Here is a 72089-nt window from a genome sequence, read left to right as displayed (position 1 = left end):
TAAATTGTGAATGAAATGTGTAAAGTGATTGTCAAAAGACTCACGAAAGAGATGTTGCCCCAACCCACAGAAATGTGGCGAGATATTGCTAAGGATTTTTACGAACTTTGGAATTTTCCTAATTGCCTAGGAGCAATAGATGGCAAGCATGTAGTCATCCAAGCTTCTCCTAACAGTGGATCCCAATTTTTTAACTATAAGAAAACTTTCTCTGTAGTGTTGTTAGCACTTGTAGATGCTAACTACAGATTTACAGATGTAGATGTTGGATCCTATGGAAAAAATAGCAATGGAGGGATTTTGGCTCAATCTAATCTGGGAAAATCACTTGAAACAGGTGTTTTATCTATTCCACAAAATGCTCTGCTGCCAGGTATGTACAACAAATGAAGTTCCTTACGTAATTGTAAGGGACGAGACTTTTCCTTTGAGGAAGTATTTGATGAGGCCATATCCAAGAGGACAACTGGATATTCCCAAACGTATTTTTAATTATCGTTTGTGCAGAGTAAGGAGAATTGTGGAAAATGTTTTGGGATTCTGAGTCAAAAATTCAGAATCTACAATAGACGAATTCAGGCACTACCAGAAAATGTAGACTAGGCCTATATAATATTATCGACTTGTGTATTACATAATTTTATTATTAAATAGTCGTATACAAACCAGAGAACCTACAGCTGATGTGAATGATAAAAATGAGGGAGTTGTATTCAACAATTTACCTCATCAAGGAGGGAATCCAACAAATGAGGCCTTCAGTGTAAGGGAACTGTACAAAGATTATTTCAATTCGGAAGTTGGGGCTGTTCCGTGGCAGAAAGAAAAGATTTAAAATGAATTTATTTTTTAAAATTATTAATAATTAAAATAAAGTAGTAAAGTAAAAGGCGCTTGTGCAGTTTAGGGGGTATGGCTATTTGAGAGGTTTTCTTCCATAAAATTAATCATTTCTAGACTAATTTGACTCGATCATGTCCAAAACACGTATAATTTGTTGGAAATTAGCGATATAAAATTTACTACAAACAAAATATTGTCGGAATACTTACCGAGTGTACCCGTTCGAAGACGCCATTGCCTAAGCTTGTTTTCGTCGCGGAGCGGCACATCGGAAGGCGGACGCATACGAAGAGTGTCACGTGACACGTGTCGGTGCTATTCGATCACGTGACTACTCATCTCTGACGTTTCCTAATCAGGGCCGGATTATCGAATAGGCAAAGTAGGCAAATGTCTAGGGCCCGTAATCCGGAGGGGCCCGGCTTCAGTGCAGAAGATTTTTCTGTTTCGATTTAGAAACTTGAATCGAAATTCGATAGGACAGAAAATGCTGTATTTAACAATTCCTACTAAGCTCCGTCCGACTAGCCATTACCCCCCAAAAAAAAAAAAAAATGTCAACAGCCACCCGTGCGTCAGAAGTAATGTATGCCACGAGATCTCTCGCGTCACCTACAAATATTCCTAGGGCCGTGTCTCGTGGTAGTACTGATGTATGGATGGTTATGATTTATTTTCTAAATCTACACTTATACGTCGCGACATCGCATATTCAATATAGCGTTCAAGTTGCTCGAGTGCGAAGATATTACAATTCAATAGTGTTTTATAAAAAAGTTAAAAAGTTATGGGTGACACCACGATATCCGCACCGGGTGTCACCCATGCTAGCTACGCTAATGTCACATTATATAAGATTTGTTTAGATGCAACTTATTTAAATGGGGCCCCAATTTAAATTTTGTTTAGGGCCCGCTAGAGGCTTAATCCGGCGCTGTTCCTAATAACTTCTTTGCGGAAGAATTTGCTGAACTTTGGAGACATCGTTGACAGAAATATTAAAGCATCATTTCGTTTTAAATATGGATTAAAATCAACATATAACAACGTATGATAATTCGATAAATAACTAATAATTCTGTTCTGCTTTTAAATGGCTTAATCTCTTTCATATCTTAAGCAAAATTGAGTTATATTTATTTACAAGACATTAAACATTTTATGTTGCATCTGACTAATATTTATCATCATAATATACATCATGATAGAATTGTCGTCGTTAGCGAACGGTTTTACCTTTGTTGTTTCATATAGTCAATAATAATAATAATACTAAATCGTTTCTAATTACAATAAAAATATTATAGTATACTAGCTGACCCGGCCACGCGTTGTTGTGGCTCAAAATGTATCTATTATAAATGTATAACACTTCCCCCGTGAGGGGAATTTCAAAAAATCCCTTCTTAGTGTACATTATCTTGACATACCCTATAAAAACGCAATCAAAAACGCATCTAAAATAGTATAATAAAAGCCGAGTTCTTCACAGTAAGCCTTAATCCCGTCACTTTTCCCGCTAGGGAATATCGAAAAATCCCTTTTTAGTGTATATTCTGTTGACGTAACCTATTAAAACGCAATTAAAAACGCAAAAAACCGCATGTAAAATAGTATAATAAAAGCCGAGTTCTTCACAGTAAGCCTTAATCCCGTCACTTTTCCCGCTAGGGAATATCGAAAAAATCCCTTTTTAGTGTATATTCTGTTGACGTAACCTATTAAAACGCAATTAAAAACGCAAAAAACCGCATGTAAAATAGTATAATAGAAGCCGAGTTCTTCACGGTAAGCCTTAATCCCGTCCATCTCCCCCCACTGGGGGGAATTTCGACATGTATATTATATAAAAACATGTGCGTATTCGAATGCAACGTTGTGTCAAAATTTCAAAGGAATCGGTAGGAACAAACGAACGTTATATTTTATTTATATAGATAGATAGAAAATGATCTGTTTCAGTCTATTCTCACAGAAAAGCATAATGCCTCACAGAAAAGCAAACTTAGGTCGTCGGAAGTTATCGCCATCTGTTGGACATAAAAGCCTTAATCCATATATAAATATATTTTTGAAAGGGGGGAAATGGTGTAGGAGTATGAAAAATAGATAGTAGCCGATTCTCAGACCTACTGAATATGCATATAAAATTTGGTAAAAATCGGTAAAGCCGTTTCGGAGGAGTAAGGTAACTAACATTGTGACAAGAGAATTTTATATATAAGATTATGATCTATCACGTAATGTCTCCAAAGTTCAGCGAATTCTTCGCAAAAAGAGTAAGTTATCAGGAAGCGTCAGAGATGAGTAGTCACGTGACCGAATAGCACCGACACGTCACGTGACTCTTCTTACGCATCCGCGTTCCGATGTGCCGTTCCGCGACGAAAACAAGCTGAAGCAATGGCGTCTTCGAACGGGTACACTCAGTAAGTATTCCGACAATATTTTGTTTGTAGCATATTTAATATCGCAAATTTCCAACAAATTACACATGTTTTGGATATGATTGAGTCAAATTAGTCTAGAAATGATTGATTTTATGGAAGAAAACGTCTCAAACAGTACAAGTACCAAGTAAAATACGGTAAAAATATTTTATAAAATTATTTTACTTACCATCAGTCTTCAATTCCTTTCCTATTTTACTCCAAATATTCATTTTGTACCCAGTGTCCATGTATTTCGAATGAGACAAATCAAATAGAACAGGGTGTCGGTGCACCATTTCAATTAAATGTTCGTCATCCATTGGAAAACAAAATTTACCGTCAATGAAAATATCGTTCGGGTCAAATTTACTTTCACGCCACGGTCACGCCACTGTCACTGCAAAGCACTGTGACGGACGAGTATGGACAGGGTGGTTTAAAACTAGGTCAACGATTTCCCACAGGCAAAAATTCACTGCACTGTACCGGCACGTCACTGTTGGGTGTAAATGGACCCTTAGGGTCGATTTACACACAACAGTGACGTGCCGGCACAGTGCAGTAAGCATCGATAAATATCACACATAGCCAATCAGAGTTTTATGTACAGTACGACACTTGTATGATTGACAGAATACAGATCACGTGTCGTAGAAGAAACTGATTGGCTATGTGTGATATTTATCGATGTTTAAAATGGTCACTGTGCCGGCACGTCACTGTTGTGTGTAAATCGACCTTTAGACAAAACATTCCTCAGGCTTCTGAAAATTCATTAATTGTAAAAGACACTACTAGAAGATATGTTTAATAATAAATATGTATAGTTGATTAATTTTTTATGAAGCGTTTTCAAAAACTATTTATTTATTTGATCTGTTTCATGAAACCGTGTCTCGTTCTATAATTTGGACTTAGTAAACACTAGTATTGTGTGTTTTTTCCCATAAAGATATTTGATAGAAAACTTGCCAAGTGTCTTTGGGAAAAAACACACAACACTAGTGTTTACTAAGTCTATTTATTTATTTCTAATTATTCGTACGTGTTAAGACATGGTTATGTAAGTAGAACAGTACAGTCTGTTGTGAAATTATAAACAAACCCACTGTTTTTGTAAATTTTTAGATTAAAATTAAAAAGTTTGATATTTTATAAATACAGTCTATTATATAATATAATAATCTTATGGTCTTAATATAATATTTATAAATTTTTATAAAAATCAAACAATTAACAATAATATTAACAAATTTCGTCTTTTGTCCTGATGCAAACATATAAACCGAAATCGTCAGATTTTATGAAGAGACACGCGAATTTAGAATCTGCGGATTTCTAGCAAGTGGGATGTGAAAATGTAATACACAGAGTTGTTGTAACAGCAAAAGTAGGTTTTTACATCATTTGCAGACTACACTTTTTTGCGAGATGCAGAAACAAGATATACGACAAGAAAGTTGGTCCGCTTACATTAAATTCGTAACCATAATAAAATTTTGGATAATTTTATGTAAATATTGCTAATAAACTGGATATTGAAGCATATACTATATTTCAGGGGTGGGCAAGCAAGAGTTCAGTGGGAGCCTAAATGTAGATTTTGCAAAATGCATGGGAGCCTCATTTCTGTACTGTCATGGTGAATAGTATGGTAAGGCGCGCGATTTTATTATATTATCTATATATATAATCGAGACGAGTTGATAATAAAAAATCAGCGCAGAGCCCAAATGGTTAGGCGTTGAAAGTTGAAATTTGGTACACAGTTAGGGTACGTCACGAGGACGCACACTAAGAAGGGATTTTTCGAAATTCCTCCCTACGGGTGAGAGGGCCAGGATTAAGTCTTCTATCGACAATGGAAGTGTTAAGAGAAAGCGACGTGCAAGATGCAGATGCAGTTTTTTTCGTTTTTGCGGAAAATCGAACATATTTTTAGACCCATCTAAAAATTCTCTAATTAGTCTGGAAACAGTGGAACCCAATTCTTGCATTCTGTTAAAACGGGTAAGGTTGACCATAACGTAATAATCTTAATCTTCGCTATCGTTACTTTTGCCCGAGCAACGCCGGGCCTATCTGCTAGTATAAATATAATATAAAACAAATATTGAATTTTTTTTTAATAAACATATTTTCACAAAATTGTAAAAAATAATAAAAAAACAGAAATTAACACTTTCAGCAAGAGCCACTTGTAACTCAAAAAGAGCCGCTTGCGGCTCTCGGAGCCGCATTTGCCCATGTCTGCTATATTTATTTAACTTTCATTGTTCTGGCATTGAAAAAGTTTTATTTGAAATAATCGTTTCTAAATTTTGATTTCTTATCCATTTCTAACTCAGTTAAAGATTGATTTTTCCCTTTTGTTTTTTATTCCATCAATATAGATAACAACAATGGAAATTATGAATTATGGAATTTTGGTGTTATAGAGTAAGCCAGTGGGGTGATAAGCTTTTTCTAATATTTTTAACGCAGTGCCTAAATAATATGTACAGTACGAAAGTACTGGTAATAGTGTAGGATGTTTTTATTATTGTATATATTCAACTTCAAATATATTAAAATGTCTTTAAAAGAAAGTTGAAATTAAAAGATTTAAATTTTTCTTAAAATACTGTATAAGTTTACAATATAACTTGTCCTGTTGCAAACATATAAACCGAAATCGTCAGATTTTATGTTGTGACTTATTATAATAGATTTATTCTGTTTAAAAACATACTTTACATTTTAAAATTAAATAATTGAACAAAAAGCTTTCAGTCATTTAAATTAACATTTTATAATTGAGAATTACAAATTACATATTTTAAATAAATGTCGATTAACGCCTGATTAATTTTTAAAATTCACTTTGAAAAAACCCATTTTTATTATTATTAATAATTAATATTAATTTAAGTAAAAATGAAGTATTTGATATTACTTTTATCAGGATGTACTACAAAGTGGCGCTTAAATGGCACCTCCGAAACACGTTTTACTGGAAAACTACCACAGAAATACATAATTTGTAATGCAATATTTTATAACTAAACATTTTTTTAACACTTTGGTACAAAACTTCTTTTCGTTTATTATGTATTATATAGCGATATAACTGTTCTTCCGTATAAAACAAACCACAACAATACGCATGCAGTAGTGTTTACAACCGTTTGACCTTGAGAGAGGGTTATTCGTTGATATTCTGGGGTCGATTCCCATGAACGTCTAAGGAGAAGTCGGGATTCTAGCCACTTGTGTTCTAGTTATGGCAAATACTCAAATATATCACGTTATTTTCGATCATTTGAACAACTTTTATAGGTTCAAAGACCAAAGACAGGTCCAAAACGAAAACTTCTATTAGGTATAAAATAACGAAATTTGTTTGTCATAAACAATGTCCAGTAGAACGTAAATAAGCAATGCTCGAGCCAAACTCTGCATTGGGTGGAAACCGAGTGAAAAAAAATTAAAAATGACAAAACAAAAATGAAAATAAATTTAATGTTATAAAAATAGAATATAATGCTATAAAAATTGCAAATATAATTACATAATATAAAAAATATCAAGTATAATGTAAGAGTATGCATGGCATAATTATGAATATAATAAATAAAATTGAAGTTAAAACTCTGCTTCAGTATGGTATATTCCGAAACACGGAACTGCACATAACGCAACGTCACAATCTTTGCAGTAAATACGTGTTTCTTTCCTCAATTTTTTCCCTGTTTTCTTATTTCTTTTGCAGCATACAGCACAGTGTCTAGTGGGAGCAGCTTTTTTCTCGGTTGGCGGGACAAAGGCCGGAAAATGTCTTTCTGTGAGTCTAAGCGTACCTAATGATCTCGGCCGATTTTGTTTATTTCCACTCGTTTCGGTGTGATACTCCTCCATTAACCGTTCAACAAGTCTCATTCTAAAAGCTAAATTTCCCTTTTCGCCACCATTTTTCCTATACAACACGAATGCATTATACAAACAAATATCTGCCAAATGAAAAAATATTTTTTTATACCACTTCTTCCCCGCTTTTCTCGTCACCGGATAATCATGGAGATGTTGATCTAAAAGGTCAACACCTCCCATTGTATGGTTGTAGTCGATACACAACCTGTGGCATCGATTGTACACTGCCGTCACGTTTTTCTTTGTTTACTTTTACAGGATTGTGGAATGTAGAGAGTAAAGTAACAGGCCTCTTATCCTGCCATTTTAAAATCATTACTTTACCTCTCTTCATCGCCACTATCTCTCCCTGTTTTAATTTTTTGTTATGAATTATACCTGGAACATCTTTTCTGTTGGTACGTACTGTTCCGCACAAATCTGTCTGGCACGTAATGAGATAATCCGCTAAATGTGGGGAAGTATAGTAATTATCCGTTGTTAGACAGTAGCCTTTGCCTAACAACGGGTCTGCTAATGATAACACGATTTGAGTTGCTAGTGGCATTTCTTGGTATTTTTCATTTAAACGAGTACCTCTTCCGGTATAAATTATAAAATTGTACAAGTAGCCGGATGCAGATTCACATAGCATAAAGAATTTCACACCGAAACGAGACCGTTTCAGAGGAATGTACTGTTTCCACGAAAGTCGACCCTTGTAAAGCATAAGACTTTCGTCTACTGATATATCTCTTTCTGGTACATAAAGATCTGAAAACTTTTTATTTAAATTTGTTACTATTGGCCAAATTTTATTAATTTTCGGATTGGGATGGGTTGTCGGATCATAATTGTCATTACTGCTGAAATGTAAATTTTTATTTATTTGTATAAATCTGTTTTTAGACATCAATTTGCTAAAAATGGGGGTGAGAAATATTTCGTTCGTGGCCCAGTACATCCTCTGTTCCGGTTTATGGACAATTCCCTGAATTATACAAATTGTGAAAAATACATAAATATCATCTGTTGTAACTGGATCCCACTGCTTTCTGGACGTTTTTGGCTGTTGCATCACGTAACGGTTAGTAGCTCTAACAATAATATTAACTAAATTAATATCAAAAAATAATCTGAAATATTCTAACGGATCGCACATATCATTTAGAGTAAAAGAACACCCAGGATTTGCGACAAAAGGAAATCGCGGAGAAGGAGGCGGCGGATTTTCTGTGTTTATCTGGCACCATTCTTTTGAAGAATCGATGTTTCCATCAAAATTTTCACTATATTCTAAATCGCTGCCGCTTGTGAAGCTCTCATCAGATTCACTGTCTGATAAATTAGAGCATTCATATTCGGAATCGGACATTCTGCCAATAAAAAGAAATTATTTAAAAATCGGTTTTTTCTTTGTTTACACGAAAGAAATCAACGAGATAATATTCTCTGTAAAAATATATTATAATTATTATTTACTTACTTGAATAGAGAAGTAAGTTATTTAGAAAATATCGACCATAACTGTCTGTATTTAAGTGGAGAAATATCGACCGTAAACTGTTCTTACCCTCGTCTAAACTGCCAAGTACTGTACACTTTGAAATAGCCTCGTTGCAATATCCTCGAAAGAAGAACAAAAACGGGACATTCCAATTTTCAACGCGAGTGTTGAGGGTTGCAGTCAACAATTTGACGTCATCAATGACGTTCCAACTTCGTACGAGCGGTGGTTACGAGATAAGAAAGGCTATCGCATTCTGAACTTTTCGCTTCGAAAAGAGGGTCGTTTAGTGTTGCTAAATTTCGTCGCTAGGTGGCGTCTTAACACCCCTATTCAGAGCAAGGTCTGTATAAGGCAGGGGTGGCCAACAAGTCGATCGCGATGCCAATTTTGGTCGATCGCTGGCGATGTCTTGACTGGTAACATTCTAGGAGGGGCGAAAGGGGGGGTTAACCCCCCAAACGATAGACCCCCCTGTGCGATCAAAAAAATGTCTAATGAACCACAACCCCTACGGGCGACCCCTTCACGAGATATAGCCCCCCAAAATCGGGCCGCGCGAGATCGCGGCGCGCGTCGCCCTGCTAACTCGGGCGTCGCTCAGCGCGCGGGTCTCCCTGCTAACTCGCGTCGCTCAGCGCGCGCGTCGCTCAGCGAACGTGATAGCGATATGAAGCACACGCGACAAAACGTACGTCATTTCCGGTCACGTGACTCCGCAAAATGGAAAATATAAAATCGTTTATATATAGTAGTATAAATAATTTTTAGTCACGTGACTCCACAAAATGGAAAATATAAAATTGTTTTATATGTTTATATATAGTATAAATAATTTTTATGTAATAATTTAATAAATAGTAAAAATAAATAATTAATTCTGCTAAAATTTATTATTATTACTTTTAGATGCTGACGTGCTGTTGCAACTTGGGTATTGCAACTTGTAATAACAGCTATCGTAAGGGTCGAGTTATAAACTCCGTAACGTAACCGTATCCGTATTCGTAAATGTTTGTTACAAAGCGATGCTCACGCTAGACTCATCGTGAGCATGCGCAAAATCATCGGTTGTTATTGCTCAGATCTATTTGATACTGTCATGCGGTAGCTTCTTTTCTTTAGTATTAACAATATTATTATTATTAATCAATATTGTTTATCCACGGTGACAACGTTGAGTTTCAATTTTTCATTTGTTTAAAATGTAAGTACCTGTTCTTTATGTTTTAAATTAAATTATGGCTTTTCTTACCTATCTATTTACTTGATAAGTGAGCGTTTTCGGCAACAGACCTCTATATTTTTGGATTTTTGGAAATACGTCAATTGAGAAAAATATCCCAGTATCACCAAATGTAGCAAATATATTTATTCCTGTTTCGGAACTACATACCTGTGTGAATTGGCATTTTCATACTTAAAGTTAACGAAGACTAAACATTCTGTCCGGACTGATTCCCATACTGAAGAATCATTATTATTATCTTTGTCAGGATATACACCTAATTATGTTTCCTTGGTAAGAGACGTGCAAACTCAGTCCTCCCATTAATGTAACGTAATAAAATAAATTCTAAATCTGTCTTCATCAGTAGCTAATTTGAATTAATAAATATTGTTAATAATTACTCATGTTGTTTTAATTCCCCGGACGTGAGTATTTTGGCCCGTTAAATAATTACGTTGTTTTTTACGTAGGTAGATATACAGGGTGTTTTAGTACAAAGAGCACTCCCCCGAGCTATTGATAGATTAGCAAAAAATAAGTCTAAAAGTCTTATATCATTCTTCCATGATAAATTTTCCTCGCCCAAAAAAAAATCGCAAAAGTAAAATCTTATAATCAAATTATCAGCCGTACTGTGCAGTTTTATAACCACTTTTTCAAGTTTACGAACAAATAGTACCACAATTTATACATTGTAATTGATTAAAAAAAATTAAATTATATTTTAAGTTAATAAAAATCTATCTTGAAAGTGTCGAAAAATCGATTTTTTTAGGTGCCGCCTGTACGGAATGAACTCGTAACTGCAAATATCAAAAGTTGGGTCTGGAAATTTATTTTCTTTATGAGCCTATATCTTGAAAACTTAATAAATGATTTAAAAAATAAAAAATAGTTTTGAACATATATTTTCCTTATCTACCCATAGCTCGCGGGAGTGCACCTCGTACTGAAGCACAGTGTATAAACATAGTATGTATTTCACACCCCCCTCGCCATTTAGACTATGCCTACGACAACAAGTCGATCGCGAGACATTTTTACGATAAAAAGTAGATCTTATGTACTCAAAAGCCACCCCTGGTATAAGGTATTGTACAGACCTTGATTTAGAGAGACGGACGCATACCAGCTAAGGCAGTATTCCCTGGCTAAAGTGCTGTCAAATCTCTTGAAATTTAAAATAACGATTATATATTTTGTTTATAAATGTTTTGGGAGTGCAGAAACTACCCAGTTGTTTTATTGGCTTTAAAACTTTGTGTAAACTTTTTAATCACATTATATTTATTAACCCAAATTGCGTCTAATTAATATATGTATGATATAGTCTACATGTTTATCTTTTATGCATTTACGGTATGTTATGAGAATTTAGTAAAAGTCTATTAATAAAAATTATTTGTGTGAATATCTCTTTCCATAAATTTTTATAAAATTATTGTTTATTAGTAATTATTCTTTTTTTCATGCATTTTAAATCCCGAGATATTTCTTAAATTATTGATTTTTAATTAATGAGATAAAATTTTTTAGATTATTTCACTACTGAAGAAATTCATCGTTACCGTTATTTTTCTATAAATCATAAGCCTTTATGCGATATGACATGTAACTGAAACCAAGTATTACATCATGTAATAAGATTTTTTTTCTATTTAAAATCAAATGTAAGGCACTTGAAAATTTATAAAAAATATAAATATAAAACAAAAATATGATAAATACAGTTAAAGAAATTTACAAAGTTTGTTTTTTGAAAGATTAGTTGATAGGATCATATGCAATGCTTCTTTCAAATCAATACACAAAAACATGTTTAAAATACTCCTCTTTTCTATCTTTATGTCAGTAATATTAAAAAAAAAAATACAAAATATGATTTTATCAATCAATCATTTATATGAAAGCATTTGTCATTTAAAACTAATTAGCGCTATGCCTCCTGCTTTTTCAATTTAATCATGTCATAATATTATGATAATATATCATATGATTCTTAAAATAATATTTTAAAAATGTAAATAACTAAATATTATACAGAATAAATAAACCAGGCGAAAGGATATATCCCGCTTATCCATATCCTCTTAAGTTATTCTGAATATGAGAAATCGCTTCTTTAACAAAATGATTTAAATAAGCTGCTTTATGTAGGAAGGAATGAAGGAATAAAATTTATATCCTGAACTTATTAATGAAGAAAGAATGTCAAGGATAAGTCAATATACGTGATATCATTCATTTGATTGTAATAAATTAACTCTGTGCCTTCTGTTTCACTTATATTTTTTTAATTCAGGAATAACAAAACAAAAAGATGACAAAGTACCATGCCCCTGTTCACTTTCCCACCATGGTATATTTTTACCGTTTGCGTTCCGTCACGTGATTCAGAACACGCTCCTAGCAACCAAGGACTACATACTACATAATTAATATAGTCCTTGTAGACAAGACATTTCACTTTACAGAGATTAAGTATAAAAAACGGGAGCACCAGATGACAGGTACAATATTGTTTCATAAAGTAACTTCCTCAAGGGAGTAATATTTCTTTTTACTTGTGTTCTCCATAAACGAGTGGATTGCAAATGCATTTAGTACGTAATCCCTTTGCACATTTTCTCTCGTATATAAATCAGAATAAACATATGCGAGCGTTACTCTTAAGCAACAATATATACAAGGTACTAAGAAGCCTTTTCTACCCGTTGCAACGCTCAGGCGTGCAGGGTAGAAAAGGTTTCTCGCAGTGGCCGGTAACCGTTTTGTCCCCCTGCGCATTATAATCTTTATAGTTGATTGGCAATCAAGAATCTTTTCCAAGGTGTTGCTGAGAGATTTGCCATTGGACAGGGCCATGTCCACAGAGAATTTGTTGCATTCTGTAAGGATATAATGAAATAGCAGAGAGAGTTATCCAGTGGACTACAGGAGAAATTGAAAAAACTGTTAAAGAGTTTAATGAACTGAGAGGATGCAACAGTTTTCCTGGAGTTTTAGGCTGTATTGATGGAACTCATATTCCATTTACAGCCCCCAAAAATGAAAAGGTTGCACATTTCAACAGAAAAAATTTCACTTCTGTCATTCTACAGGCTATATGTAATGCAAAATTAAAATTTATAGATGTCTTTGCTGGTTGGCCAGGCTCATCAAATGATGCCAGAGTTTTCCAAAGAAGTCCTCTCTTTCTAAAATTGAAACATAATCTTGAGATGATTTCAGAAAATTATCATTTATTAGGTGATAGTGCATATCCATTATCCAAAAAATTATTAACTCCTTATCGTGATAATGGAAACTTAAACAATATTAAAAAATATTACAATAAAATTCTTAGTTCAACTAGAATTGTTATTGAACAAGCATTTGGACAATTATTTGGCAGATTTAGAAGGCTAAAACATCTACATATGTTTCGAAAGGATTTGATTCCAGAAGTGATTATTACTGGCTGTGTATTGCATAATTTGTGCATTTTATACAATGATATACCTTCAGATGCTTGTGATATAAATGATAATTTTCAAAACAGTTCTCAGAATTTTGGAGAAGAGTATCAAGATGGAATTAGCAAGAGAGAAAATTGCTAATAAAATATATGCTAATCATAATGGTTAAAAAATATCCTTTATTTTTTTTCTAATAATACATTAAAATCAAGTTTGTAATTATTATTATTGTCTGCTATTATGTTGTGAATTTTTAATCACAATGATACCATGTTCATCTGCATTTATAATGTATAATTTAAACAAAATTTTATTAAATATTTGAACCAATTTCAGAAAAAGTATTAATCATGTATTTAACATTTTGTTATTACTTTAGTTATTTGTAATTGTGAATTTCAATAACGAACAAAGTTTATTAGAATTATGCAAGTGCTTTAAGTTTTTGAATGTATTTTGGTAAATCTTAAATACATTTATGAGTCATTAAAACATAAAAAATTTTATTAAAATATTCAAACATTTTACATTTTATTTCCTACCAATTTTAACAAAACATCTGTTAATTTTTCCATCTATTTAATTTTAATTTTTCTTCTTCTATTTCTTTTTTAAATCATTCCATCCTTGTTCTTCAACCTCTGCTTTTCTTTTGTCTTCTATTTTTTTTTCTTCTAAATAATTTTGTATAGAAAAATTATATCATACTATTAAATCATAAAAAGTGTTATACAATATTATATACTTAAACCACAAATTTTTCTATATACTTAAAATTATATGATAAAAAACATACTATTAAATGTAAAACTTCTTTTTCAAACATAATTAAAATTTGGTATAGTCCTCCAAATGCTTTGAAAGCTTGTTTATATTTGTTAAAATCTTTCACATTGATGTCATTTTGTTTAATTTAAATTACCTGAGAATAAGAAATACTATTGTAAATTTTTTATACTAACTAACCAGATAACAATACTGTTATGTAATAAAAATTTTATAAAATGTGGTTGTGTTAATTGTAGTAATTAACTGTAATAATCATTATTGTACTTTAAAAAAATGTTGTAACCAATTCTATGTTTGTTTATATATAAAAGTAAAACTATATCCTAATACTGAGTTTTTTTTTTATAGAATACAGACACATTACCTCACTCGAATAGGAAGAATTCTCGAGTTTACCGATGGATGAAAATAACATCTGACGTTTCAAAAACTACATTAAATGGGAGATTATAAGCCAAAAAACTGATTTAAGTCGAGACTTCATTTCCGAATTCGCAGATAATTTAAACTGGGAATTAATATGGAAAAATTATATATTTACTACTACATTCATCGAAAAACATATTAAACACGCAAAATGGAATTTAATTTCTGAACATCAAGTATTAGACTAAGAATTCATGGATAATTTTTCAAAATATCTTAATTGGGATAAAATAGCAAAATTTCAGCTTCTCTCTGATAATTTGTTAAGAAATATATTGATAAATTAAATATGAAAATACTGGTAGTTTTAAAATATCAACGATTAAAAACAGATACTCTGAGGGAATTAAACGATTATCTCTACTGGGATTTAGTTCCTTGCTATCAAATACTGAACGAAGATTTTATTCACGATTTCAAATACCATCTTTTCTAGTGTTATATTATAAAATATCAGAAACTACATCATAAATATAGCCTATCGCTGAAAATTCCCACAGTTTGTTAATCTATATACTTCAGGATATTAGTAAGATCGTTGATGATATAATGAAAAAATTAAATAAATTCGAAAATCTGTAACATTATATGGGATTTTAAAATAAAAATAGTGAAATCTTAAGAGTCAAGCGTTTTTTTTTTAAATCTAGCAATTAATCGTATTATCTACAGCCCAGAAATATATCACAATGTTTCTAACATTGTTGATAAAGAAAAAACTTACGTTTTAAAAAAAGGAGCGTACGATTTTTCGACAAAGCCATTGTTAAAAAAAAGAAGCATATGAACAAAAGAACACACCGTAGGTCCAGTAGAGAGACCACTTTAGATACGGTAGGGGATGATTTTGAGGCCACTTCGGGGTACGGTAGAGGACGCGACTGTAATCTATTTTGTATCGGTCTTTATTTTTTTATAATTCAAAATGTATCATTACTTTACATTAAATTCTATACAAATTAAATTTTATACCGCAAAATGAATCGAACCCATACTACTATTGTAGAAAAAATAATAATGAAATCTGTTATTCTCCATAAAAAATACAGGGTTAAAAAACTTACTAGACAAATCAAGAAACTAAGAAATGATTCAAACACTAACAGAAAGGAACCGTTAACAAAATATAATCAGGATTATTTTAACAAAAAGTATCAAAAACTAGTCAAAAAACAAAATTACCTAACTATTCAAGAAAGAGAGACCTGGCTGAATAGCACAATTGTCAACTTAAGTAATGTCCAAATACAGATTGATATAAGAAAAATGCTAAGCAAAGGCTTGGGTTTTAACGGTCCCAACACTGTTAATAGGAAAGATTGAGCTGTCTGTTCTGTTGGTGGGCTGTTAGAAAACATCATTTGTTTATCCCAGACAACACAGGAACAAAAAGTTAACTTGAGGGAAGAATTACAGTACGAATTGTCTAAATATAAAGTTAATAGAAATAGGAAAAATAAAACAATCCAGTATAGGCAGAAAATAGAGAATCTAAAAAGATTTTTAACTGATAATAAATTAATAATTGTGAATAATGAGCAAGACGCAAGCATCTACAAGCAATTGTTGGATCAAAATAGGTATATTGAACTGCATAATAATCCGACTGACCTTCTTAACAAAAAATTAAAAAGGGCAATTGTTAAACTTGAAAAACAAAACCTTTTAACCAAACAGAAAAACATTTCATTCTAAATAGTGAAAACAGAACACCAAAGTTTTCTTACAGAGTTAAAACACATAAAGTTCCAGTCTCGTATAGACTTCTGGTAGATATAAAAGGATATATCTTTTATAATTTAGAACTTATTTTAAAAGAAAAACTAAACACCCTTGATAAATCCCCTTACAGCACACAGAGCACCGACTGCTTTATACAAAAGCTAAAAACAGTAAAGTTCAAGCCCACCTACAGGATTGCTTCCTTGCACGTACGCAGTATGTATCCGTCCATTAAACGTAACAGGATTTTAGCAACATTGAAAACCCAAAACTGTCAGCAATGGATTATAGATATGGTATCTCTTGTATCGGAAAATAATTATTTTGTTAGCCAAAAAAATATTCTTTAGACAATGTGATGGTATCCCCATGGGCTCAATAGTAGGCCCAATTCTTGCTGAATTAAGTATGCCCAATATTGATCATAACATTGTTAATATTAGGGGAATAATAGAACTGTAACCGTTACGTCGACGATTGTTTTCTCGTATATAATGACATCATTATACAGGCGGACCAAATCCTGGAACATGTAAATCAAATAGAAACTGACATTAAATTTGATTTAGAAACTGAAAGCAACTGTCAGTTACCATTCTTAGACATTCTCGTTACGAGACTCAAAGACAAAACAATTTTTAAAAAATATAGAAAACCCTGTACTATTGACAGCGTCATACACTTTACATCTGAAGTACCCTCTTATATAAAAAAGAATACCTTTTACATGTACTTGGATAAAATTATGCAACGTACCACATATGCAGGGCCGGATTATCGAGTAAGCAAATGTCTAGGGCCCGTAATCCGGAGGGGCCCGGCTTCAGTGCAGAAGATTTTTCTGTTTCGATTTAGAAACTTGAATCGAAATTCGATAGGACAGAAAATGCTGTATTTAACAATTCCTACTAAGCTCCGTCCGACTAGCCATTATCCCCCCCAAAAAAAAAATGTCAACAGCCACCCGCGCGTCAGAAGTAATGTATGCCACGAGATCTCTCGCGTCACCTACAAATATTCCTAGGGCCGCGTCTCGTGGTAGTACTGATGTATGGATGGTTATGATTTATTTTCTAAATCTACACTTATACGTCGCGACATCGCATATTCAATATAGCGTTCAAGTTGCTCGAGTGCGAAGATATTACAATTCAATAGTGTTTTATAAAAAAGTTAAAAAGTTATGGGTGACACCACGATATCCGCACCGGGTGTCACCCATGCTAGCTACACTAATGTCACATTATATAAGATTTGTTTAGATGCAACTTATTTAAATGGGGCCCCAATTTAAATTTTGTCTAGGGCCCGCTAGAGGCTTAATCCGGCGCTGCACATATGATACCGATATATTCAATGAAATCGAAGACATCATAAAAACGTACATAATTAATAAACGGTTATAGCAAGCGCATGATCAGTAACTGGATTAATAATAAAAATGTTAATACACACAAACAACCAATTGACAACACAGCTTATAAGTTTTTTAAAATCCCTTACGTTATGAATATTTTTGAAACAATTAAAAATAAATAAATTAATTATGGTATTATTTTGGTACCCGAACATCACAACAGCTTACATAAGAAAATAAACGTACAGTACCTAACAGTAAAGCTAACATATGGGACCATTGTCTACAAATTTGAATGCGACCGTACCACACCCAAATTTTACATTGGTGAAACTAGTAGGAAATTAAGGGTCCGTTTTAAAGAACATATCTCTGCCATAACATACAATAATGATAACTCCGCTGTAGCTGCTCACTGTAATAATGAAGGCTGTCAGATTGTAAAGGATACTGTCAAAATACTTATAAAAGAAGCAGGGCCGGTTCTAGGGTTTTGAGCGCCCCGGCCAAAACAAAATTTGGCGCCCTTTCATACAAGAATATACAAATTTACTGCAAATTAAAAAAAAAGTAAAAAAAGGCAAAAAATCAAAATTACACAATAAAGAACTGTGTAAAAAATTTATTTATTTAAAGCACGGCAAGTGTTGTTAATGCAAAGTTTACAGAAAGACAAAGTTATTTAACCATTAAGGCGTATGACAGGCGCCAGTATCACTTTGACTATTCATAATTTTGTTGATATTTGTAATTTATAAATTTGATCTCGTCCATTTTTTGAGTAGATTGTTGTGATACGTGATACTGATTACAAATTATCTTTTCAAAATAAATAAAAATAAACTTTTTAGAGATTAAAAAGCATTTGTCTGCATCAATGTTGTGTGATAAAAGCCATAAAAATTCTTAGGTTTCATTATTTTAATTAGTAAATTTTTGTTTTTGTCTATTAATCTTTTTTTTGAGTTATTATGAATTCTGACTATACAAATAGTTTTCTTTGAATAATTGTAATATTATTTATATCTGTTGACAATAATAAAATAATTAGCGTTGTGACCTTTATTTGGTATTATTAAAGAAAAAACAATTTATTGCTTGCTAAAAAAATCGATGTCTCATGAAAAATGATCAATTTTAATTTATAAAATCTAAAAAAATAATGAATGTAAAAAAATATTTTATTTTTATATCGGCGCCCCTCAAAATTTGGCGCCCTGGGCAGTCGCCCGGCTTGCCCGCCCCTTTATCCGGCGCTGAAAAGAAGATAGTATGAACACTAGAAATAATAAAAAACAAAGAGAAAATCATGAATAACAATTCTGGCCAAATATTACACGTGAATCGTGGTACGCATAGTTGACCAGAGGGGACGTGAGGGGGAGAAGTGTGAAAGTGGATAGGGGAGAGGGTGACGGCAATTCTGGAATGTACAGTACTTCGAATCATCTTGTTACTATATTCGTGTTACTGTGAATATGCTTATTATTTTGTTTTAACAATGTATATTTTTACTACTTACTGTTTTACCAGTACCTCAATTTATTATTGTGTTATTGTATCAGCACTACCGTTTTTTATGTAAATTTTTTTGTTTTATCGCGTGTTTAATCTTTTAATGTTCAAAACATCAAATCGACATGTTAAATGTAAGTCTACAGCTTTTTTTCATTCCTGTCTATTACGGTACTTTTAAAAATTGTTAACCTCCGATTAGTTTTGTAGCAAAAAAGCTGATGAGGGACTCCACGCCGAAGTGCATTCTGAAAATAAAATAGTGTTTTTCTAAATCTAATTTGATGTCTTGTGGTGGTGTAATAGGTCTAGCGGTAAAGTAAAGCCAATCTTAGTGCTCACAAGCCATTACTTCAATTTTGTTTTTGAGAGTTTTGCAACACACGATTGTCGATTCTGCTCCGGATCATCGTCTTTTGAAAGAGACGAGGCTAAAATCGTCGGTTTTTATGAAGAGACGCGAATTTAGAATCTGAGGATTTCTAGCAAGTGGAATGTGAAAATGTCATACAGAGTTGTTATAACGGCAAAATTACATTTTTACATCATTTGCAGACTACACTTTTTTTGCAAGACGCAGAAACAAGATATACGACAAGAAAGTTGGTCCGCTTACATTAAATTCGCAACCGTAATAAAATTTTGGATAATTTTATATAAATATTGCTAATAAACTGGATATTGAAGCATATACTATATTAATTTATTTATTTAACTTTCATTGTTCTAACATTGGAACAGTTTTTAAAAAAATCATTTCTAACGTTTGATTTCTTATCCATTTCTAACTTATCAATTATAGACTTATCAACTTAGATATGCTTTTTTCCTTTAAAGAATATTTTCTCCCTTTCGTTTGTTATGCCGTCAAATCTATCATCAATATACATTGCAACAATGGAAACTATGACTTATTTATGAAATTTTGGTGTTATGGGAGTAAGCCAGTGGGGTGATAAGCTTTTCCTATTATTTTTAATGCAGTGCCTAAATAATATATACGAAAGTACTGGTAGTTGTGTAAGATGTTTTTATTATTATATACATTCAACTTAAGTCATAGACTCATATTGAATATTAAAATGTCTATAAAAAAACTTGTAATTAAAAAAGACTTAAATTTTTTAAAATACTGCATGAGTTTACAATATAACTTAAAGCTTCAAAACTATTTTACATGAAAAATGTATTCCTATAAATTAATTGAGAAAATATGTTTTGCAGAAGCTTCTGAATTTTTATTTAGGCCTATAACAGGCATGGGCAAATGCGGCTCTTGCTGAAAGTGTTAATTTCTGTTTTTTATTATTATTTTTACAATTTTATTTTTATAATTTTGTGAAAATATGTTTATTTAAAAAATTCAATATTTGTTTTATATTATATAATAAAATTGCGCGCTTTCCCATACTATCCGCCACGACAGTACAGAACTGCGGTTCCCATGCATTTTGCAAGACCTACATTTCGGCTCCCACTGAACTCTTGCTTGCCCACCCCTGGCCTATAACATCATTAACCAAGCTTTTAATACTAAAAAAAAATAATCTTGGAAAGGTGAAAGTGCGAGCATTTTTATAGTATTGAAGACTTTAAAAGATAGATAATTATTTTAAGGCTTTTAAAGAATTTTTTATATAAAACATAAAAATTAATCGTGCAAGTTTACGTCGTCTTAAGCATAACTTTTTGTCATTTATTACGGATCTTGCAATTTTGAAGAAAAGCTCAACAGTTTCTTTTTCTGAATTTAATTATATTTGGTAAGGTCTTAGTTTATATTTAGAAGTCGAGTTACATCATCAGTTTTATATACGTTTTGTATACACTCGGCCAACTTTCCATTTGACTCCTAACAGCACTAAATTTCTGCCTAAAGCCACCGTTGCTCGCTAATTCACTTTTTGAATGTAGAAATAAAATACATTATCCTTGTACTGTATTCTGTAAGTTTTGACTAAGGAAGGTTGAATTTTTCAATAGTTTAATAGTGTTTGTAATTACAGTATTAAAGCATGGTTCTTGGATCAGTACCAATCTGTAGACTGTGTTTATAATAAAATTTCTTTTCTAACAGGTTGCATAACAACATATTGTGACTTATTCCAAATTTGTTGAGATCATAAACACCCGATAGAATGTAAATAAGCTACGCACGAGTCAGATTCTAAATCGGGTGGAAACAGGGTGAAAAACATTAAACATGACAAAACAGAAAAAATGAAACTAAATTTAATGTTACAAAAATACATTTGACATAATCACAAGTTAAAATAAATGGAAATCAATTATAATGTTATAAAAGTGAATATGAATATTTACAAAATATAAGATATAAAAATAAAATATAATGCTATAAAATTGCGCATATAATTACATAATATAAAAATTAAATATCAAATATAATGTTGTAAGAGTATACATGATATAATTATGAAATATAATAAATAAAATTGAAGTTAATAATTTTCTCTAGTATGGTATACTTCAAAACACGGTATTATACACAACGCAACCCCACAATCTTTACAGAAATACCGTGATTCTTTCCTCACTTTTTTCCCATTCTCCCTACGTCTTTTGCAACATACAGCACAGTGTCTAGTGGGAGCAGCTTTTTTCTCAGTTGGCGGAAGAAAGTCCGGAAAATGTCTTTCCGTAAGTCTAGGCAAACTAGGCAAACTTGATTCTTTCGGCCGACCTTGTTTCGTTACCCTCGTTTCGGTGTGATGCTCTTCTATTAGCCGTTCAACAAGTCTCATTCTAAAACCTAAATTTTCCCTTTCGCCACCATTCTTCTTATACAACACAAATGCATTATACAAACAAATATCTACCAAATGAAAAAATATTTTTTTATACCACTTCTTCCCCGCTTTTCTCATCACCGGATAATCATGGAGATGTTGATCTAAACGGTCAACACCTCCCATTGTGTGGTTGTAGTCGAACACAACCTGTGGCTTCGATTGTACGCTACCATTAGGCATTTGTTTTGTTACTTTTACAAGATTGTGGAATGTAGAGAGTAAAGTAACAGCTCTCTTATCCTGCCATTTTAAAATCATTACTTTACCTCTCTGCATTGCCACTATTTCTCCCTTTTCCAATTTTTTCTTACGAATTATATCCGGAACATCTCTTGCGTTGGTACGTACTGTTCCGCAAAAATCTGTTCGGCACGATATGAGATAATCCGCTAACTGTGGGGAAGTATAGTAATTATCCGTTGTTAGACAGTAGCCTTTGCCTAACAACGGGTCTGCTAACGATAACACGATTTGGGACGTCAGTGGCATTTCTTTGTACTTTTCATTTAAACAAGTACCTCTTCCGGTGTAAATTATAAAATTGTACAAGTAGCCAGATGCAGATTCACAGAGCATAAAGAATTTCACACCGAAACGAGATCTTTTGAGAGGAATGTACTGTTTCCACGAAAGACGACCCCTGTAAAGCATAAGACTCTCGTCTACTGATATATCTCTTTCTGGTACATAAAGATGTGAACATTTTTTATTTAAATTTGTTACTATTGGCCAAATTTTATTAATTTTTGGATTGGGATGGGTTGTCGGATCATAATTGTCATTATTGCTGAAATGTAAATTTTTCTTTATTTGCACAAATCTGTTTTTAGACATCAATTTACTAAAAATTGGCGTAAGAAATATTTCATTCGTGGTCCAGTACATCCTCTCCTCCGGTTTATGGATAATTCCCTGAATTATACAAATTGTGAGAAAAACATAAATATCTTCTGTTGTAACGGGATCCCACTTGACGTTTCTGGACGTTTTTGGCTGTTGCATCGCGTAACGGTTAGTTTCTTTAACGATAATATTAATTAAATTAATATCAAAAAATAATCTGAAATATTCTAACGGATCGAACATATCATTTAGAGTAAAAGAACACCCAGGAGTTTCCACAAAAGGAAACCGCGGAGGAGGAGAGGGAGGATTTTCTGCGCTTATCTGGCACCATTTTGTTGCAGAATCGATGTTTCCATCAAAACTGTCACTATATTCTAGATCGCTACCGCTTGTGACGTTCTCGTCAGATTCATTGTCTGATAAATTAGTTTCACTATCTGATAAATCAGAGTATTCAAATTCAGAATCGGACATTCTGTCAATAAAAGGAAATTATTTAAAAATCCATTTTTGTTATTTTATATTACTCGAAAGAAAACAATGAGGTAATATTCTCCGGGAAAAATATATTACAATTATTATTCACTTACTTGATGAATAGAGAAGCAAATTATTTAGAAAATATCGACTGTAAATGTGTATACTATCGACGAAACTGGAGAAATATCGACCGTTGTCTGTACGTACTCTCGATCACAGCCTACAATAAGAACAGCCTAGTCAAATGGGAGAAATCCCACTGAGTTGTGTCCAAGCGAAAATATTTTCTCCCGCTAGATGGAGCCACACAACGGACCATAACACACACACTGATTAAGTTATCCTAGCTACATGCTGTCATATGTTCGTAAAATAAAACAGTAATTCAAATAGGATATAGCAAATTATTGATTTTTTTAATTAAGATTTTGCCCGGATTTCTGCAGAACAATCTAAAACAATAAAAATGTTATCAATAATTATCTAGACGGTTTAATGCAATAATAATTAATAGGGTAGATGTAGTGTACCTATTCTGGCCACATTAAGACAATTTTCAACTTTAAAAAATATTTTTATATTCTTACATTTTTTTAAAGCAACGAAACAGTAAAAATAATGCAAAAACATGTTCTCTTTTAGTTTATTACATTAATTTTTATTAATTTTAACATTTTATAAACAAAATTTAAATTTTTTTAAAATATTACAAAAATCACCAGTTTTCACCATGCCTGTACAGTTCTGGCCCACCTGTGTACCAGTTGTGGCCACCCCATGTTTATAGAGATGACACTTTTATTATTTTTCGTGATAACGGTTTATTATTTGAAGTTTGCGGTCTACGATTCTCCCGAATATATGTGTCGTTCACAGTTCTCTTTTTCAATCCTGGTTTATAATCTGATTCCAGAAAGTGCGTACTGCAGACAACTGACCAGTCACTTGGCTTCCAAAGTTTTGAACTGTTTTCATCTGTAAATTTTAAAAATAGATAGTATAACTAATAGATTTACTGTATAAGCTACCTATAAATAATTTGTATGCATAAATAGATAAATTGTACAAAAGTTTAAAATGCAACTGCAATCTAGCCTAATCTCATTGCAGTTAGGGATCGTGCAAAAACCGTACTTGTCCTCATTAAGGGGAGAGTATATGTATTTAATTTTATTTGTATTTAAAAAGCTGAAATTAAGCGCTTTTCAAATACATCCATGTGATTTTTAGCAATGTCTTTCTACCGTTTTTGAAATATCAGAGAAATTCAATAAAAGGAAGCGTTGCTATGCAAAAAGTTTTAACATCATGTTGATCGAGTTATGAAGTTAGAGGAATATTAATTTTTTCAGATTTTTTAAAAAATATTTAATATTAAAAAATGTTAACTAAAGATCGCGCCGGATATGTGAGACCAATTCGACTCACGTAGGGTTAATTATGGAGTATTAAATATATCTTACCTTTTCTGCTGACAGCTTTTATCCATTTTCAACGTAAATTCTCTTCCACGGGATATTCGTGAAAACTTGTTCCATCTTTTTTTCGATTTGTTTGATGTACAAAATGGCATAGAGCAATGAACCATTTTAAATCAAACCTTTTAAAAATTCACCAGTATCTTGATATAAAGTATTTTCGAAATTTTAATTTTTTAAATCTCTCATAAGCACGTCTTTGCAACAGAATTAGCATTGATCACTTGATCGAATAGTCCGGTCATCAGGACTATGTGCAAACCGCCTCAGGAATCGACACGTGTTCAGAGTAGTGATGTAACGAATAGTATATTTGGCCTCAGCCGAATACCGAATATTCGGCCAGGAGCGTAGCTGAATGGCCGAATATTCGGCCAAACTATTCGGCTTGATTAACGCAAGTACGAAAATTGGCGCGCAAACCGCATTATGGCAAGGATCGCGCACCTTGCTCTCTATTGGCCCGCTGTCACTACGATTTTTTCTTCCAGTAGGTCTAAATTATTTAAATTAATTAATTTAATTATAATTATTAAAGTTAATATGAGATGGAGCCTAACGTCTACCTCTAGTGCCAAATTGGTTTATAATTTATGTAATAGCCGTAAATAGCCCGATATGATTCGGCAGTTGTTGGTATTTAGATATAAGTTATAGGTTATTTTATTTGCAATCGATCTTTTTAACTCTAAAATTTTGTTTTTACTACGTATTTGTAGACTGAATAGTGCCCTAAGGATATACTTTAGTGTGGACATATGGTCTAGTTTCTGCTCAGTTGTGGAACAGTTCAAATATATTATTGGGGGTTTTCTATTTGTGAAGTTTTGTGATATTTTGTTGCTATTGTTTTTGTCAATATTTTTAAAATTAACCTGATTTCAAATGTTATCTTTTGCATATAATGAAAAATGCTCCTTCTTTGCTTTATATATAAAATAAATTATATATTAGTTACTCATCTTCTAGAAATAGATAAATAATTCTTTCATTAAATACGATAAGTTTCAATAAAACGTTTCGTAAATCATTTTAAAATATCGTAAAAAATATTAAAATATACGCGAATACGAATATAACATAATTAACTAAACAATAACATTAATGCCCGATACATTCTAACCTGCACGCCATCAATGCCATAAGATATCGGGCTAGATAAAGGCTATAATATTATTTAATTACGAAATAATTTAATATTAGAGTTAGATGCTATTTCTTATTAACTTTAATAATTATAGTTTAATTTTCAGCATTAATAAAAGTTACCAAAATGATTAATTTACTGTGTTTTTGTTATTTCTTACTCCTGTTTTTAGGTATTCGGTATTCGGCCGAATAGTGACTAAATATTCGGTATTCGGCCGAATAGTGATTTAAATATTCGGTATTCGGCCGAATAGTGAAAAATAGGCCGAATAGGCCGAATACCGGGTAGTAACCGAATATTCGTTACATCACTAGTTCAGAGCAAATGACTAGGCTGTTCTTATTGTAGGCTGTGTCTCGACGAAACTGCAAAGTACACTTAGAAATAGCCTCGTCGCAATACCCTCGAAAGAAGAACAAAGTGTGAGAAATTCTAGGAACTACCGACTAACACCTGTTAAAACGTGACACTTGAGAACATCAATATCGCAAACTGGCAAAGTCTACACATTTTGCCGTCTAAGACTTGATAATTGCAAGCAATTGTTTTGAAATTATTTATAAATGCTTTTATATATATAATATTCGTATACAAATATAAATAAAATATCTTATATTACTAAAATATTGATTCTATAATCGTTTGTAGCTTTATTATATTCATGTAAAAAGTTTTACGAAAAAACTACCACAAAATTATATAATAATTCGAAATGCATTATTTTATAACAAAAACACTTTTTTTAGTTTCTGTACAAAATTTCTTTTCATTTATTGTAGGCTATTTGGCGATATAATTTTACTTTGATATAACACAAACCGCAATATTAAGCCGGATGCACATATGCGGCGCGGCAAGGAAAAGCGGCAGAATGACGTCACTTTTTCTCGCCGCAGAGGTCTATTTCGTGCCGCTTTTCCCATGCCGCGAAAGTTGGTCGAATTCTATCTTTCGCGGCGGCCGCCGCCAAGACGCGTTTCTATCAGCCAATAACATTTCGTCTGGCAGTCACGTGAGAAAATACAATCACGTGGTGTTTTAATGGCGGAAAGTTCGACGTGGTTAACCGAGATAACTAACATCAGAATAAAGAGGAAAGAATAATAAATTTAACACAAATTCTACACAGATACAGTAATCATATATTATTTAATTCAAAGAACAAAACAACCGAATCTTACTCGAAATAGTATTCTTTATCGAGAGATCTTAATCGAAGAATAAGCCTATTTTGTACATCAGTTCTTTATCGATCCAACAAAATATCTCGGCAAGATTCTTGCCAATACGATATCTCTAATCCAAAATATTCATTCGAATCTTCGACGAAATCTTCTAGCTAAATAAAACGAGCCGTACAAAACAAAATTTGTAAACACGTGGATAGCGGAGTGTCGCTATCGTTCGCCATCTTGAATACTGAACGCATGCGCTTCGAATGAATATTTTGGATTAGAGATATCGTATTGGCAAGAATCTTGCCGAGATATTTTGTTGGATCGATAAAGAACTGATGTACAAAATAGGCTTATTCTTCGATTAAGATCTCTCGATAAAGAATACTATTTCGAGTAAGATTCGGTTGTTTTGTTCTTTGAATTAAATAATATATGATTACTGTATCTGTGTAGAATTTGTGTTAAATTTATTATTCTTTCCTCTTTATTCTGATGTTAGTTATCTCGGTTAACCACGTCGAACTTTCCGCTATTAAAACACCACGTGATTGTATTTTCTCACGTGACTGCCAGACGAAATGTTATTGGCTGATAGAAACGCGTCTTGGCGGCGGCCGCCGCGAAAGATAGAATTCGACCAACTTTCGCGGCATGAGAAAAGCGGCACGAAATAGACCTCTGCGGCGAGAAAAAGTGACGTCATTCTGCCGCTTTTCCTTGCCGCGCCGCATGTGTGCATCCGGCTTTACGCGTGCAGTGGTGTTTACAAACGTTTGACCTAGGGTGCGTTTACTTCTGAGTTAGCAGCGCTAATTCTGAACACCGGAAGTGACGTCATTACCACGTGTATTTGTGTTTGCTTGTCCAGTTCGAAAGTAAACGCGAACGCTAATAGGAAATATGGCGGTTTCCTGCAAATAATATTGTCAAAGCTGCTATTTTAAATGTTGCGTTACAGATAGAACTACTTGATTCCGAATCAGACGAGGATGATCTTACTGTGGATATAATAGTAGAAAAAATGAAAGAAGAAAAAAGAAAAATAAAGTCAAATAAAAAAGATAGAAACTTTTATTGAAGAGACTGTACCTTTTTATAATCCAACCGATTTTAAACAGCACCTTAGACTTACAAGAGAATCTTTTGAAAGTCTCCTTTAAAAAATAAACCCAATTTTAGACACGGAAAAATTACTTCCTCTGGAAGACGACCTGTCTCTCCTCAAAAGCAGCTTTTTATACTGCCTATGGGCATTGGCAAATCAAGAATCATTCAGGTTTGTTTATACGAAGCAATATATGAAATTATATGCAGTATATAAGAGAATAGCAGATTAACATATATATATAATACATATTTAATGCAATTGTTTTACCCAGTGAGTGGATGTGACGTTGCTCTTTTATGGTGTAACTAAACAGAGTTTAAAATTAACAAATAATTGATATTAAATACAAAACATTTTTTTTTTCTTTCTTTTCTCTAAGGGTATTGGTGATCGTTTTAATATGTCTAGACAGACTGCGTGGAATATTTTAAATAAGGTTGTTAATTCTCTTAGTGTTAAATGAAAATGAAAAAATAATTTCTTTGCCATCACAGAGCAGGATGACGTAAGAATAATGGAATTTTTATACCCAATCTGGTTTTCCTGAAATTAGAGGCTATATTGATGAAATGCATATGGCTATTAAGACATCAACTGAAGAAGCAGCAGCTTACTTCAGTAGAAATAAGTATTACTCTGTCATCATATAAGTTTAGTTTGTAACGAGAAAATGGTATTCAAATGATGCAATTTCTTGAGAAGTCATTTCCCATATGTAAGTAAAAATTCATTCGAGTATACGAACTTATGTAGTTTTGGATTATTATTAATGCTGTTCATTTCTTTGCGATTTATTTAATGCTCTGAACATAACATTTCTGAAGTTTCCAAACGCGTATAACGTGAACTTCACTTTAATTATAAACAACGAGTCGAACTTAATTTTTTTCACATATGTTTATGAATAAAGCTATTGAACCTTACAATAAAAAAAAGATCATTGTAAACATTTTATACAACAAATAATTGAAATTTACCAATAAAAATACTTTCTGCCGTTTATTTTTCCAAAAAGAATTCCATTTTCATTACTTTGTACAGAAAGTAATTTTTTCATGGGAGCAGCCATGTTGAATTATCGCAAAGCTCGACAACGAACTAGCTAGCCCTCCGAGCTTACCAATTTCGCTTAACATGACGTCACATAGTTCTAAAGTAAACGCCAATGAGCGTGGCGCTCGGACGAAAGTATACAGGCTGAGCGTGCTGACAGTGAAATTAGCTCAGAAGAACACACCCCTAGAGAGCGGCTGTTCTCAGGTCGTTATTATGAACGTCTCAGGGGAAATCGGGCTTATAGCCATGTGTATTCTATTTATCGCAAATACTCAAATATATCGTGTTTTTTTTTTTTGATCTTTTGTACTATATTTATAAGTCCAAAGATTAGAGAAAGGTCCAAAACAAAAACTTCTATTGGGTATAAAATTACCAAATTTGTTGAGGTCATAAACAACGTACAGTAGAACGTAAATAAGGTATGGAGTCAGACTCTGGATCGGGTGGAAACAGGGTTAAAAAATTAAATATGACAAAACAGAAAAAATGAAAATAAATTTAATGTTATAAAAATAAATAAGTTACAATAAGTATAAATAAAATATAATACTATAAAATTGGATATGAACATTTACAAAATATAAGAAATGAAAATACAATTATAGAATATACGAAAATGGAATACAATATAAAAATCATTTTTATATTGTATTCCATTTTCGTATGTTCTAACCTGATGATGGTCTATTGAATAGACCGAAAACGTTCGTTTTGTTTTTATTAAACTCCCTCAGCAACAAAATAGGGTGTTAGTTAATTGATGTTTTGTATAAATATAAGTATAAATGTTTTACAGGAGTATATAGTATTCATTTATGAGTTTTTACAAAACAATTTGCACACATTGCAGGTTTTCCTGGACGCTGCGCGGAATATGTAGTAACTCGTGGCGTTACGCTCGATTTATCAGCTGTTTGACTTCCAAATTGCTGTGTATTTTTAGCGTAGCAGGATGCACAACGCTTCCTTAGTTTTCTATTTCTCTTGTCGACATCTGTAACTGTTTCCAATGTGTGTTTTTTCAGGTTTGGAATTGCAGGTTCTTGTTGACTTTCATCACCATTGAGTAAACTTTGCACTAAAAACTCTTTGAACGTAGTAATAGATATTTTTTTAATCAGATATCTTATTGTAAATAATATATGCATTGACAACGGTAGTCCCAAATATAAGCTCCATTGCAACTTTGTGATACCATTTTACCGACTTTCGTACTGCACTGGAGTAACTAGAATATTGATCAGATAAATCAATACCCGTTTTCTCAATATTGTAGTCTTGAACTATTTTAGGTTTCAAAATTTCTTCTTGTTTGTAGTTTCTTTTACCTGTAGAAGTAATTTCTGTTGTATGTTTTGTAGACAACATAAGCACATCCCATTTATCTTTCCACTTAGCTACAACTATTCCGTTTTCATTATACATACCAATAATTTCGTTTTTAGATAATTTTTTGTTTACTACTTCTTTGGAGATGCGCTTCCTATTTGTTCTCAGTGTTCCTGTAAGATGGGTACGTCTTTCTAATAATTGTTCTGCCAGCTCAATCGATGTATAGTAATTATCTGTTGTGAATGTACAGTACGTCCTTCGCCTAAATATTTTTCACCTAGCTTTAGCACAATATCGGTTGCTAGGGAAATGTTTCCTTGTGGTTTTTCACTTTCACCTTTATAAATTTTTATGCTATAGTATATCCAGTAGTACCAGCAATTTTGTACAATTTAACACCGTATTTATGACGTTTTCTAGGCATATACCTACGAAACTTAACACGTTAATAACGCCCATTGACGTCTATAGACGTCAAGATCCGACATAACCCGAGATAACTCGGAAAAATTTTATAGCGTTACAAAAAAACGGTACTTTGGGACCGAAAAACATTTTTTTTGATCTTTGGAATGTTTTCTAAGTCTCCAAATTTTTTCAAAAATTTTTACCCGCGCGAAAAAATTTTATTGCGATTTTAATTAACCTTTAATGACCTGCAATTAACGCTTAATTGTTTTTTTATGGGATTTTTTTATGGAACTTCATTCATCATTCTAAACTTCTAGTGCGTCGATTTTACTTCGGTAAAGTTATTTAAAGCTATTTTCTGATGTCAAAAACAACATCCAATAGTTTTTTAATTTTTTTAATTAATAGATTTTTTTATAATTACGTTTAATTAAGTCGGGGGGGTCGGAAATATCAATTAAAATCGTAATTTTAAAAAAATATTTAGAAATATACCACCATCTAGTATTCACCCTACTTTTTACCCTTCTCCTCCCGAGAGTTTCATGAGAATGTCCCGCGAAAGACGACACCAGCTGTTCTCAAGGTCATCCAGCTGTGTAAACAATGACGCATTGGTGTCAAGTTTCGCGCTAAGGCGAGAAGAGGGGAATTGTACTTTGAAGCTTTTTCTTCAAAATTAACACATTTCTTTCGTTTTTTTTTCGTTTTGATTATTTTTAATTATAATTTAATTATTAATTATGATTTTTTTTACGCTGCGGGGGAATTAACGAGTTAGGGCTGTTTCACACTGTCACCGACTGGTCCGACCGGTCCGACCCGCCCGAGCCTATAATCGGGCCGACTAGTAGTAAAAGAATTCACACTGAGTACGATTATGTCGGTGGCCGACTCGTAAGGACCAATCGGAACGCGTCTTACAGATCAGAACACTAGCCAATCGTGGTAAGTTTTTCAATTTAAACAGAAAACATGGCCGTCTTTATAAGGTTGTCGTGTGTTCGCGGGCTAACGACACCATTTTAGCATTTTTAATGTCGCTTTCTCTTGTAAATGAAATGTATTATGGTGAATTAAAGTAATTCGTTTTGTTAATATCGATGAGTGCCTGCGTATTTCTTAATAAAGTTGTTCTTAAACGAAGCAAATAGACGGAAATAAAAAATCGTTCGTAACTTTTAAACGGTTGATCGTAAGTAATATTTTTTTAATACCAATCGATTCAGCGTATCAAATTACATTTAGATATGTCTACGTCTATTCGTTAATATGAAGTTTAAGACTATTTTTTTAGCTGGATACCTTTCGCTTTACTCTAACCAATTATTTTTTTCAATGTCGCCTTTATAATCGGCTCGCCGAATATCATAAAGCCATGGATATTTTCTAACTTCGTTTATTAAAGCTTCCGAGAAACTTTACCTTCCGCCATTTTCTAACTTCGGATAAATCTAAACTCTGATTGGTTATAGCTTCGAAGCTCTCATTGGCTGTAGCTCACCGACTGCTCCGACGCGACTACAAATATTTAACTTTTTAAATCTGTCCGACTGGAACGACCAGTCTGTCGACCGACTGCTGTTGCCATGGCAATACGACTAGGAGTCGGACCGGTCGGACCAGTCGGTGACAGTGTGAAACAGCCCTTAATTGGCATCCGACGCGCCGGCGGTCGTACTAATTAGGGCCGTACAGAGCCATTCGACCGCCGGTCGTCGCTATAACCAATGTAGTTTCACTCAAGGTCAAATTATCCTAGCTTCGTAAGACGTTTTTTTACATCTTAGTGGCGGCCTCTCGTGTACATCTATAAAGTTGGCTCGGACTTCTGGTCGTCATATGGTCTCACGAAGTGGTCCGACGGCCGGCGGTCGTAGTGTTTTTTAACACGTTAACTGCCACCTGTAATATGATATTTTGCGTATTTACCGGCCACAATGAGAAAATTTGATATTTAATATTTTATTATAATGTAAATAGAAGAGTCGTTATACAGGGTGGGCCAGCGAAAACGAAACGGCAGAGTGTTCGTGTTCGTCCAAGCAAAGCGCTCGGACAGGTCGATTTTACTCTCGAGGGGACATCTTTTGCAATAAAGTTTTTGCAATTCTGAATATTAACTAAACAAACATTTTTTTTCGAAATAAATGCTTGTTTAGTTATTACAAAATAAATGAGTTTTTAAAATTTTTTGTCGTCTGTTGTATTCAAAATCGCAAAAACTTTATTGCAAAAGATGTCCCCTAGAGAGTAAAATCGACCTGTCCGAGCGCTTTGCTTGGACGAACACGAACACTCTGCCGTTTCGTTTTCGCTGGTCCACCCTGTATAACAGTCAGGAGAGTGAAGATAAAAAAAATTTATGAACGACGACTGGCGGTCGTATGGCCTTGAACCGGAGACTATAAGACCACGAGCTATTTATACTACAACTCGCTGTAATTAGACGTGCTCATCTAATTAAAAGTTTTTACATCTATGTGTTAAAAGTATTTTACAATTTGTTTGGACTGCACATGTTTATTTCGTCTTGTAATCTAAGACACGTGCAGTACAAAGTAGTACATGTGTGACGTAGGCTAATAAACAATAGGTGCTGGTCGAATTTTACATATTTGCTATAAGCAATTTGACAGTTATTCACAGTTAAGATGGCAAGCACAAGTGGTGTGTCGACCTCGCGTACCGAGCACAAAGAAAGCAGCGAATCTGATGAGAATACTATATCATATTCCGAAGATCTGAGCGACTATGATTCGATACATTCATCTAGTGAAGATGAAGATGAAGATTTGTGTGAGGTGAGTGACGTTTGGAAAATTATTCCACCTAACGGACGCATAAAACATCAGGTCTTTCCTCACACATTCAATGCAGGACTGAGAAACATAAATTTGTCCCCCAATGACGAGCCGATAAAGTTCTTTGTACTTTTTATGAATGATAATGTAATTGAACATATCACAGAACAAACGAACATTTATGCTGCACAATCCTTGGCAGGAAAAACTATAACTAAAAGTAGCAGGCTAAGATTATGGAAAGATACAAATACAGGGGAAATGAAGAAATTTCTTGGACTTTTATTATGGATGGAGTTAGTAAGATACCCGAAGTTAACTGATTATTGGAGTAAAAAACGTATATATAAAAACGATATTGCACCACAAACCATGTCACGTAAATCACGTAACAGATTCGAATTATTGCTATCGATGTGGCATTTCTCAAACAACGAAGAAAGCGATGGAGACCGACTACATAAAATAAATCCTCTGAAAGACGTACTTGAAGAGCTTTATCAATACTATAATATACCTGGTGAATATTTATGCGTAGATGAAACAATGGTCCCATTTAGAGGACGATTACGTTTCCGTCAGTATATGCCTGGAAAACGTCACAAATATGGTGTTCAATTGTACAAAATTGCTGATGCTACTGGATACACTTATGACATACAAATTTATAAAGGTAAAAGTGAAAAACCACAGGGAAACGTTTCTCTATCAACCGATATTGTGCTAAAGCTAGGTGAAAAATATTTAGGTGAAGGACGTACATTCACAACAGATAATTACTATACATCGATTGAGCTGGCAGAACATTTATTAGAAAGAAGTACCCATTTTATAGGAACCCTGAGAACAAATAGGAAGCGCATCCCCAAAGAAGTAGTAAACAAAAAATTATCTAAAAACGAAATTATTGGTATGTATAATGAAAACGGAATAGTTGTAGCTAAGTGGAAAGATAAATGGGATGTGCTTATGTTGTCTACAAAACATACAACAGAAATTACTTCTACAGGTAAAAGAAACTACAAACAAGAAGAAATTTTGAAACCTAAAATAGTTCAAGACTACAATATTGGAGAAAACAGGTATTGATTTATCTGATCAATATTCTAGTTACTCCAGTGCAGTACGAAAGTCTGTAAAATGGTATCACAAAGTTGCAACGGAGCTTATATTTGGGACTACCGTTGTCAATGCACATATTATTTATAATAAGATATCTGATTAAAAAATATCTATTACCACCTTCAAAGAGTTTTTAGTGAAAAGCTTACTCAATGATGATGAAAGTCATCAAGAACCTGCAGCTCAAAATCCGAAAAAACACACATTGGAAACAGTTACAGATGTCAACAAGAGAAATAGAAAACTAAGGAAGCGTTGTGCATCCTGCTACACTAAAAATACACAGCAATTTGGAAGTCGTAAAGCTGATAAGGCAAGCGTAACGCCACGAGTTGCTACATATTGTGCGCAGTGTCCAGGAAAACCTGCAATGTGTGCAAATTGTTTTGTAAAAACTCATAAATGAATACTATATATGTATGTAAAACTCTTATACAGTGGTGCCTCATATAACGTACTTAATCCGTTCCAGGTGCAGTCCTTATACGAAACGCATTTTCCCATAGAAATACATGTTAAAACATCTAATTCGTTCCGCAGCATAAAATAACTACTGTATCATAAAAAAAATGAACATGTTATTTCGCACTTATATACTTTGATTTTTGTTTTGTAATATTATTTACTTTATATGTAATAAAATTGAATAATTAAACTAGTTTTCGATATTTTTTTCCTTTTTTTAACTATTCACTATTTAAAAAACACTATCAGATATAAAACAGTTTTTTATTTAACACATTAACTGCCATCCGATGCGCCGGCCGACGTACTAATTAGGGCTGCACAGAGCCATCCGACTGCCTGTTGTCGTATAACCAATGTAGTTTCACTGAAAGTTAAATTATCCTGGCTTCGTAAGACGTTCTTTTACAACCTACTGATGGCCTCTTGCGGACATCTATGAAGTTGGTTTCAACCGTCGGCCGTCGTAGGGGCTCATGAAGTGGTTCGACGGCCGGCCGTCGTGGGTTTTTTAAATAAAAAACAATTTTATATCTGATAGTGTTTTTTACTAGTGAATAGTTTAAAAAATGAAAAAATATCAAAAATCTAGTTTAATTATTCTCTTTTGCTACGTATAAAGTAATTAATATTAAATATTAAATAGTCCGTGGTCTTAGGCCGTGACTCCACTAGCCGTAAAAGGGCCGTAAAATCTCTCACCGTAAAAGCTTTTAATCACGTGACCATGATATTTTACGCCCGAGCAGTTCGTAAAATATCATGGTCACGTGATTAAAAGCTTTTACGGTGAGGGGTTTTACGGCCCTTTTACGGCTAGTGGAGTCGCGGCCTTATAGTCTCCGGTTTGAGGGACCATACGACGGCCAGTCATCGTTGATATATTATTTTTTTATCTTCACTCTACTGACTGTTATATAATGACCCTTCTATTTATATCATAATTAAATATTAAATATCAAATATTCTCATTGTGGCCTGAAAGAACGAAAATATCATATTACAGTTAGCCTGATAAAACGCAAAATATATTATAGGTGGCAGTTAATATAGGGCTTTGTAGATGATTGTTAAGCAACAATTATTCATTAGAATATGCAATTTGTAGCGTGTTACATTACTCTCAATTATTATGAAATATAATTTAAATGACTGAAAAGTTTTACTTTCAATTACTATATTTTAAATTTTAGTGTTTTCAACCCATAAACAACGCATTATAACATTTATTCTGTTTAATAAATCTGTTATACTAATGTTTCTGTTATTATGTTTAATAAGTTACATAATGTTATACAACCTGTCAGAAAACTAAAACTTTACCACAAACAGTCTATAGACTAGTACTGATCTGAGAACCGTCTTTTAATCTAATTTAAACAGGGTTAATTAAAATCATTTAAATGATGCATATTGCAAACATTTTAGAATAAGTGTTAAACATTAAAGCAGTTTATATGCTGGATTTTGTTTTCATCTAGCAATATAAAATATTTAAAAGAAATCTCTAATAGTAACCCTATACTGTATTCTCCATCTCCAATTCACTAAAACTGTTACTTCGGAAAATGCAACATGCTCACACTGAATGACAGTACTGTATATGCAACAAATAGCATTATTTGTATCAAAATATGAATTTATAAAAAAAAGATAACAATTATAAAAAATGCACTAAATTTCATTCGAATTTTTCTTATTGAATATATTCAAGCAATTTTATGACTGAACAGGAAAATAATTTTCTGTAGCCTTGTAAGCAAGTAATCATTTATTAAAACTATTCTTATATTACAAATCTCATACAGCAGAAATCTTCACAATAATAATTAAATTATTATAGTTGGGTTAAGTGAGATATACTCGGTTAACACCGGTGGCTAAGTACTATGCCGGACCAAAGTCAAGGCATAGTAACCAAAACAGAAATTAAAGAAGTGTATCAGTGTGTGTGTCTGTATTCAGGAATTTTCTCACAATATGACATGTATTCAATATAGTGGCCTTCTGTAGAGTGATGTATGTGTTTCTATTCAATTCTAATGTGCCCAGGCTTTTGTGTAGTGTGTGTGGTATGACACCTGTAGAGGAGAGAACAACAGGTACAATAAGCACCCTATCCATCCTCCACAGATGCCTTATTTCCTGGGCGAGTTCTGTGTACTTGCTAATTTTTTCAGTGCATGCGTTTTGTATATTGTGAGTGTTTGGAATGGATATGTCTATAATGTATGTGATTTTATTGTGTTTGTCAATGAGTGTGATGTCTGGTCTGTTGTGGTAAATTGTTTTATCTGTGATTATGGCTCTGTCGTAGTACATTTTGTGCGTGTTGTTTTCCAATACTGTCTGTGGAATGTATTTGTAGTATGGTTCGTGGATGTCTGCTAATTTGTGTTTCTTTGCAAGCTCTTGGTGTATTATATTTGCTACTTGGTTATGTCTGTGTAAATAATCTGTCTGTGCCAAGAGCTTGCAACCAGAGGTGATGTGTTGTATAGTTTCTGGCATGATGTGACATTTTCTGCATGTGTCATTTGTGAGTGTTGCATCTTTGAGTATGTGTTTTCTGTAGTTTTTAGTATTTATGACCTGATCCTGTATGGCAATCATGAATCCTTCCGTCTCCCCAAAGAGGCATCCCCGAGCTAACCAGCTGTTTGACGCAGTTTTGTCAACAAAATCCTGGGCCAGATCGTAAGGATGCCTGCCATGGAGTGCCTTTCGAGCCCACGATTGCTTAATGGTGTCTATGCTTTTTATATGTTGTGTTGTGTCCATATGATGTGAGTGTAAGTTTAATGGTGTGTTATTCGAGTCTGCTAGAGTTACTGCTTTATGTAATTGTGATGTTTCTTGTTTTTTGTAGAAAAACTCTCGCAGTGACTGTATTTGTTTGTAGTGAAGGTTAACTATGTCAATCAGGCCACGTCCGCCATCTTTACGTGGAAGGGTTAATCTTTCTGTGGCGGATTTAGGATGATGTTGTTTATGCTTAGTAAGTGTTGTTCTTGTTTTCCTTTGGAGTTGCTCAAGATCAGTGTGAGTCCAATGTATAACTCCAAAAGAATATGTGAGTACTGGGATGACATATGTGTTTATTGCTTTAACTGTGTGTTTTGCATTTAATTGTGTTCTGAGAATAGCATTTAACCTACTTTGGTATTCTTTAATTAATCTTTGCTTTATTTGTGTATGTTCTGTTAGTTTGGCCTGTTGGAATCCTAAATACTTGTAGAACTCGCCCTCTTCCATGGATTCAATAATGTCTCCATTTCCAAGTGCAAAATCTTCTTTCTTCAGGATTCCTTTTTCTATGTGAAGTGTTTTGCATTTATCTAGGCCAAATTCCATTTGTATGTCCTTGGTGTATGAATGTGTGATTTGTAGGAGTTGATGAAGTTGTTTTTGTGTGGATGCATAAAGTTTTATGTCATCCATGTACATGAGATGTGACAGTGTAAACTGTGTTGTTTTTTCGTGTCTGATATTGTAACCATATTGCGTGTTGTTTAACATGTTGGATAATGGATTCAGGGCTAGGCAGAACCAGAGAGGACTCAAGGAATCTCCTTGAAAAATTCCTCGCCTAATAAAAATTTGCTTTGTTTGTATGGAAGTGTTACTAACCCTGAGATGTAGTGTTGTTCTCCAGTGCTGCATAGTGTTTTGAAAGAATGCAATGAGTGATGGATGTATTTTGTACATGTGTAGAATATGTAGCAGCCAACTGTGTGGAACACTGTCGAATGCTTTTCTGTAGTCTATATATGCCATGTGTATGTTTCTGTGTTGTTTGTGTGCTTGCCGTAGAATGACTGAATCTATGAGTAACTGTTCTTTGCATCCCCTGTGATTTCTACGACAACCTTTTTGTTGTTCCGTTAGAATGTCGTGTTCTTCAACATGTTTGTATATTTTGTTTGCGATACAGGATGTCAATAATTTGTAGAGTGTTGGAAGACAGGTAATTGGTCTGTATTGTGTGGGGTCTGTGGTATTGTTGTTTTTAGGTTTCATGTAGGTGATGCCCTGAGTAAGAAAATTTGGCATGTCTTGTGGATTGATGATGATGTGTGTTAGATGTTTAGCTAGTTCCTGGTGCAGTGATGTAAACTTTTTGTACCAGAAATTGTGAATGTTGTCTACACCAGGTGTCTTCCAGTTGTGTGCTCTGTTAACAGTGTATTGGAAATCATGTATGTTTATTTCAGCACAGGGCATAGTTGGTATGTTGTGCAAGTTTCTGTTCTCCTCCTCGATCCAGCCTGCATCAGCATTGTGCATGACAGCACTGGACCAAAGAGAAGACCAGTATGTTGTGAGTTCTTCTTCTGTTGGTGTGCCACTGTGCTGTGTATCAGTGTTTGCTTTGTTATTAATTTGTCTGTAAAAGAGTTTTTCATTGTTTGTAAATAATTTATTTTGTTGTTTTCGTAGTGTACATGTTTTGTATCGTTTGAGTCTACGTGCTTTGGCAGCAAGTTTTTGTTTTAGTGTATCAATGTATTCTGTAATGTGTGTGTTGTGATGTTCGTGTTTTGTGTGTGTTTTTATTTTCTTGAAAATGTTTTTGAGCTGTTTCCTTAATTTGGGTGTTATGTTGTTTTTAGTGTATTGTGTCAGCCTGCCTAATTGCTGTCTAATGTCATTTATTTGTGTTTCTATTCTTCTCTGCCAGGCAGGCTTGTGATAAAATTGTGTTTTCTGTGTATATGTCTGTGATTGCACTTTCAGACCATGGTGTGTCACTACTGTGACTGCCCCAGCATAAACTAATGTATGAATGTCTGCGAGTGTAGAAATTGAATGAATGTAGTGTGGTAGTAAGTGAGTGTTTACATAATTTAGTGTTTTTCCTACTTCTTTTGATGTGTTGATTTTTGGTATTCGTGGTCGTTGTGTGGGATCTATACCTGTATATTTAGTGAGTGTTTCCTGAAATATAAATGAGAGCGTATTAACTAAATCCATGTCTATGTTATCAGTGATGGACGAGGAAGTGTCTGTAGTATCATTAGTGGTAATTGTTGTATGTGTGTTATTATCAATGCTTGTTACTGGATTATCCTGACAGGTTACGTGATCTTCATTAATGTTAGATGTTTCTGTCTGTTGATGTATTTGATCAGCAACCTGTTGTTTGATAAGTTCAAGTGTTGTTTGTGGAATAAGGTTGTTGTGTATAATTGTTCTTTTTTGATCAACAACCCTTTGTGCGGTGACAGTGAGGTGAGGATATTGTTGTGTGAATTTATGGTGTAGTTGTTGTCTGTACGCTGTCATGTTTGTTTCAAGTTTTGTGATCATGTAATAAGTACGGATGATAAACTCGTTCATTTCTACTGTCCATTTCATCCGTTGGCGTGGTTTTCCAGCCTTTGTGGTCTGTGGATGCATTGCCACAGAAACACCAAGGCTGGGTTGGTTCCTCATATTTGTTGAGGGTATTGCAGTAGCCATGCTTGGGCCGGTGCTGCTTTCGCCACCGGTAACCAGGGGAGACTGTGGCCTATTTTTCGAACGTGAGCCTCTGCCTAACCCACGAACGCGGACCTTGTTAACCCGGGCGACGTCCGAGCCGGTATCACACTTTGATCTAGTTATCACCATAATAAATATCTCCACAGAATGTGGGTGTGGTCACTCTTAGCTTCATTTCTCCCCATAGACCTTACTGGCATGGGTGTCCCTACCAGGAGCTTGTGCTCCAGCCTGCATTGCCCTATGGATCAGTAAAATTACTGGGCTCTCCCACCACGACCAGGTGGTGACCACGGGAGAGATTATTATTATTATTATTATTATTATTATTTATTATATAAAAATGTTTTTGAATAATAATTAATTAGTGAATATTTCTTATGAACATATATGGTTCCTGTGATAAATATTTTTTAAATCTGAAAAAGCAATCATTAATGTCCTAAAAACATTTGTTAAAAATAGCTTCTAAAATGTAAGCAGATCGTGTACAGTAATGTACAGTACATTAAGAAAAAACATGATCTGCTTACATTTATATATACCTGTTATATATATATATATATACAGTATATTAAATAATCGTTTCTTTGTTTATGACCAACAAATTTCGTAATTTTATACCCAATAGAAGTCTTTGTTTCGGACGTTTATCTGGTGCCCACCTATAAAAATAGTTCAAATAATCGAAAATATCTGCGATAACTAGAACACACGTGGCTAGAAACTCCACTACCCCTGGGACTTTCATGGAAACGACTGGGGAACATCGACCAACAGTCGCTCTCAAGGACAAACGGTTGTGAATGCTGCTCGACTGCTATCATTTTTGTTAGACGGCGAGTCGTGTAAGATAACTTTCAGATTTTACTAATGGAAAACGTTAATTTTTATTGTAATTATAAAGGTTTCCGATAACGATGTTCTCAATTGTCACATTTTATGACTGCAATAACAGGTTTTAGTCGTTTCTTCCTAGAATTTTAGACTCTTTGTTCTTTCAAGGGTATTTAACGAGGTTATTTCAAAGTGCACGTCGAGAGTACGTACTGTACAGACAGTTACAATCGGTATTTCACCAGTTTCGGCGAAGGTATACACAGTTACAGTCTATATTTTTCTACATAAATTACTTCTCTATTCATCAAGTAAGCGAATAATATATTTTACTCGGATAATATTATTTCATTGTTTTCTTTCGTGTAATATAAAACTAAAAAAATAGACATTTAAATAATTTCCTTTTATTGACAGAATGTCCGATTCCGAATTTGAATGCTCTAATTTATCAGAAAGTGAATCTGATGAGAGCTTCACAAGCGGTAGTGATCTAGAATACAGTGACAGTTTTGATGAAAACGTCGATTCTGCAACAAAATGGTGCCAGATAAGCGCAGAAAATCCCCCTCATCCTCCTTCGCGTTTTCCTTTTATGGCAACTCCTGGATGTTCTTTTACTCTAAATGATATGTTCGATCCGTTAGAATATTTCAGATTATTTTTTGATATTAATTTAGTTAATATTATCGTTAAAGAAACTAACCATTACGCGATGCAACAGCCAAAAACGTCCAGAAAGCAAGTGGGATCCCGTTACAATAGAAGATATTTATGTATTTTTTACAATTTGTATAATTCAGGGAATTATCCATAAACCGGAGGAGAGGATGTACTGGGCCACGAATGAAATATTTCTCACCCCAATTTTTAGTAAATTGATGTCTAGAAACAGGTTTTTACAAATAAAGAAAAATTTACATTTCAGCAGTAATGACAATTATGATCCGACAACCCATCCCAATCCTAAAATAAATAAAATTTGGCCAATAGTAACAAATTTAAATAAAAAGTTTTCAGATCTTTATGTACCAGAAAGAGATATATCAGTAGACGAGAGTCTTATGCTTTATAAGGGTCGTCTTTCGTGGAAACAGTACATTCCTCTCAAAAGATCTCGTTTCGGTGTGAAATTCTTTATGCTATGTGAATCTGCATCCGGCTACTTGTACAATTTTATAATTTACACCGGAAGAAGTACTCGTTTAAATGAAAAATACCAAGAAATGCCACTAGCATCCAAAATCGTGTTATCGTTAGCGGACCCGTTGTTAGGCAAAGGCTACTGTCTAACAACGGATAATTACTATACTTCCCCACATTTAGCGGATTATCTCATTACGTGCCAGACAGATTTGTGCGGAACGGTACGTACCAACAGAAGAGGTGTTCCAAGTATAATTCATAAGAAAAAATTGGAAAAGGGAGAGATAGTGGCAATGCAGAGAGATAAAGTAATGATTTTAAAATGGCAGGATAAGAGAGCTGTTACTTTACTCTCTACATTCCACAATCCTGTAAAAGTAACAAAAAAAATGCCTAATGGTAGCGTACAATCGAAGCCACAGGTTGTGTTCGACTACAACCACACAATGGGAGGTGTTGACCGTTTAGATCAACATCTCCATGACTACCCAGTGATAAGAAAAAGGGGTAGGAAATATTATAAAAAAATATTTTTTCATTTGGTAGATATTTGTTTGTATAATGCATTCGTGTTGTATAGGAAAAATGGTGGGGAAAGGGAAAATTTAGGTTTTAGAATGAGACTTGTTGAACGGCTAATAGAAGAGATATCACACCGAAACGAGGTTAAAGAAACAACGTGGGCAGAGACAATTAAGTTTGCCTAGTAGACTTACGGAACGACATTTTCCGGACTTTCTTCCGCCAACTGAGAAAAAAGCTGTTCCCAGTAGACGTTGTGCTTTGTGTTCGAAAAGGCGTGATGAGAAAGGGAAAAGAGTGAGGAAAGAAACACGGTATTATTGCAAAGATTGTGCGGTTGCGTTGTGTATGGTACCGTGTTTCGAAATATACCATACTAAAGAAAATTATTAACTTCAGTTTTATTTATTATATTTCGTAATTATATCATGTATACCTTTATAACATTATATTTTATTTTATTTTTTATATTATGTAATTATATTTGCAATTTTGTAGCATTATATTCTATTTTTATTTCTTATATTTTGTAAATATTTATGTCTAATATTATAGCATTATATTTTATTTCTGTTTATTATAACTTGTAATTATGTCAAATGTATTTTTGTAATATAAAATTTATGTTCATTTTTTAACCTTGTTTCCACCCGATCCTGAGTGAAATTGTTGGGCTGAAATTTGAAAAAATTGTACACCTATTAACTTCCAGTTGTCCGTCCTCTGTTCTTCCTTATATGATCTAAGAAGTATTTGAAGGTAACTACCGAGTTTCGTAGCAGTTGTTAGAACTCCTATACGCTATACACTCCTAGGCCGTTCAACCAATTGCTCGAAACTCGGTAGTTACGTTCAAATACTTCTAACTTAGATCATGTCGTATATCTTACACCAAAATATTGATAAATTTTTACATATCATTTTTACATAGATTCCTGTTTACATTGATTTTCTAGGCTTACATGTAGCGTTCATCTGTTGACAAAACATTTAATAAACTAATAAAGTAAATCTAATTCTTATAAAAATGGATATACTTAAAAAAAATATATATATATATATATAATATACTATATATAGTATATTATATTCACTGTATTACTGTGATAATGATGTAGCGAAGTATTGCGCCATTTCGCAATTATTGTGACAGCACATAGCAAGTACTTGCCTGTGTGGAGCGTAGTAGTGTTTTGCCCCTGTTTATCATACTTTTCCTGTTAACAATACAGTCGTGCCGGTTATGTATTTAACTCCGTTCCAGGGGTAAATTTTTGAATTGAAATAACGTGATTTTCGGTTTCTATCAGAATTACGGATATAGTTAATTGGAACTTCCTGTCCCTAAGCTTTCCATATCTGGTCTCGGCATTCATCTCTCTAACTTTGTTCTCGAGATTAGGGATAGATAGCAGACGGACGACAGTGAATTTATAGATCTACAAGTTTTTCAAGATGCAGCCTTCCTTGATTTAATAGTCGGATGTCCGTAAATCGCGATAGCTTTTACAAAAACGAAATATTTAGTTTTTTTACAAAATAATTTCCACTTAAAATTTTAACTCTCATTAAATATTTATAATTTTTGTTTATGTAATGTAAAATTATACAAAATGATTAATATAATTAATCTTAAACAAGAAATAAAAAGTTTTTTCCTAGTAAATAGGGTTCCCCTACTGCATGTTTTATTAACACCCGTTGAGAAGCTCAATGGCCAACGCTGACGTCACGGTCTTCAACGGTCCGTTTAGAAACGCCCTTTTCTTACTGTTCAGCCAATCGCCAATCGTACCGGTACCTTACTGGCTCCGCCCACCGCGATGATTAGGGAAACTGCTGGCGGCGCTATATTTGAAACTAAGCATTATTTACATTCATTGATAAATTGAGTGTGATGCAGACTGAGTTTTACTAACGACATACAATATCGCCCGACCTTGAAAGTATATTAGAATAAAATCTTTAACATTGATTGATTGTATGAAGTAATGCTTATAAAGGAAGTGCGATAAAAGAAAGCATTCAGAATATCAAAGTACTGGTACTGTACATACGTATATATACACATGTACTGTACAGTATATACACACCGTTCTATAACTTATTTACATTCTATTGGACGTTGTTTATGACTTAAATTTCGTAATTTTATACCGAATAGAAGTTTTGCTTTCGGACCTTACTCTGGTGCCCATCTATAACTATAGTTCAAATGATCGAAAATAATGTGATATATTTGAGTACTGTATTTGCGATAACTAGAAACACGTGGCTAGAAACTCGGCTACCCCTGAAACGTTCATGGAAACGATCCAGGAACATCGACTAACAGTCGCTCTCAAGGACAAACGGTTGTGAATGCCGTTCTACTGTCCATGTCTTGTCGTTTGTGTTATACCAAAGAAAAATTATATCTTTAAATATTACATAATAAATGAAGAGAAGTTATGTACAAAAGTTTAAAAAAATATGTTGTTAGTTATAAAATAATGCATTTTAAATTATTACATACTTTTGTGGTAGTTTTTTGTAAAATTGTTTACATGAATACAATAAAACTACAAACGATTATAAAATCAATATTTTAGTAATATAAGTTATTTGATTTATATTTGTATACGAATATTATACATATAAAAGCATTTATAAATAATTTCAAAACAATTGCTTGCAATTATCAAGTCTTAGATGGCGAGTCGTGTAAGAAAACTTTCAGATTTTACTAATGAAAAATGTTATTTTTATTGTAATTAGAAAGGTTTCCGATAACGATGTTCTCAAGTGTCATTGTTTTATGATTACAGTAACTGGTGTTAGTCGTTTGTTCCTGGAATTTTCACTCTTTGTTCTTCTTTCGAGGATATTGCAACGAGGCTATTTCAAAGTGTACAGTACTTGGCAGTTTCGTCGAGAGTACGTACTGTACAGACAGTTCCGGTCGATATTTCTCCAGTTTCGTCGATGGTATACACATTTACAGTCGATATTTTCTAAATAATTTGCTTCTCTATTCATCAAGTAAGTGAATAATAATTATAATATATATTTCCCGGAGAATATTATTCCATTGTTGGCATGATTTTAGGACCGTGTGAGGGGGGAATTTACCAAACTGTAGATCCCCCTGTGCGATCGAAAAATGTCTAATGAACCACATCCCTACGGGCAGAATCCGGAATATTGAGCTAACCTTCGTAATTTCTACGTGTAAAGTTTAAATTAAATTAAATTAAATTAAAAGTTTACATTAAAATGCGTTTTTATACTTTGTAAATGAAATCGATTTTATCTATTTTATATATTATACAACAATAGTTTTCTTAAAAGATTAATTTTGGTAAATTCTACGTAGGTGATTTATATATAAGTAAATTAATTTAATTCCTATCGTCAAACCACTTTTTTAAACCAAAAATTATATTGGTCTATTGGTAATGCTTTATAAGCCATACGCTAACGTTTTCCTCTTAATTATATTTATGATAGAGATACATGCCAGACATGTCCAAAACACAATCGAATATATGAAGGGCAACTCATTTAAAAAACGCTATAAACAAAAAATCATAGGACTACTTATCGACTGTGCACCGCCATCGCTTAAGTTTGTTTTGGTCGTGGAGCTGCACATTGGAGGGCGGACGCGCACACAGCGTGTCATCCCGTCCCAAAGGTCCCTCCACCACTCCTTGCTGTACCTGCGTGAGCGTACCAGCAAGACCCTTAGACTTGTACACCATCCACTATCTACTAGTCCTATGCACCATACCCATAAGGACACCTAGTAGATTTTTATTGGCATGGTATGGTCATGCCAACACCATGTATGCACCATATATATAGATAAAAACGCAGCAGGACGTTTATGGACGCACTGCTGCACCTACTTAAGTGCCTTCCCGAGCAGGAGGGGAGATAATATTACCTGCCAAATACACTATATATTAAAAGCATAAAAACTATATAAATAAAACAATATATAATAAAATACCTCTTACGCACTAGGTTAAAACCCAATATACAATGTCAGTGCGCCCAGAGACCATATAAAATACATAGTTAAAAATATATAAATATATATATAACAATATATAACAATTTAATCCGGATTAAAATATATATATAACCAATATAGATAAAATGCACCATACCCAAACAATACAATAGTATTGCCCCAGTAAAACTACCATACAATAGGATATAGTAGATCTACGGTTAGTACTAAAACCATGTTAGTATTAAAAACCTAGGGACCGTACATCAATATAAAGTACAATACATCCCTTAAATACCATATATACAATATAAAAATATGCACCATTAAAACCATAAAATCAATATAAATAAAAACGTAGGTCATACACCGACCCTAAAATCAATACGTCTACTTAACATAGATTTAAAAACCTTGTATGCACCATACCAGATACTCTTGGTGGCCACCAAGTTGGCGCAAACCTCATTAAAAATATAATCATTGAGGGGGTCAATATTAAGAAGCCCCTTTACCTTATTAATGTCATTGTAAAAGATGACACACTCTAACATAAAATGCTGGAGGGTGTCGACGGCACCGCACTCACAATGGTCATCCTCGACCAGGTGGAACGACCTTAGTTTACTTTTAAAATCACCATGTCTCACTTAATATCTGAGTGGAATAAAAGTTTGGCTCTAACCACTTTGCCTTGAGCCTATTATTAATATTAGGGAAGTATCCATAGGTAACTCTCCCCTTATCACACCTGTTCCACCGGTCTTGCCACATACCATTAACGACCATAGACACCTTGTCTTTTACCTCTTTAATATTTGGTGCAGTGCCGTCGTACACCACACCACCAAAATTAAAAGCCATTTTTTTATTTATTAAAATATTATAATACCTTTTAGTAATCTCAAGATCAATTGGTGGCTGCCCAGCAATCACCTGAAGGGCAGCCGTAGATACAGTATTATAACCCTTTGTTAAAATCAATAAGACACTCCTTTGGGCCCTTTCTAATTTAACCTTGTGGTACCCTTTAAGGAGGTCATGCCAATATAAAACACCATATAATAAAGTATTTAAAAACAACCCTTTATATAAAATACATAGAGTCGTGAAACTGAAGCCCCACTCATACCTAATACTCTGCTTTAACATACCAAATACCAAGGGCGTCGCTAGAGGAGGGGCAGAGGGGCAGTTGCCCCTCCCTAGACATGCGAAAAAAATTATTTACATGCTAAGTCATTTATTGCCTGATTTATAATTCCCGCGCGTAAAACCCAAGAAGATTATGTTTTAGTTAAAATAATCTTCTTAAGCTTCTTAAAATTTATGAATTGTTTTTATTTTACCTACATACAATTCATATCCTCTATCAATTTATATCATCTTGCCCCCTCCCCCTTGGCCCATTGGCTGGCGACGCCCTTGCTTTATACACTTATCGGAGATAGACGTGACATGTGGCGTAATACTCATACCGGCCCCTATACTTATACCAAGATACTTGACAGAGTCGGCGACCTTAATAACTTTATCATTTAGCCTGACTCTAGGCGGCCGTTCCTTATCCAACATACCTTTCAGTAATAACGCCACCGTCTTCTCAACCGACAGTTCTAACTTATTAGCCACAAGCCAGTTCATTAGCAGAGTCACCCACTTATTACTGTGGGACTCCAGCTCACTCCTCGAATTACTGGATATAATAAAAACTAAGTCATCCGCGTAGGCAATATACTCCACGCGATGCTTATTAAAAATCCTTAGGACACCATCAAACACTAAGTTCCAGAGGACAGGTCCTAGAACCGACCCCTGGGGACATCCCCTATTCACCTTCTTAGTCACCTTAAGGTTGGCTTCCTCGTACACCACTTCTCTATTACTTAGGTAGTCCCTTAGTAACTTATATAAATCCATGGGACACTTTCTATTCCTCAATTCAGCCATTATCGAGGGCCACCATAGGTGATCAAAAGCACCTTTTATATCAAAGAATATACCTAAAACGTATTTGCTACAAGACTTTTCTACCACTTCCCGGAGTCGCAATAGCGCATCCTCCGTTGAACAACCTCTTTTAAAACCATATTGGTGTTTATCACCATACTCTTTAATCACAGGCTCAAGCCTGTTTTTAATAATTCGCTCAAATATCTTACCCAATAAGGGAATCAAACAAATTGGCCGATACGACCTCGGATTAGACTTATCCTTGTTGCCACCTTTATATATTATGACAACCTTCCCCTGTTTCCAACAGTTAGGGAAGACACCATACACCAGACACGCCTGATACAGGCGCCTCATATGAGGCTTTAATATATCATACCCATTTTTTATTACTCATAGGTAATCTTATCGGCCCCGGGGCCTTGCGCCCCCGCGAAGCCCTAGTGGCTATGTCAATGTCATTATTACCTATATCATCGACATGCCCAGTACCATTATAATTATGCACCATTACCCTCTGTACCTCGTGGGTACTATTGTCCTCCTGCTCGTCATCATTAGGAAACAGGGTACTCAAAAGAAACTCGACTACGTCTGTCCAATTGAGTAACTCCCTATCACCACATTTCATATTTACCAATACCTGATTAGTCTTGAGCTTATTCGTTAAGATTTTATATGGGGTGCCCCAGGGATCACCTTTAGTTTTAGCATTCACATACCTTGTCCAGCTCTCTTTCCTTGTGGCTTTCAACCTATCTTTATAGATCTTTCTCTTTGCCACATAGATACTCTTTAACTCGTTCCGCCTACTTGGGTCGGAACACCTTTGAAATACCCTCCTACTTTTATTCATTTGTCTTTTAAGGCTTTCCAATTCATCACACCACCACCTAGGAGCTCGGTGCTTCCTCTCACTTTTCGGGATAGCACACACCATAGCATCTTTGATACTACTACTACACTGTATATGGGTGCAGTACCTAATAACCTCGTGCTTGCCCTCTATAATTTCAAAGTTTTTAAGAGATAAATTTTGCCCCAGTTTATGCCGAAACTTGTGCCAATTGGCACCACCAAAGCCAAAAGAGCCAGAAATACACTGAGGACTTTGCACCTTACCTACATTGAACTCATAAATAATTAAGCCATGCTCACTAGTGGTCTCATGTGTCATCCACCAATTTTCAATATTAATACCTTTAGTAGCGAGGGTTATGTCAATATATGAGCTACCCCTGCTGGACACAAAAGTAGGACCTGCCTCTGGATCATTTACACAAACCAAGTCCCACTTTAAAATTGTCTCTAAAAGAATAGTACCTGCGCATATCGGTAGTCTCACTGCCCCAGAGAGTAGCTTTAGCATTACCATCCATACTTATAATAATATTCTCGCCTCGCAACTTCCCCAGGATACCTTCTAATTCATTAATACCATTCATAATATCGTTACTTGGAGACATATACATGCTTACAAGATACACCTTGAAATCGTCTCGCATCACCTGTGCTACAGCACACGTTGGGGATGTAAGGCTATTAATATCTAGAATCGCCCACTTCCTGCTATATAAAATAACAGCCGCCCAGGGCTGCGTCTGGGCGCACTGACTGTGGACGATATTCACCTTAGTCTCCATACCAAGTACCTTTCCTGGAGTTGCATAAGGCTCTTGCACTAAAGCAATGTCAATATTTTTCGTCACTACCACTTTGCTTAGCTCTCCCGGGACAGATCGACTCCGATCCATGTTTAACTGCGCTAACCTTATTTTAAAATCAGTATTTGGACTATTGTCCATAATCTATTTTGGCGAGGTATCTTTCCAACGCCGTTTTATAAGAGAGATAATCTTTGTCCCTTAGTTTATGTTTATGGGGTTTACCCATTTGCTTGCATGTAACACAAATTTTTTCGGTCATTTCGACCTGACATTCCGGGCCTTTGTGGCCGGTCTTACCACATTTACTACATATCATCTCAGTAGCACCACAGTGCTTTGCAACGTGCCCAAATTTTTGGCACTTATAACATAGGGTTACTTCGTGGTAATCCCTAACCACACAGCTTCTATAACTGATATACACTCTACCGGATTGTAATAATTTAATTCTTAAGCTGGGCACTACTTCAGCTACCCAGTCCGTGAGGCCGTCCCTCTTACGGCCCGTCCTATAGACTAATCTAAAGTCTTTATTAAATTCAGCAAGGGGTATATCTTCCCCATACAAATTTTCACTATTTAGTTCCACAATGTGGACTATAATTTCATCCATAGCCATGTTCTTTGGAACATCTTTAATTACAATTCTTGGCCGACGTTTAGACGGCTGCTCTATTTTAAGGCATGTGCCCTGCAATTTGCTGTTATTAACGACCTTTTCAAGGTCAACCTTCGAAGCCAGGGTAACAACAATACCTGAACTTCGCATCTTACGGATACTACTGATCCGTACCTTGTCTTTCCTTGGATCTATTTGTTTTAAAAAGTTATCTTTAATAACATCACTATTCATTTCCCATTTATTGTCGCAGACCAAAAGTAACGCTTCATCTTTTGCAACAGTACTTCTACTAGGTCCCATACTCTTACCTGTACTCGGGACACTGATACTAGCCACTTGGCTATAACTTGGTTTTGACTTATATCGTTTATCTAACTCTTCGGTCATCTCGTTAACCGTTTTAACTTGAGCCCTTAATACCTCTTTTTCAATAACTAAATTTTGCACAATCTTTTGTGCTTCGGACATACAGTCCATTATTTTGCCAGCCATTATACCACTTATACGGCTATTTTTATCATACAATATTTTACTAAGATCTTGTATCAATCCGTTCATTCTCTCGTTTTCACCTTTAATACTCTCACTTTTGTCATCGCTTACCTGAATAGTTACTACGGCCGAGTCCGAAGATCTGCGGCCAGACAATCTTTTACCATCGTCACCACCTCCACCTACCTTGGGTTTAGTTTTATTAAGTTTAGGATCCATTCATGTTGGATGTACTGGGGGGAAAAACGGTCGACCACGGCGTAGCCCCCCAGCGCCGTGGCAAGGCTAATTACGACAGGGATTCGCCAGGTCACCTGAAGGGATCGTTAACGACACCAAGATTTATTAGTCGCTTAGGTGCCATCCAGCCCTCAGCACGATGCCTCCCACCTTGGCTTAAGCGACCGCCGGCACATACTTCGCTTCTCGAGTGTGTCTCCCGAGGCATGAGCCTAGAGGACCGCAAAGCCTGAAGGACCATGCCTCCGGCTACACACCCAGTACTAGGCTCCCCTGCCGCGACAAGGCGTATGGTCCGACGATTTTATTAGGGGGGGATTCGAAGTCAGTCGCTCACGTGACTACAGCTCTGACGCGTTTCTGGACAACTTTTTCTTGTGGCGGAAGAATTCATTCTGTTTGCACTATACCTCGCAGGCGTCACGTGATAGAGTAAAGACACCCTACGGTGCCCACATTAATAGCGGTGGCTCCGCCGGGCTGCTGTTTGTAGACATTTGCGAACGACGGTGAAAAAAAAGAGACGTCCGTTAATATCGTGATCTATAATTTTAAAATATGCGTTTTTAGAGAGAAAATTTAAAAGATGTGTTCCAATAGCATCCAAAGTAGCTGCGGAAAAAACTCGAGACGACACATATATATTGACGTGCGTTTTCACAACTTGTAAATTTTCATTCATAAAACTACATAATGGACACAAAAACCCGCGTGGACAGCCCGCGGACCAGTTTGACAAACTTTGCTTAGTTACGCTTCCGTAACACCGTAACATTCTATAACGAAATTCACGAGCTAAGATTTGACAACGACGATTTATTTTTCGAGATTAACTTGTTAAAAAGAGAACAATCAAATTACTTTAAAATTCAGATTAAATGTTTATAACTATAAATTTATAAACCCATATGTTTTACATAGCCTAACTAATCCTTTAAATTTAAAAATGTAAAGTTATATAACAATAATTTATATGTAAGATGTGGATCAATAGGCTACTACATAAAGACTTTTCTGTTTGGTAATGTTTTGCTTAAAAACAACAGACGCAACACGCGTCAGAGCGAAGTTCTCACACCCAGTTTTTTTTTCCATTCCAATACCTCGCGGACCAATACTTTTGTGAATTAAAATCAAAGTAATGATAAGGCGGATCACAGTTTGAGTACGTCCAGTTAGACCGCGAGCGACTTTCTTTTAATTTCTTTTACGAATCGCACAAATTTTACTTCTTATCAGACTTTTCAATTAAACACGCAAATATCTGCAGCTTTTAACACCAAAAGGTATACAAAAATGATTTCATATTGAAAGAAATCGGAAGTAACGTAGTCGACAGAAAATTGCCAACCCGAATGTATTTAAAGAACGAATAACGTAACCTTTCTAGATATTTGGCTGGATTCTTAATGCCTAATGTAACGAAAACGTTTGCCTGGTAAAAGTTTTGTGCTCAATATCTAAAAAGGTTTGGTTATTCATTTTTTAGTAACGCCGGCTTAAAAACAAATCTTTAAACTTGGAAATTTTTCCTACTGCTTCGAGTCGAATAAAGTCGGATAAATGAAAGACTTCTGAACGCGTTAAGCGACAATCAATCCTAAAAAACAGTAAAATCTTATAAAATAAGTTATAGTTATCATAAACAAATCAATTTACGATTGATAATGTTAAAATGAAAGATGTATAAATGAAATAAAAAATGACGACTTCCTGAATATCGTGTAATTCCTATTCGACTGATATAATAAGTCTAGTTTAGAACGTGGATAAGAATATGCCGACAATAAAACTATTTCGTTACTAAACAGTACACCTTTATATTTCACCTAAAAAAGATAAAAGTAATAGGAATAAAAAATCTAACCATGGACTAGCCCAATGAATATTGTAATTAATATCTTAGTTTGGTAAGATACAGCTTCACTCACGGGAACAATGCGTAACGAAATTTCATATCGGTGATCGAAAAAATTACAATTTTGGCTAGGAAAAGGTGGAAGGAGTAAAACTCACATTTTTATTTAAATATCGTAAATAAGCAAAGTAATTAAAAACTATTTCAAACATGTATTAAGTGGCAGACAATACACGACTCGAACGTAAGAAGTTACACGATACTGTTTGTTATAATCGTGCCGTCAAACCAAGAAAGCCAAATCAAGATGCCTTTCCTATTAGTTCAAAATCAAAATACGTATATGATACTTTTTTTATTTCAAAGGATGACAATGACGAAGAGAAATGACTCGTCAACACAGAATTATTTTTAAAAGAGCGTCTTTTTAAAAACACGTTATTTTATAAAGTTTAGTTATTTAAAATGCGCAATATAGATCTTTCCCGCTAGACTTATTATACCATCAATTAGAAACAGGACAAGCTTTAGAAAATCACATTTTTTTCTCCTAGAGTATGCATTTTTCGAACTTCGAGTTCCTTATCAACTCTTTGTCATGTAACTGTTTAGTTGCAGTTACAAAATTTGTAAAATTTTTTAACTTACATGGTTACGAGAAGCACAGAAATTGTGACGATTGATAAAATACAGATGATAATTATTAATTTACAGGTATTTGCTATCGCAATAGTTAAAATGTTAATGATTTACAAGAACAAACATGCGCACGAGAGTTACGTTTTTCTGTTATTCAGAGGTTAACTAAAATCCCATTCGAGGTCTTGCCTAAACGCATTCCTAAGCTTGTAAATAAAATTATTTTTATAAAATTTGACCATATGGGAAGTGTTTAATGTGAACATTATATTGTAATTTATCTTCGATCGTTACGTATACGGTATTTGTTGTCAGTTAATTCTTTGATGAAATTGGTATCAGAATATTGCGGGTGTAACTCGTAATAATAATATCGTCTGCTTGGATTAATTAAAATATTTTCTTTTGAAATTATTTGGAAAAATAATTTGTTTTCTTACACCCCATAGCTACCTGTCAATCTTCATTACAGACCCTTTATAACGTTTGAGTGGAATCCTTTGAAGGTCCACTGACAGTTTTACAAGTTCTGGGAATTTGAACTCGACTAATTAGACGCGTAAAATGTGTAAAATATTTGAATAAATACATCAATTTCCCAGCTTAAGGAAGTATGCAGCAAAAATTCCAACGTTATTTTCTACATAAAGCAGATACTAGCTCAGCCAATAATTAGTCTAATTCACAAAACAACACCTGCCACTTTTTAAAAAAGTATCACCAGTGGAATCATTTTTATTTTCGTTTTTTTTACTTCTTATTCCCACTATAACGATTTTATTGTATATTTATTTATTTATATTACCATGTTCTTCCTTTTTGTTTTTATTTTTTATTTTTGTCCGTTACTAATGGTTTGAATTTTTTCAAACAATTGTATTCTTTTAATGGAACGATAATGTTCCTTTTTTCGAAAGTTAAAACCTGAAGATGGCTTATTGAGTAAGCCGAAAACGTTAGTTTTCTCAATAAAATTATCTCAGCTATAAGTAAAGATGTTGTTTTGTGAATTAGGTTATTTTCTACAACTTTTGCATGTGAATAGTTTTTCGTAATGAATTTAGTAAGAATTAAAACAAGAAACCGGCTAGCAGACACATCGAAAATAATTTAAAACTAGCAGTGACTAATATTTAACCAAACATTTCTGATATATAACGTTTACATCTTTTCTAGAAGCTAAATTAAGTACAGTATATGTTTATTTATTTGTTTATTTAACTAAACCACACTATGGCCATTGGCCTTTTCCAAGTGTCGACAAAAATACATATACAGAAAATAAACAATCAACAAAACAAAAAAAGAACAACAAAAATAAATAATACACAAAATTAGACATCGTTCAATTTTTTAACAACTTGTTTAAACTTGTTTTAACTTGTTAACAACTTGCCCATAAGTTCTCAATTCTTTATATGCTTTTAAAGAATTCCAGTTATACATCAGTTGGTAGATCGGTGCATCTCGCCAAAACAGTGCTTATGTGAAGCCTTGGAAATGAGTCTAGAATTTGTGCAAAAAGGGGAAAAGAAATTTTTTTTTCTCGTTGTTTTGGAATAGAAGCCAATAATAATAATAATTATTATTATAAATTTATGTTGAAAAAACCATCAACAAGAAAAAACGGGAAAACGAAAAATGAATGTTTTATGTCCATAAAAGGGCATGTCTGTAGAGATTTCCAAGAAAGTCAAACTTCTCAGGTTAAAACAATAGATGAATTTGAGTACTTAGATCGAACATCTTCGGTAGGAATCGAATTGTCAGTCGATGTTGACTCATCCGACGACCGGGGTTCCGATCTCGTTACAATGCATAACGAGGGGGGGACCAATTAGAGAGCGGAGGCAAGTCGGCATTGATCTATCGAAATGTTCGATCTGGGACTCAAAGGAAAGTATAAAACCCCAAGAAAAAGAGGAGGTGACGTTCTCGGTTCTTGGCTCTTAGAGCTTTGTCTCGCGCTTTTACGACGGGGTTTTTTGTTGTGATCTTCGGCAGTTGGATCACATCTCTTTTGGAAGGTCACCCACTCCCTTGGAATTGTCACCTGTAATTTGAATCGTCCCTGCTTCCGGAACTCTCCCTCGAGAAACTGAACAGTGCGCCCCGGGGCCATCATACTCCTGCGAAACATCGGAGGACTTTTCTTGTGGACTTTCGATTCCGAGAGGAGGCCCAGAAGACTCGAACGCCGCCGCTGATAAAAGTGTATCGTAGTTGTAAGCACCTTTTGTTATATAAACGGGTTACGAATGAAAACCTGTCTCTTGAGAGTTTCTTTCACTCCCACACGTGGATCGTGACCGCGCGACATTCTGACTAACACAGTCGTTCGGCAAACCTCACACTTAACTCTTGGTAGAGTAGAATCAAATTCTTTTTTTCCATTGACAGTTATAGTTAGAGGTCCTAAAGTGTTTATTTAACTTATCACTTATATAATAAGTGATGAGTTAAGATTAAGAATAATATTAGCTAGAATCTTATACTAAGCTTAAGATTAAGAATAATAACTAATAACTAAGCTTCTTAACTATAATATAAGCCAAACATTTATTTAAACTTCAAAAAAATGTTTGAAATATGAATATATATAAGATTCTTTCCTGCCAGCCAGAAGCTGTATCCCATACGGAAATACCATATCGAAGTTTGGTTCCATACAAGCGTGATATAAACGCAAAACAGTCTCAAAATTTATGAAACTCATTATTCTTTTTAATATTCCAATAAATCTAGATAAAGACAATGTTAGATTATTTATATGATTGTTCCATCGTAATTTATCATCAATTTCAATACCGAAATATTTTACGGTATTAACTCTTTGAATACGTTTATTATTAATTCTTACTTGTATATCATCTAAGTTGACTTTTTTGTTCTTATTTGATAAATAAACATATTTTGTTTTATTCTCATGTATTCTAAAGTTATTATTCACCATATATTTAATTAATTTAGCCAACAATAAATTCATGTTATTTTTAATTAATTGAAGATTCCAACTCGCATAGGTTATAACAATATCTTCTGCCAACAATATATTATTATTTTCGGGAATGGTTTCTATAATATCGTTTATATAAATATTAAAAAGCGGCTATGCTAATTTATGATTACATATTAATAAATAATTGTGATTTACTGGCATTTCTTTTTTCTCTTTTCTCTCGTTTGGAGCCCGCGTTAGTTCAAAAGTTTTTAAATACGGCCGTTACATAGAAAAAGGTTGCCCATCCCTGATTATACTAAATGATTAAGTATAAGAAGCGCGTATCAACGTATTAAAGTACGAACTTAGTTTTATTTTATTTCATTCATTTAGAAAATATTACATTTACTGCAGAAGGAGAAATCTTATTTCAGATAGAAAATAGTTAAGAAAATTTATTGAAACATCAAATAAATACATTTTAAAACAGTTTTAGACGTTACTAGTAAAATTTCATTTCATAATATAATACTGTAAATATTCTTCGATACAACTATGTAAAATTTTAGATTAACACTGTTTTATTTACAAGTTTAATAAGGGCGCTTTCGTGGATATCTGATTAATCACAATTAAGTGTTGAGACTTTGAAAGCCATATTATGTGTGAAATATAATTTAAACTCTTGCGAAAAATTTAATGACATTTTAAACAACGACAGCAATCTACTAAAAAATTCACTCGACTGAGAAATATGCGAAAAAAGAAGAGTTTTTAAACATTTATAATAGTATATAAATTTATTATATTTGTAAATTTTACATACGTTGAAATTTTAAAAAAATACAGTAGAGCGTCGATAAATGGAACGTCGGTAAGTGGAATGGCCGGAAAGTGGAACGATTTTCAGTCGGACTGTGTCGTGCTGAATCGAATGTTTTTGATACTAAATTTACTTCTAAAGTATAATTTTCATGTTTTTTATATTCTTCGATATATTTATTTTGTTTGTACAAAATGCAGAAATAATTTTTAACGATACGATAGCCTCGATGATTATTATAAAAATTTTCGTTAGGCTTAAAATCGACGAAAATTCAACACGAAGCGACACGCAACGGAGAAAAATTCAACAGGAAGCGATACGCAACGGAGAAAAATTTGAACATCGGACAGGTTAATGTATTTTTTCGTACAAAGTCGGAAACTGGAACAAATCATTAACTGGAAGGACCCCAGTCCCCAATTGGTTCCACTTTTCGACGCTCTACTGTATAAACAATACAATTTTTGCGTTCTTTGATAATAAAATTTTGTTGATCTAGAACAATTTTTTTTCAAGAAGACAACAACTTCCTACTCCCTCGTCAATTTTGTCCTGCTTCACAAATGTTAAAATCTTGTCACCTTAAAGAAAATAGAACTTAAATTTAATTACTTTATACTCCATTTACACTCATTCTGAAATGGATCCCCTGCTGGACTGTAAATGAGAAGAATTACTAAAGAGAGAATTACTGTCGTGTACCTAAAGAGAGAATTACTGTCGTACCTAAAGAGAGAATTACTGTCATGTGTGTCATATGTATTGTACAGCTAGAATAGTGATAGTTGAAGAAAATACTTTAATCCAAGCAGACGATATTGTTCCTTATTCATTTAGTATAAGGCCTACAAGTTTACTAACATCATTAAAAAAAACTATTTTTCTGTCAATGTATTCTCTATGTTTTGCTTACGAGCAATTCATGAAAATGTGTCATTTTTGTTATTTCCTAGGTCTACACAGTACAATAAAAATTTATCTGCGCAGTTTTCGAAATGGACTTGCATTATGGTGCTTGTATATGCAAATATTTATGTAGAAATGAATTATGTAACATAATACATGTTTTGCGTTACTTAATGCTGTGTTTGTATTCCTTTCTTAAACGTTTAACGGTTAAACTTTAACCGTTAACAGAAATATTAAAAATATACACTACTTTTTCTACATAATCTCTTTCAAAACAGTAATTTTCTAGAAAAGATTTAAGGGTGCTACAACCACAAGTAAATTATAAGATTTTACTGTTTTTTTAGGATTGATTGTCGCTTAACGCGTTCAGAAGTCTTTCATTTATCCGACTTTATTCGACTCCGAAGCAGTAGGAAAAATTTCCAAGTTTAAAGATTTGTTTTTAAGCAGGCGTTACTAAAAAATGAATAACCAAACCTTTTTAGATATTGAGCACAAAACTTTTACCAGGCAAACGTTTTCGTTACATTAGGCATTAAGAATCCAGCCAAATATCTAGAAAGGTTACGTTATTCGTTCTTTAAATACATTCGGGTTGGCAATTTTCTGTCGACTACGTTACTTCCGATTTCTTTCAATATGAAATCATTTTTGTATACCTTTTGGTGTTAAAAGCTGCAGATATTTGCGTGTTTAATTGAAAAGTCTGATAAGAAGTAAAATTTGTGCGATTCGTAAAAGAAATTAAAAGAAAGTCGCTCGCGGTCTAACTGGACGTACTCAAACTGTGATCCGCCTTATCATTACTTTGATTTTAATTCACAAAAGTATTGGTCCGCGAGGTATTGGAATGGAAAAAAAAACTGGGTGTGAGAACTTCGCTCTGACGCGTGTTGCGTCTGTTGTTTTTAAGCAAAACATTACCAAACAGAAAAGTCTTTATGTAGTAGCCTATTGATCCACATCTTACATATAAATTATTGTTATATAACTTTACATTTTTAAATTTAAAGGATTAGTTAGGCTATGTAAAACATATGGGTTTATAAATTTATAGTTATAAACATTTAATCTGAATTTTAAAGTAATTTGATTGTTCTCTTTTTAACAAGTTAATCTCGAAAAATAAATCGTAGTTGTCAAATCTTAGCTCGTGAATTTCGTTATAGAATGTTACGGTGTTACGGAAGCGTAACTAAGCAAAGTTTGTCAAACTGGTCCGCGGGCTGTCCACGCGGGTTTTTGTGTCCATTATGTAGTTTTATGAATGAAAATTTACAAGTTGTGAAAACGCCCGTCAATATATATGTGTCGTCTCGAGTTTTTTCCGCAGCTACTTTGGATGCTATTGGAACACATCTTTTAAATTTTCTCTCTAAAAACGCATATTTTAAAATTATAGATCACGATATAACGGACGTCTCTTTTTTTTCACCGTCGTTCGCAAATGTCTACAAACAGCAGCCCGGCGGAGCCACCGCTATTAATGTGGGCACCGTAGGGTGTCTTTACTCTATCACGTGACGCCTGCGAGGTATAGTGCAAACAGAATGAATTCTTCCGCCACAAGAAAAAGTTGTCCAGAAACGCGTCAGAGCTGTAGTCACGTGAGCGACTGACTTCGAATCCAGGTCACGTGACACGCTGTGTGCGCGTCCGCCCTCCAATGTGCAGCTCCACGACCAAAACAAGCTTAAGCGATGGCGGTGCACAGTCGATAAGTAGTCCTATGATTTTTTGTTTATAGCGTTTTTTAAATGAGTTGCCCTTCATATATTCGATGTGTTTTGGACATGTCTGGCATGTATGTCTCTATTATAAATATAATTAAGAGGAAAACGTTAGTGTATGGCTTATAAAGCATTACCCTTTATTCGTAGAAGGTAGTTACAGCCTTCAGCTGTCATCACACACTCCCTTGACCGTCCTCGTCATGAACGTTGTCACGTCCTTGTTTGAATTTCCTGCACCATTCACACACTGGATCAATTGGTGCGAGAAAGGTATCGGGTTGCGATTTCTGAACTCAGTGAGGAGTTTCCTCAAATTTCAAGGTCCACACTGTATACCGCTGACTCACTGGCAGTGTTAAAGGTTGGCTGAATCACCTGGCGGCAACGTTCTTCGACATGGATATACAAAAGCTGGTGTCACGGTACGATGTCTGCCTGAATCGAGAAGACAATTATGTGGAAAAATAGCTGAAGATTGTAACTACCTTCTACAAACAAAGTGGTTTTGTTCTTCATCTTGTTTTTTTTTATTCTGAATCGGTGGAGATTGAAAAAATAACCCTCATATTTTAAAAAGTTATATTAATCAATAATAAATATTATTTTTTTATTACATCGCTCAGCTCACCCGGGGTACGGCCGCGGAGTCACGTGACCGAAAATGACATACGTATAGTCGCGTGTGCAACGTTAGCAGAGCGACGCGAGTCGCGATCCCGCACCACCCGACTTTGGGGGGGGCTATACCTCGTGAAGAGTCGCCCGTACGGGTGTAGTTTATTAGACATTTTTTGATCGCACAGGGGAGTCTACAGTTTGGGGGATTCCTTCTCACACGGTCCAAGAATCATGCCCCATTGTTTTCTTTCGTGAAATATAAAATTAAAAAAAATAGATTTTTAAATAATTTCTTTTATTGACAGAATGTCCGATTCTGAATTTGAATACTCTGATTTATCAGATAGTGAAACTAATTTATCAGACAATGAATCTGACGAGAACGTCACAAGCGGTAGCGATCTAGAATATAGTGACAGTTTTGATGGAAACATCGATTCTGCAACAAAATGGTGCCAGATAAGCGCAGAAAATCCTCCCTCTCCTCCTCCGCGGTTTCCTTTTGTGGAAACTCCTGGGTGTTCTTTTACTCTAAATGATATGTTCGATCCGTTAGAATATTTCAGATTATTTTTTGATATTAATTTAGTTAATATTATCGTTAAAGAAACTAACCGTTACGCGATGCAACAGCCAAAAACCAGCAGAAAGCAGTGGGATCCCGTTACAATAGAAGATATTTATGTTTTTCTCACAATTTGTATAATTCAGGGAATTATCCATAAACCAAATGAGAACATGTACTGGACCAGGAATGAAATTTTTCTCACCCCAATTTTTAGTAAATTGATGTCAAGAACAAGATTTTTACAAATAAAGAATAATTTACATTTCAGTAGTCATGACAATAATGATCCGACAACCCATCCCAATCCAAAAATTAATAAAATTTGGCCAATAGTAACAAATTTAAATAAAAAATGTTCACATCTTTATGTACCAGAAAGAGATATATCAGTAGACGAGAGTCTTATGCTTTACAGGGGTCGTCTTTCGTGGAAACAGTACATTCCTCTGAAAAGATCTCGTTTCGGTGTGAAATTCTTTATGCTATGTGAATCTGCATCCGGCTACTTGTACAATTTTATAATTTACACCGGAAGAAGTACTCGTTTAAATGAAAAATACCAAGAAATGCCACTAGCATCCAAAATCGTGTTATCGTTAGCGGACCCGTTGTTAGGCAAAGGCTACTGTCTAACAACGGATAATTACTATACTTCCCCACATTTAGCGGATTATCTCATTACGTGCCAGACAGATTTGTGCGGAACAGTACGTACCAACAGAAAAGGTGTTCCAAGTATAATTCGTAAGAAAAAATTGGAAAAGGGAGAGATAGTGGCAATGCAGAGAGATAAAGTAATGATTTTAAAATGGCAGGATAAGAGAGCTGTTACTTTACTCTCTACATTCCACAATCCTGTAAAAGTAACAAAAAAAATGCCTAATGGTAGCGCACAATCGAAGCCACAGGTTGTGTTCGACTACAACAACACAATGGGAGGTGTTGACCGTTTAGATCAACATCTCCATGATTATCCGGTGATGAGAAAAGCGGGGAAGAAGTGGTATAAAAAAATATTTTTTCATTTGGTAGATATTTGTTTGTATAATGCATTTGTGTTGTATAAGAAGAATGGTGGCGAAAGGGAAAATTTAGGTTTTAGAATGAGACTTGTTGAACGGCTAATAGAAGAGCATCACACCGAAACGAAGGTAAAGAAACAAGGTCGGCGGAGAGAATCAAGTTTGCCTAGTAGACTTGTGGAAAAACATTTTCCGGACTTTATTCCGCCAACCGAGAAAAAAGCTGCTCCCACTAGATGCTGCGCTGTGTGTTGCAAACGACGTAATGAAAAAGGGGAAAAAGTGAGGAGAGAAACACGGTATTACTGCAAAGATTGTGGAGTTTCGTTATGTGTAGCACCGTGTTTCAAAATATACCATACTAAAGTAGAGTTTTAACTTCAATTTTATCTATTATATTTGGTAGTTATGTCATGTATACTCTTATATTACGTTTGATATTATTCTTTATATTATGTAATTATATGTGCAATTTTATAGCATTAGGGTCGATTTACACACAACAGTGACGTGCCGGCACAGTGCAGTAAGCATCGATAAGTATCACACATAGCCAATCAGTTTCTTCTACGACACATGATCTGTATTCTGTCAATCATACAAGTGTCGTACTGTACATAAAACTCTGATTGGCTATGTGTGATACTCATCGATGCTTACTGTACTGTGCCGGCACGTCACTGTTGTGTATAAATCGACCCTTATATTCTATTTTTTTTCCTATATTTTGTAAATATTTATGTATAATATCATAGCATTATATTTTGTAAATATTCATATTTAATTTTATAACATTATATTTTTATTTCTATTTGTTATAACTTGTAATTGTGTCTTTTATAACATTAAATTTATTTTCATTTTTCTGTTTGGCCATGTTTAATTTTGTTACCCTGTTTCCACCCGAATCAGAGTCCGACTCTGGCGTAACTTATTTACATTCTATTAGACGATGTTTGTCCTCAAATTTCGTAATTTTATACCGAATAGAAGTTTTTGTTTCGAACTTTTCGGAGCTATAACTATAGTTCAATGATCGAAAATAACGTGATAAATTTGAGTATTAGCGATAACTAGAACACGTGGCTAGAAACTCGACTACCCCTGAAACGTTCATGGAAACGACCTGCGAACAAACAGCTGCTGTCAAGGTCAACCGGTTTTAAACATCGTTCTCTACTGCACGTATATTGTTGCGATTTGTGTTATATGAAAGAAAAATTATATCGCTAAATAACCATAATAAATGAAAAAAAGTTTTGTAAGAAATTAAAAACATGTGATTTGTTATAAAATAATGCATTTCGAATTATTATATTTGTGGTAGTTTTTTCGAAAAACTTTTTACATGAATACAATAAAGCTACAAACGATAATAAAATCAATATTTTAGTAATATAAGATATTTATATTTGTATAAGAAATTATACATATAAAAGCATTTATAAAAAACTTCAAAACAATTGCTTGCAATTATCAAGTCTTAGACGACGTGTAAAACTTTCAGATTTTACTAATGAAAAATTTTAATTTTTATTGTAATTTGAACGGTTTCCGATATTGATGTTCTCAAGTATCGTTGTTTTATGACTGATAAGTTTTAATCGTTTGTTCCTAGAATTTCTCTTTCTTCTTTCGAGGGTATTGCAACGAGGCTATTTCATAAAGCGTACTTGGCAGGCAGTTTCGTCGAGAGTACAGTACGTACAGACACTACGGTCGATATTTCTCCAGTTTCGTCGATGGTATACACATTTACAGTCGATATTTTCCCAATAATTTAATTCTCTATTCATCAAGTAAGTGATTAATAATCATAATATATATTTCCCGGATAATATTACACCATTGTTTTCTTTCGTGTAATATAAAATAAGAAAAAAAAAGTTTTTTAAGAAATTTTTTTTTATCGACAGAATGTCCGATTCCGAATTTGAATGCTCTAATTTATCAGACAGTGAATCTGACGAGAGCGTAACAAGCGGCAGCGATCTAGAATATAGTGACAGTTTTGATGGAAACGTCGATTCTTCAAAAGAATGGTGCGAGATAAACACAGAAAATCCTCCTCTTCCGCGATTTCCTTTTCTGGCAACTCCTGGGTGTTCTTTTTCTCTCAATGATATGTTCGATCCGTTAGAATATTTCAGATTATTTTTTGATATTAATTTAGTTAATATTATCGTTAAAGGAACTAACCGTTACGCGATGCAACAGCCAAAAATCTCCAGAAAGCAGTGGGATCCAGTTACAACAGAAGATATTTATGTATTTTTTACAATCTGTATAATTCAGGGAATTATGCGTAAACCGGATGAGAGGATGTACTGGACCACGAATGAAATATTTCTCACGCCAATTTTTAGTAAATTGATGTCAAGAACAAGATTTTTACAAATAAAGAATAATTTACATTTCAGTAGTCATGACAATAATGATCCGATAACCCATTCCAATCCGAAAATAAATAAAATTTGGCCAATAGTAACAAATTTAAATAAAAAGTTTTCAGATCTTTATGTACCAGAAAGAGATATATCAGTAGACGAGAGTCTTATGCTTTATAAGGGTCGTCTTTCGTGGAAACAGTACATTCCTCTCAAAAGATCTCGTTTCGGTGTGAAATTCTTTATGCTATGTGAATCTTCATCCGGCTACTTGTACAATTTTATAATTTACACCGGAAGAAGTACTAGTTTAAATGAAAAATACCAAGAAATGCCACTGACATCCCAAATCGTGTTATCGTTAGTGGATCCGTTGTTAGGCAAAGGCTACTGTCTAACAACGGATAGTTACTATACTTCCCCACATTTAGCGGATTATCTCATTTCGTGCCAGACAGATTTGTGCGGAACAGTACGTACCAACAGAAGAGGTGTTCCAAGTATAATTCATAACAAAAAATTAAAAAAGGGAGAGATAGTGGCGATAAAGAGAGGTAAAGTAATGATTTTAAAATGGCAGGATAAGAGGCCTGTTACCTTACTTTCTACATTTCACAATCCTGTAAAAGTAAACAAAGAAAAGCCTGACGGCAGTGTACAATCGAAGCCACAGGTTGTTATCGACTACAACCATACAATGGGAGGTGTTGACCTTTTAGATCAACATCTCCGTGATTATCCGCTGACGAGAAAAAGGGGGAAGAAATATTATAAAAAAATATTTTTTCATTTAGTAGATATTTGTTTGTATAATGCATTCGTGTTGTATAAGAAAAATGGTGGCGAAAAGGATAATTTAGGTTTTAGAATGAGACTTGTTGAACGGTTAATGGAGGAGTATCACACCGAAACGAGGGGAAATAAACAAAATCGACTGAGACCATTCGGTACGCTTAGACTCACGGAAAGACATTTCCCAGTCTTTGTTCCGTCAACTGAGAAAAAAGATGTACCCACTAGACGCTGTGTTGTATGTGGGAAAAGTAGTAAGAAGGCAGGGAAATCACTGAGGAAAGAATCACGGTATTACTGCAAAGATTGTGGTGTTGCGTTATGTGCAGCACCGTGTTTCAGAATATACCATACTGAAGCAGAGTTTTAACTTCAATTTTATTATATTTCGTAATTATGTCATGTATATTTATATATTATATTTGATATTTATTTTTTATATTATGTAATTATATTTGCAATTTTATAGCATTATATTCTATTTTAAATTCCTATATTTTGTAAATATTCATATGGAATTTTATAGTATTTTATTTCTACTTATTATAACTTAAAATTTTATCTAATTTTATAACATGAATCTATTTTCATTTTTTCTGTTTTATCATTTTTAATTTTTTACCCTGTCCAAAGTCTGACTTGATGGTAACTTATTTTTTACGTTCTACTGGACGTTGTTTATGACCTACAAATTTCGTTGCCGAATAGGTTTTGTTTTGGACCTTTCTCTGATCCCTATCTATAAAAATAGTTGAAATGATTGAAAATAACGTGATATATTTGAGTATTTGCCATAACTAGAACACACGTGGCTAGAAACCCGACATCCCCCTAAATGTTGATGGAAACGATTAGAGAACATCGACTCTCACGGTGAAACGGTTGTAAACACCAACGGTGGGCAATCCCCGGCCCGCGAAAAGTTTCTATCCGGCCCTCGAGAACTTTAATAGATTATTAAATTGGAAAAATAACTAACTAATTAATAGTTATTTTTCCAATTCTTTGTAATTTTTCGAAAACGATAAGAGAAATAAATGTAGTAATTAACTTCTTTTTTAATTTATTTTATATTTGCAGACTAAAAAAATTACAAGTCACAAGAAGGCGTCAATTAACTACTACGGCCCGCGGAATAAACATAAAATTTATTCTGGCCCATGTTATAAAAAAGGTTGCCCACCCTTGGTAAACACTACTGTACGCGTATTGTTTGGGTTTGTTTTATGTGAAAGAAAAATTATATATCGCTAATTAATACATAATAAACGAAAAAAAGTTTTTAAAAAATGCTTTTAGTTATAAAATATTGTGTTTTAAATTATGTACAGAGTGTTTATAATTAAAATTCCACTTTGAAATGGCCATAAAATGAAAACTACTGGACATAATGTTATCAAACTTGGTAATAGTGTACAGGACGACATGGGATTTTATTTCCCGCGAAAAAAATTAATTCAAAACTCATCAGCAGTGGGGAAATGCCGCTGCATGCAATATTGTCAAACAAAATAAGACACGAAGACATCGTTGAAAATGTTTTTAATCGTTTCTAAAACGTGTTACAAAGCATGTTCAATGTGGCGTCCAACATTTCCTGAAAGCAAGTTAAATCGCTATTACTGTGTTGTCAACAGTAGTTCTTAGCATTCAGGAGAAATTTAACTTGCTTTCAGGAAATGTTGGACGCCACATTGAACATGCTTTGTAACACGTTTTAGAAACGATTAAAAACATTTTCAACGATGTCTTCGTGTCTTATTTTGTTTAACAATATTGCATGCAGCGGCATTTCCCCACTGCTGATGAGTTTTGAACTATTTTTTTTTCGCGGGAAATAAAATCCCATGACGTCCTGTACACTATTACCAAGTTTGATAACGTTATGTCCAGTAGTTTTCATTTTATGGCCATTTCAAAGTGGAACTTTAATTATAAACACCCTGTATTTCTGTGGTAGTTTTTCCGTAAAACTCATTTCGCGAAAGATGCCATTTAGGCGTGATGCCTAAATGGCATCTTTCTACATAACTGATAAAATTAAAATCAAATACTTCATTTTTATTTCAATTAATATTAATTATCAACAATAATGAAAAGTGGGTTTTACCAACAGAATTTAAAAAATTGATCAGGCGTTAATCAACGTTCATTTAAAATACGTAGTTTTGTAATTCTCAATTCTTATAAAATATTAATTTAATTGGCTGAAAGCTTTCTTTTCAATTATTTTATTTTAAAATTTAAAGTATGTTTTCAATCCACAAACAACATATTATAACAGATATATTGTGTTTAATAAGTCACAATATGTTTTTATACAACCTGTCAGGGGGAAAAAAATATAAACACAGTCTACAGATTGATACTGGTCCAAGAACAATGCTTTAATTAATATCGTAATTACAAATGTGAGAAGTCGGGGATAGAGCGTCAAACTCTAAACCCGTTTTGATATGCGAGATCCGCCTACGTTGTCACTGGATGGCTGGTTTACGATTGGAGGTGGGGAAATCGTAAAATTTCCCACTCTTATTTTACCAGTGCTCCTAGCGGTTATTAGAGGGCCTTTTAAAATATCGAGTGGGGAGGAGCCGTGGGCATGTCGGTAGGGGTCCAAGTTCCAAATAATTGAGTCGACGCCATGTTTAATGAAATACGAGTGCAATAATGATGCATAATATTCTCCAGTTATTGTTTTTCCTTTTTCCAAGTAATCAGTGTAGATGATTCCGCGTGCATCTCAAAAAATCGTGGCCATCACCTTTCCGGCCGATTTCGCTGTCTTTGCCTTCTTCGGAGCCCTTTCGCCTTCAAAAACTCACTATTTTGACTGTTCTTTTGTCTCTGGAGTATAGTAATGTATCCATGTTTCGTCCACAGTTATGTATTGACGCAGAAACTCTTCAGGATTGCGACGAAAAAGTGCCAAAACAGCCTCAGAGTCAACCACACGATTACGTTTATTCTCCACTGAGAGCAAATGCGGCACCCATTTTGCTGAGATTTTTTTCACACCCAATTTTTCGTGCAAAATAGAAAAAAACCACACCTTGTGATATGCCTGTGGCCTCAACTATTTCACGCACTTTGATTCGTCGATCACTCAAAATCATATCGTGGATTTTGTCAATCATTTCGGAAGTAGTCACTTCCACCGGACGTCCCGAATGATGTTCATCTTTTGTGGATGTACGGCCACGTTTGAACTCATTTACCCAATTGTAAACAGTTGCAAACACAAGAGCAGATGTGCCATGAACTTCATCAAACTCAGCTTTGATCTCTTTCGGTGTTAAGCCTTTTAAATATAAGTGTTTAATCACCGCTCAAAACTCACTTTTTTCCATTTTTCTAAATAAACAAAAGTTTCTTGCTTCAATCGACAATAAAAATTAAACCATGTGATGAATATGACTGAGATTTTCACAGTTGTCCAGTGAGCCACGCTGCTTACTAAAAACGCGCCAATTTTGATGCTACGAGCGCCATCTATTGGATTTTCTAAGGACTTATTGAACGACCCTCGTAACAAATTTAATTAATATACTGTATATCTAAAACCCAGATTACAATATACAGCTACAACTAAACATACAGTTACTCTTTTCAGCGTATATACGGCTCTCGCGAGGTGCTAAGGATATCGTTCCCTCGTACAGTACAATCTACTTCTAATTGAGAGAGTTTACACGCGTAATTGAAAGTATTCTACCTCGTACAGCAGGCCGTTGGTTCCCAATTCGGTTGTAATAGACGTTGGCGATATTGCCTGTCAGATGGGCGATCGGTAGGGAGCGAAGATCCGGGGAAATACGTGCTGGAACTCACCTATACACTTCACAAGGCAAAAAGGTATTTTGTCCAGTCTGGACTAAGGGAACTGAGTCTCAAATAACGTCGGTGAGTCGCTTGACACGACTAAAAAACATATCATCGAAATAATTACATAAAAGTTGAAAATTTCCGATGGGATGAGAGGAAGTTGAGCCGGTTCAATCCGGAGCAGTCAGGGTCAATAGCTCGCATTGGGGTTCACCTCGGATTAATATAAGTTTATTTTTACGTAAATTTAATATTTATTTTTAAAGAAAATAATTATAAAACAGTAAACACCAAATATGTTTGTACAAATGTTTTTGTCTTGATAAGAAATGAAGAGCTTAAAATCTATATTCGTTAATTGTGCTGCTTAAAGAGGAGGATCCCAGTATGATACGTCCCGCTATGCTGACCCCTCCGGAAAAACCGAGTCACCCAGGCGAAAGACAAAATTGCTTTGTCTCCGCCAACCTTTAGGCCTACGCGTCGTTAGTAGTAGTGTTGATATATTTTAGGGATCTTCCGAAAATATAGGGATCTTCCGAAAAAATTTAGGGATCTTCCGAAAATATTTTAGGGATCTTCCTTTTCTGCTACTATACCAATTAAGCCTTTAAATTATGTATTAATTTATTAGTTTGGTTTCCGTTCTTTGAGATTTGCCCCAATTAACCGGCAGCTCAATTAAACGGAATCGACTGTATTTTAGTACAAAAATGAAATTAAAAACTCCCATTGTTCCAGAAGCTTACAGTTATTAAAGCTAGGTAACGTAACGCCATCTAGTGGGAATGAAGGACGTAAATCTGGTTGCTATTTTTTAGAACTCGGATAACTTTTCCGTGACTGGACCGAAATTCACCAAACTCTGGAAAAATATCAAGCAACTGTCTGGCTTTATTTTTCAGAAAAGAACACCCAAAAATGTCAAAATACTTTTTTTTATTAAGCGTCAAAGATGCGAAAGTCGACACTTTCGTTTTTTCAATATATCTTACCCGAGTTAATTATATTTTCCAAAAAGTAATTTATGCACAGGACAGAAAAAAAGAATAAATTTCAAAAATTGCAATATTAACTCCTTACAGACACAATGAAATATAGTATGAAAATTTAAACAGAATGAATCTTTATTTATTTATTTAAAATATAAATTTTACAATAAGTGATAATTAAAAATCAATCGCTGTTTTTACAGCGATCTCTATTATTTTAAACATGATTAAAAAAATTAAACCTAATTTTATTGTTCTTAATTAACGTAGGGTTGATTAATCCAAAATAAACATCAAGACTAATCCAAATTCTAAATGCCAGGTTTTACAAAATTTAAAATTAAAAAGGTTCCAGGAATACAAAAGTAAAGTAGTTCACTGACCATTTTTAGAAGAAAATAGTGTGCTTTTTGCCATAATGGAAATGTTTGTTAGAGGATTGCAGTGACAAAGTTCAATATCAACATTTTTTAAATGACTAACCTCATCAGCTACAGGTATCGTACGGTAGAAATATAAAGAAAATTTTATCTGTGGAGTAGATAACCTAAACAATTAAAACAGGACATTATTTAAGACTAGCAGTGACTAATATTTAACCAAAT

At 34.0% G+C, this 72089-nt stretch overlaps 5 protein-coding genes, 1 long non-coding RNA gene and 1 pseudogene across 10 annotated transcripts in view; 3 read left to right on the top strand and 4 right to left on the bottom strand.

The window, feature by feature from the left end:
• Window positions 1-3804, bottom strand: part of LOC136986621 (uncharacterized) — a 4844-nt gene extending 1040 nt beyond the window's left edge. Inside the window, exon 1 of one of the 2 annotated variants that reach the window (XR_010882503.1) lies at window positions 1053-1098. Coding sequence is in view for 1 of the 2 variants with exons in the window: in XM_067284202.1 (XP_067140303.1) it covers window positions 3463-3595 (133 nt within the window). In the remaining variant the exon portion in view is untranslated. Of the gene's footprint in view, window positions 1-1052; window positions 1099-3462 lie in introns of those variants that run through there. The other variant, XM_067284202.1, reaches the window with a different exon arrangement.
• A 3402-nt stretch (window positions 3805-7206) lies between these two features.
• On the bottom strand, window positions 7207-8738 carry LOC136986608 (piggyBac transposable element-derived protein 4-like). Its single transcript, XM_067284192.1, has 2 exons — window positions 8650-8738; window positions 7207-8539 (listed from the first exon to the last, which is right to left on the bottom strand). The coding sequence occupies exon 2, from the start codon at window positions 8536-8538 to the stop codon at window positions 7351-7353; it is 1188 nt and encodes a 395-aa protein (XP_067140293.1). The 5' UTR covers window position 8539; window positions 8650-8738; the 3' UTR covers window positions 7207-7350.
• Window positions 8739-21503: 12765 nt separating this feature from the next.
• LOC136986559 (piggyBac transposable element-derived protein 4-like) lies at window positions 21504-23549 on the bottom strand. The gene is made up of 2 exons (XM_067284125.1): window positions 23415-23549; window positions 21504-23299 (listed from the first exon to the last, which is right to left on the bottom strand). Exon 2 carries the CDS (start codon window positions 23296-23298, stop codon window positions 21628-21630), a length of 1671 nt encoding a protein of 556 aa, XP_067140226.1. The 5' UTR covers window position 23299; window positions 23415-23549; the 3' UTR covers window positions 21504-21627.
• A 386-nt stretch (window positions 23550-23935) lies between these two features.
• On the bottom strand, window positions 23936-25038 carry LOC136986614 (uncharacterized). The gene is made up of 2 exons (XR_010882502.1): window positions 24768-25038; window positions 23936-24279 (listed from the first exon to the last, which is right to left on the bottom strand). It is a non-coding gene; the product is annotated as an uncharacterized lncRNA (long non-coding RNA).
• An 8344-nt stretch (window positions 25039-33382) lies between these two features.
• On the top strand, window positions 33383-35375 carry LOC136986510 (piggyBac transposable element-derived protein 4-like; annotated as a pseudogene).
• Window positions 35376-41991: 6616 nt separating this feature from the next.
• Window positions 41992-67161, top strand: LOC136986588 (piggyBac transposable element-derived protein 4-like). 4 transcript variants are annotated; one of them, XM_067284172.1, is made up of 2 exons: window positions 41992-42043; window positions 62204-64354. In XM_067284172.1, exon 2 carries the CDS (start codon window positions 62205-62207, stop codon window positions 63864-63866), a length of 1662 nt encoding a protein of 553 aa, XP_067140273.1. In that variant the 5' UTR covers window positions 41992-42043; window position 62204; the 3' UTR covers window positions 63867-64354. The 4 variants fall into 4 exon arrangements, with proteins under 4 accessions (XP_067140273.1, XP_067140275.1, XP_067140272.1 ...); XM_067284174.1 differs by lacking the exons at window positions 41992-42043; window positions 62204-64354 and adding exons at window positions 46285-46421; window positions 65405-67161; XM_067284171.1 differs by lacking the exon at window positions 41992-42043 and adding an exon at window positions 46290-46421.
• Window positions 42151-43585, top strand: LOC136986509 (piggyBac transposable element-derived protein 4-like). The gene is made up of 2 exons (XM_067284062.1): window positions 42151-42477; window positions 42536-43585. Exons 1-2 carry the CDS (start codon window positions 42151-42153, stop codon window positions 43583-43585), a joined length of 1377 nt encoding a protein of 458 aa, XP_067140163.1.
• Window positions 67162-72089: the final 4928 nt, after the last annotated feature.

Source organism: Centruroides vittatus, unplaced genomic scaffold (assembly GCF_030686945.1).
Source record: "Centruroides vittatus isolate TY-2023 unplaced genomic scaffold, ASM3068694v2 scaffold_1152, whole genome shotgun sequence".
In the NCBI taxonomy this organism is placed as follows: domain Eukaryota; kingdom Metazoa; phylum Arthropoda; class Arachnida; order Scorpiones; family Buthidae; genus Centruroides; species Centruroides vittatus.
Note: the sequence above shows the minus strand (reverse complement) of the source record. Positions and strands in the feature narration are given on the sequence as shown.

What these genes read in the sequence shown, in the direction of transcription:
- LOC136986509 (XM_067284062.1), top strand. Translation starts at nt 42,151, where the DNA reads ATGTCCGATTCCGAATTTGAATGCTCTAATTTATCAGAAAGTGAATCT. An exon ending in CAAAAACGTCCAGAAAGCAA is followed by an intron (nt 42,478 to 42,535) that starts GTGGGATCCCGT and finishes TGTATAATTCAG; the next exon opens with GGAATTATCCATAAACCGGA.
- LOC136986559 (XM_067284125.1), bottom strand. Translation starts at nt 23,298, where the DNA reads ATGTCCGATTCTGAATTTGAATACTCTGATTTATCAGATAGTGAAACT.
- LOC136986608 (XM_067284192.1), bottom strand. Translation starts at nt 8,538, where the DNA reads ATGTCCGATTCCGAATATGAATGCTCTAATTTATCAGACAGTGAATCT.
- LOC136986588 (XM_067284172.1), top strand. Translation starts at nt 62,205, where the DNA reads ATGTCCGATTCTGAATTTGAATACTCTGATTTATCAGATAGTGAAACT.